The sequence below is a fragment of the Ptychodera flava genome, chromosome 6 (assembly GCF_041260155.1).
Source record: "Ptychodera flava strain L36383 chromosome 6, AS_Pfla_20210202, whole genome shotgun sequence".
Lineage (NCBI taxonomy): Eukaryota > Metazoa > Hemichordata > Enteropneusta > Ptychoderidae > Ptychodera > Ptychodera flava.
In genome coordinates, this window is record NC_091933.1 from 23,251,455 (window position 1) to 23,323,543 (window position 72,089).

Genomic DNA, 72,089 nt, shown 5'->3' on the forward strand with positions numbered 1-72,089 from the left:
TCAGTGGCACATAAATATATGTTTGTATGTGTAACAGACTTTGACCAGCACTTAGAGAAAGCGAATGCTCTGTGCATTTGAATTTTATCAGATTGAAAACTTTCGGAAAAAAATTGCTGTCTTTGCTTATAACCCTGAATGAATGTCACCGAGAACGTCTAACGCCTTGAAAACAGAAGAATATATGCAAACAATCGGCTCCATAAAGATGTATTAAATATATAATAATAAAAGTTAATATTTGAAGAAGATATGCTAAATTCTTGTCATTTATATTTGTGATCATCCAAGACTTCCTTAGGATCATATACAAAGGATAATTTTTATAAAAATGTTTAGGGAAACAATACTACTAGCATTAGAATGTATACTTCAATAATATTCTGGAAAAAAAATCTGGAAGACAGTACTACTTACATGTAAATGCATAATTTAAAATTAATATTCTAGTTGTGAGACCCTGCTCATCGAAATAGTCAGCCTATGCATCCAAGCTGACCGAAAAAGTGCTTCGCTCTTTTAGGGGAAAATAGTTTGCCCGGATTCTCCACCAATTTGATGTACTCGCATTTAGGTGAATACGAGTTGAGGTACCAGTCTTGATCGCAATGCTTTCAGTAGCTGAAGCAGACACACCAAGACATTTATAGTATACACCACGTGAGATTTTAATTAAGCGACGTTCCTGGTCACGAATTCTATCTCTCTTTCGATCCATTGTACATCCTGTACGAAGTCATCTATTTTTCTAAACTTACATAACTAAAAACTTATCATCATTATACAAATGGCCATCACATGACAATTTCCGCCAGTCGTCGATTGATTCTTAAGATTAAACAAAATCATACCATGGAATATCCCGTTCTCGATTGTTCTCATTCAAGTTCTTACCAATAATTAATTAAAACGTATACCTTATCTCCTATCTCCTTCTCGTACGATCTTCAAACAACCTTCACACGCGCCTTTGACACGTAAGGGACGCTTCGAGATAAAATGTTTACAAGACAGGGCGTTACAAAAGCAATGTATTTGTAAAGTATACTTGAAGAGTATTTGTTTTAAACATCAATTCAACTTTTTTTTAAAATAATGAAAGACTAGCTGAAAGTTACAGGAATTCTAATTAAAAATTTACTTGCCCTTCGGCTCTGCTGAGTGAGAAAATTTAACCTGGCTAGATTTAATTTTCAAGATAAATATATGCTGTAACAAGTAGAGGTTTTGGGATGATAGGTTTTGTTGAAGGTGATATAAAATTCAACAAATGCAAATTTTCTGACCCAATTTGATTAAAATCCATTTTCAGGGCGAGAATTTATCACTGCCCGGTAAAAACAAGACCGGTAGAATGTCTTATGAGTAGTAACAGACTCGTATTGTTCAACTTTCTGCTTTGTTACTTGTTTTTGTCTCGCATTTTCTCGTAGGAGTATGCTACTTTGAGCAACGTTGACTCGTCAAACTTCCTTCCAACCATCATCATGCCTACTGGTAGCCCATCAGAAAACCCGGTGTTGATTGTAAGAGCTGGGTGGCCAGTCACGTTGTATGGAGTGGTGTTTGCGATCATATTCAATCCAGCTGTAAATATTTCTGTGGGAAAAAATCGCACACTGAACTTTAACGAAAGTTCGTCTGTGATTGGAAAAATGAAAGTAGTTTAAAGCTTCTCTACGTCCATATACACAAAATGATTGTTTATTCGGAATGTTCTGTGCGTTGCCTATTTTCGATTGCTACAACACTTAACTCTTTCGCTACCCTTATCCGACATGCACAGCAAGAAAACCACAGGCGTATTTTAGTACACGCCTGTAACAGAGTCTGATCAGTACCTGTAACAGTCCCTAAGGCCTGATATTAAAAGAATGTATACAGTGATGTAATTTCTGAGTGTATCCAGTGTTGTGACCACATGACTGAAATACTTGTGTACAAACAGTGGTGTGTCAGTGTTAAATTTACAGGGCCTGTTACAGGGTCGGAAAATTTGTCAGATTTCAGGGGTGTATATTTTCAGAAGAATGTGCCAATTTTGATGACGGAAATGAATACAGGCATAATCGTGTGTACATTAAAATTATTGACCCTATTACAGGTCTGTATTCACATTGCTATTATGGGACCGGCAGAAATTTCAGGCCTTGTCACATCAGTGTGTCTACAGCACTGTATGTATAGCCATGTCAGCACAGCACTGACCACAGACCTGTACATCAACCCCGTCACAGAATGGGAGTCTTTGCTGACACAGACCTGCATAATAGGGTTGTGTGAACGTCTGTACAGGGCCTGTCACATGGGCAACGGGCAATGTATATTGTTGCACCATAAACTTTGCAATATGTTCAGAGGAGCTATTCAATCGAATTTTTTCATGAAATGAAACCAGGGCTCGAAATTAACTTTTTACCTTGGTAGTCCACTTGGGCTACCATTTTCTGAAGTTGGTAGCCCAGTGACAATGGCTGGTAGTCCATGCCTATTTTAGTTTAGGGATACTGTACTCGTCCGAGTATAAGCCCCGGTTCAGCAACACAAAATAGCAGTAAAACTAGGGGCTTCAACTCGAGAAACCCCATGTTATGTGTCACGGACGCTTAATTTATGCTAATTTATGTACATTTTAACACTTTCTATCACTTTCAAAATCGGCTTACACATCCAAAGAAATTGTTACTTGAGTAAAGAAAAACAAAAAAAAACTATTTTCATGGTCTTTATGAACTGGCATGCCTTGTTACACCCGAGTCTCTCTATACCGAACGTAATACATTGATACTGATCGACAACCATAGATAAAAGACAGCGAAACTCAGCCAAGCTTAACTGACACAGTGTTTTATATTACTATTTCAAATCAAACTGATTACACAATCTCTTGATATAGAAGTGACAGTTTTGTGAAATTTCAGCATCAAAACCCCAAAACTTGACACAAGTACGTCTTGTATGCTGCCGATCAACAGCATAGTGTGAACTGGCAAGCAAAGACTGCACATGGAAAAGCAAGTCAACATTCTAGTATCAAACGCTCTGCATCTTGTGAAAAAAACAACATAGAAGAGAAAATTGTAATAGTCACCAGAAAAAAACTCTTCACAGATGAAAGGATAAATGCTTCAAACAAACGAAACTGCATGTTGACTGCATTTAGCTCGTCCGAAAGTGACGGACATCGCATGTCAAGTATTTCATGTCCCAGGCTTTGGTAGTCCGTGTGGGCTACCATTTCATGGGCTTTGGTAGCCCCAGGGAAAAGTTGGTAGTCTGTGGACGCGGGACTACCGCTAATTTCGAGCCCTGGAAACGGAGCAATAATGTGCCATGGCTTATCCGCCAGAGCTATCATGCTAAAGTAAGTACGTAGTATATTGTATTAGGAGTAAATTACTTACCAGAAACAGCGATATCTTGATTTGGTAATTTGGGAGCTTTAAAGGGGATTGTAGGCATTACCAGCACATCATAATCTTCAAATACCCTGTCGAATGCCTTAGTAACATCAATCCGAATGTTCTGAGCTTTTGCATAAAAATAACCACCATAATCTTGTTTCAGATACTCACCGAAAAGCAAGACTCCCTGAGGGATATAGTAATAGAGCATTTATGACAACACTGTCCTGTGCCTTTCCCAAGTATGGACTTGCTTTCGCTGAATAACAGTTCTCTATGTCATAAATATTGGGCTGCATCTCTGTCTTCGATTGTCTCGAAAAGAGTGTTCACCAAAGGATTTTTGGTGACTAAAAAATTGCAATGGCAAGATAAAACTGCCTGTGCGCAAAGGTTTTGCTGAGTTTTAAAACAATCAAAACACCGACATGACGACGAAAATAACAACAAAAACAACATCAGCAACAACAATAATGATGACGACGACAACGACGACCATGTCATTGGATTGATACGTGTTTGACTCAGAAATTATGATCACTAATTAAAATTGTTCATACACTGCATTCCTTGTCCTGAAATTCTGATTTAAATTAAAGCTCTGAAACACATATTGTATCCTAAGTCCTGAAACCCTCAGGACTATTAAACTTGCTGTATACATACCTTCAAAATGTGGGACATATCGTTAATTCTGGTTCTGTATCCTCTGTGTAATGCGTTGACTGCACTAGATGGGTAATAACCTTTATACTGGCTACCAGCACCTTAAACAAAATGATAGAAGGTGTAGAGATAAGGAGGACAAGACAAGTTCCTTTATGATTTAGCTCATAAAAGCTGAGGAACGAGTGCGAGAAAGACGCACTAGTTCCTCGGGCGTATCTCACAAGAATTGTGCCATGTCTCACGTGGTACGGACACTTTATTTGACCACTTTTGCTATGTTCATGTATGAAGACACTGCTAATGCTGTCTATCGTATGAGTTGGCATTATTTTATTTTGTGTAGTTGTATTTACATTTGAAAAATTTCCTTGTAATTAACTGTTCATATAATTGTTGACTGTAGTTATATGGTTTTTTGGCCGTCCACAGTGGAAATGTCTTAAGAGTTTCTATGTCATCGATTCTTAATTTTTTGGTGTAACGTCACGGTGAATGACATGTTATTACTATTTCATTTATGCGCTGGATAATTCACATTAAATCAAAGACCAGAGTCAACATTTGGATGCTGACTTACCACATCCTTTGATCATCATACCGGCGATGCCTTCAAATCCAAAAGCCGTAAACAAGTGACCTCCTGGAAGAATTGAAGGAGAACAGTTGCGCTAGCAACTGCGATCAGATAATCTCCGACAAACGTTCGTAACATTAAACAATTACAACTGAAGAAAACCTTTGCTGTACATTTCTGAATCTTAAACTATGTACAACTGATTAAGATAAGCTTCTCAGCCCAGCTTGGGTGGACTTCTTTCTTTGCATTGTTGAGCTTACTTGGCGTCTCATGTAGCATTGGATTGATTTCTATGCAAAGAAGGAATCAAGGTGACACAAATGACAGTTAAGTCACAAACATTTGGATACAAAGTATAAGGATTTTCCCCTGGAGGATAGCACAAGCAATGCATGCAACCCCAACTAACTGCAATGAAAGAAACACCAAGCTTAAGAGCAGAAGTTATTGGCATAAGGTATGTTAAAGTTTGCAATTACCAAGTGTGTGTTCTGGGACAGAAACCTCTTCGACTGCAGCACCTACGCTTGTCATCTGAAAAGCTGCCTTCTTAACCATGGTATCAACATCTTCTTCAGACATTGGCAAACCAAATCCTTCCTTCACAATGCCAATTCTAGTTCCTGGTATCTCGGTAACTAACTGCAAAAAGTAACAGAACTCAGTACAGATTCTAATCCTTGAATTAAACCCCCGTTCGGACTTAATCAAAACATCTAGCAACATATTTATATAACGATGGCAATTTCAAGGGAAAACAAAAGACACAAACACCTAATAATCTTCTGAACACCTTACTTAATCCCGATCTCGGGCCTTTGAGGTTTAGCTGAACGGTCTTGACTGCTGATGTCTTTGCTAGGTAAATAGGTGCCGTAAATTGTAACTTCGAATCTGATCGAAAATTTGCAGAACTATGTGTGCATTGATCTCAAACTATTTGTTTGGTGTGTAAAAACATTGCTGCTGAATTACTATCATAATTTTTGTGTCAAAGCTTTATAGACTACGTTGAAAAGACATTTGATCGACAAACTTAAAATTTCTACTTTCATTGTGTTGCAAATTAAACTCAAGTATGTAAACGCGAATTCTCCACCACGTGTTATCACACACCATTTGAGCAGGTTACTTCTACACGTGTCGCCGTTTTCTTTGATGTCGGTAACTTCTACAATATACGACCTTAGCTTTGCTGGCCTTGACTTTTAGCTGGCAGGGACCACTGCTAAATGCAGCTACGTTTCCAATAAACTTTGCCAATGACATCTTAGCGGTGTTTCTGTGCATTAATTCCATGCGAAAACTGTGCGAGGCCATATACCGTGGAAGTTACTGACTATGCAGAAAAATGTGGTAATACAACTAGAAGTGACCAGCTGAATAAAAGTCAGTGATGGCAACTGAATATGCTTTGTATATATACTTTTACTATCATGCATGTTCCAATCCATGAGTCCTGTAATAACCTATCTTGTAAGCCTTTTTCAAAAAAGGATTATTTCAAAAAATAGCTTTGGTCGAGTCAGTCCAGACATACATTCCTACTCCGGACTTTCATCACTGTCATATCATAGTATTTTCAAGTTACAAAGCAAGTTTTGTCAACTTTGGTCAAGTTAATCTAGATATATCTCTAATTGGGAAAGAGTATTACGTATGTAAATGAGCACTACCATCGTCATAACCACAGCATGACCTCGGAATTTGTCATAGTTTTTAAAAAGGATTTATAAGATATGACACTGTCATATCTGAAATATATGATTTCTTAACAAATATGCAAAAATATATTGATTGCAGTCACGACAATGGTAAAACAATAGAAGAGTGTTATTATCTGCGAATGGTCATGACAAATTCACATCACTTTTGATAATTTACAGCTTACCGCCTCTGTGTATTCTTTCACTTCAAGATCAGCTGGTTGTCTTGGGTCAAGCCCGTCGTCGTAGCCAGCAATCGCCTGTAAGAAATGATCGCAAGACACGATACACAAAAAAATCATTCCCTGACTTCATATGCCCTGACTTCATATGCCTTTGACATGATTACTTTTGTTGAGTGATTGCTGACTTTTCAGACGTTTCAAAACGGATTACATTACAATGCCTCCCCTTAGAAGACCCGCAATCGATAATTAACGTACTGAAGGAGTTATTGCACAATCCAAAGATGCCAAAGGTGTGAACTTGCAAAACTGTTCACTTTGCCAATTCAAGCAACATGAAATTATAGATTTTTAAGTACTATTTGGTGCCAAACGCAGGTCAAGGTCTTTTCAAAGAACGTGAAATCACTTCTTTCATTTTTTTACCTTAACATCAAATACTTTTCTCTCGCTGATTTGAATTGAACTCACTCAGATCAGGGCGCATTTTAATGATAATCCACTGAAGATAGTTCACTGCAAAAAAAACTATGACTATATGACTGCAGGTTCAAGCATGACGAGCAGAATATAGGACTTACGTTTTGGCTTAAGTATTGTCATTATTTTACACAAATAGTATCTCTGCTGAGATCATGCTCTGCGCATTTCAATAAACAGCGTATTCCGGTACAACGTTTGATAATTTTTCAAAAAAATTCACTCCTCAACGCTGTTATATGTGTAAAATGGAAGTTTTCGCAAAAAATGTCCAAACAGACACACCTCCAGTAACAGTGCTGCATCGTAAACATTTTTCGTGATAGGTCCTGCGGAGTCAATGGTAACATCCATGGAAATGGTGCCAGTGTATGGCACTAACCCAAAAGTTGGCTTTAAACCAACCACTCCACACCAAGTCGAGGGCATCCGTATGGAACCTCCTTGATCGCCACCGATAGCCATGTCTACCTCACCGCAGGCTACCTGAGCAGATGGAAAATAAAACGTAGATTAACTACCTTACTATCCTAACAGTTTCTCTTTCAAGGAATTGTTGTCCGGTGCTTTCGGAAAACAAAACGCTTATTCTGACTCGATGGGCATTCCTTTTGAACCTGTGAAACTGAACACTGAAAAGGGTAAACTATGGATAGTCGGAAAATAGACTCTCCACAGTCGCTGTGCCTTGTTTTGTGCGCGCCCAAAGTAAGCCTGCATTCGAAGGCTACGCTGTGCAGCTGTTAGCACGCGCTGCCAGATACAGCGACTGTCGGTTCTTGCAAAGATATGAATATTCATAAGGGTAGTGACGTCAAAAGAAAAACCTATCTAACGGGGTGGAAACTGGTAGACCTATATACGCGGTATGTTTTTATTTTTCATTTTACATTTTATTTGGCTATGGTACTTGTCATTTGTTTTTGATTGACGGATGCGTAAAGTTCTATAAAGTACCCGGATCAGCAGAAATCCGACCGGTCGCTTGCAAGAACGTCCAGACCCTGCGATTCGCGTCGCGTCTCTGAAGGGCGCGCGCGTGTTCCAACAGGGAAGAACGCGAATCGCAGGGCCACTGCACTCTTCTATCACTGCAATCCATTTTCAAGAAACGGAATGCAAATTACTCAAATATGGAGACATACGTCGACAGTGATTCGCTCAAAACTTTATGTTGTGTTATTGATAGAGTAACGTCGCGTATGCAACCCTGAAACCAAAAGAGACCTAACCTCAGACGAGGTGAAGCACTGCACAAGGTAGACGATATCTCGGAACACCTGGTTAGGTCCATAATTGATCACGCCTGTTATCAAGGTAGAATGCACCCCTAGGATAGATATCCGTACTCTCAATTTTTCCAATACTTTTCTGGTCTTCCGCTTACGGGGGCTAATTCTAAAGCTCTTGGGCAAGAACCGTTTCACCGTCACAATCGAAATTTTGATATTACCCAAAGAGTTAAAACAAGGGGGTGGTAACCATTGTTAATTTCAAATTTCGGTAAATGCTAGGTAATTTGTTTCGCTAGTTTCAAACTTTACAAGATAACACAGATTTTATTCTTGATTTTGGTAAGAGAATGCTTGAAAGTTTCGTTCAGGAAAGGTTGAGCAAACGTTTAAGTATTTCACTTTCGAGGCGCATACTATCTTAAGTCCATAGTCATCGGCATTGTTTGGGTTAGCAATAGGGAATGGGGGGGGCTAGTCTTTGTATTGGAAGTGAAGGGTCAATTGAAAATGAAAACGTGCGTTGCAAACGATGTTCATTCCATTTGACTCCTAATGCCTTCCGCCAAACAACACTTTGGAAGCGCGAAATCCGAGGGCGAAATTATGGTGAATATTCCTCCAAAATACGATCTGAAATGGTTTTTTTTAAAGTTGGAAACGCTGTTTTAACGACAAATATTTCAAATCAAAATCAGTGATTGCATCCGTGTAGTGCAAATTACGCATGACGACCTAAATAGAAAAAGTTAACCTGCTCTCCTTAAATGCAGTGAGTTAAATTTCTCATGGGCGTGGTTTAATTCACCACGGCCCCTACGTGCACATGCGCAGTCTTGTTACTCTACCTACCAAGACACCACTGCCAGCGCTCGATCCACCAGAACTGTGATCTGTCTTGTGCGGATTTCGAATGGGTCCTTTGACGGATGTGAAGCTACTTCCAGAGAAACACATGTCTTCAACAGATGCTTTGCCAAGGATATGGCCGCCTGAGACAGAACAATATAAATTACAGTGAGTCATCAAGTTGTAGGAACATTGTATGCTATTTAGAAAAAAGAATTAACCTACGAAATTCCATTACCAAGGCAAAGGTTGCAGGCGGACGTAACAAACGATGAACATGGCCAATCTCAATTACGATTGGAGAAGTCACTTGGTAAGTTTTGCAATATCGTCTCTGGACAGCTACCTTTCATACTTCTGCTTCATTGCGTCTGTATGCAGCATGGATTTCAAACAATGTTACTTATTAAAGATGCCTCCCTCTGAACCGATCAAAGCTCTAACAGTGACGACAAGTGAATTTGGAATTGGAATCAGACAGTCAAGAAAGCATTAGTCTTTGTCGTTATGTGAGTCTGTGGACATCAACCTACCACGTTTTACTTTCATTACTTTTGACCACCTTCTACCTTTAGTGTCCACACAAGACCTTCAGTGGACTACGTATGGTTTTCGATTGCTGTGTGGTTAATATCAACCAACAAAACCGATGCATGACCCAACCCATAACTCCTGCCCTTCCTTAAAGGTATACTGTCACCTGTTCCAATTTTGTCACAGTTACCATGGAAAGAGAAAATCTAACCAATCACAGATTTTAAGTGGGTGGCCGCTTTTTAAAAACAGCGCCCTCACATGGGCATTTTGAATACCAAGGAAGGCCCCTTTCCCCATATATGGGCACATTTAGATTACAGGTGACTGTTGAAAACAGTGAGCAGTGCATTTAATGCACTGCTCACTGTTTTCAACAATACTTTGTAGTACGAGCTTAGAGGCATACACGTTACAGACGTCCGTAGGACTAAGATTAATGCTTATAGATTAATTACTCGTACCTGCATCCAGTATCCTAGTAACGATAGTTGCATCAAATTCTGGTACGTATCCCTCTAAAACATAACTACCATTCATCATAGGAACACCAGCTACTGGGATATTGTCCTTGATGGCTAAGGTCTTGCCTGCTAATTTGCCCGTGTCTGCACCCTTTATGTCACATCGCCAGTACCTGAAAAATATGATGAGTACGGAATCAACCATGATTTTGCACAATGAAAATCATCAATAATGTACAACGAGGGGGATGAACTATGAGCTCATGGGAGAGGAGTGATAATAGAGGACTAATAGGATAATAGAGAACTGTATTGTCACTGACAATTGACAAAATATCGGCTCATTTTTGCAAAAAATGTTGTTATTAAAATATACTTATAACAGTATGTATGACCTTTTTACACAGGTGAAATAAATCTTATTCAACTTACATGGCAATAAATAGCTTACTTCCTTGGATAAATGCACTATTTTAGTACAGAAAAAAGACAAAGTTATCCAATTTATGAACATGTTTTCGAGCTTAGTGGAAGAGACACAGGCTGTTCTGGTATGACTCTAGGCCCAATACCAGGGGCATGCCTTCATGCTAACACCTCTCTCACAATATAATGGTCTATCACTAATGTTTTTCCTTCCTTACATTAAATACACCTGACAATCACTAGCTAACTTTGTTCCGATACATATACCGCGGTTTTATGGAAATACTGCAAGGCACAAAGGATACGTTTACCAAGCATTGTGTTTGTTTTCTTCAGGTCTTGGTCTGTAGCCAGGTGTTCTTGGATACTTGACTGGAAGTAGTGGTTCAGGCAGACTGTCTACGACATCAAAGGACTTGCATGCAGATGCCATAAAGTCTGTCAGAGGAAGGAACGTTTTTCAGCGTGGTATATCGTTGACACAATGTTTATCAAGTACGATGTCCCATGTGACGTCACAAAGCATGATTGTAGGTTTTCCAAAACCGAGTGAAAGGTGAAATTATTCATCACGAGCGCATTTCATTAATGTCAATCAGTTGTCTACAATTACAATTTGAAAATACTTCGTTGGTTGTTGGTTATGCTCAACTTTACCTCTGTATTGCTGTAATTCGTCGGCGGTGGTATCTAAATTAAATTTCCTTGCTAATTTCGCGAGCTTGTCGACAGTTGGCACTCGAACGGCGGGAGCTTTGTAGATCTCTGAAAAGAATGAAGAAATTTGTTAAACGTCTATAAAAACAGACTGTCGCATATTGCTGCAATGTGTTGCTCAGAACACGAACAGCGATAGAGTATGACACAGAAGATTTATCTGAAGATGAACTAAATACTGCAGCTCTTCACACTTCATAATCTTACAAAATCATAAACTATTCAGTATTCATCAAGATTGGTGAGTGTTTGTCAACATGCAGATGCAGTACCAAGAAATTCGCTATTCTAGTAACTGTGTAATGAACAAGTTTCATTGACTGATTTCATCGAAGGACGTCCGTTATATAAGACCTCGTAGGTGTCCCTGACCTCAAAGATGTTCCCATGTTTTCAGTTGAACTTGATTTCCTCGCTGTCTAAAGAATTTTTATTCATATCTTTGTATGAAGTTGTAAAACTTTATAACGTCATCAGTACTAATCCGACACTTGCTCTCCCAATTGTTAATATTGTCCTCAGCTCTAATTTTTTATATTTTTTATCCAACTTGAATTGTAGAATAGCTGCTAATATTGTTTCAAAAACGTCAATGTGACTTGAATTTAACCCCTTATCTTACTGCACATTTAGCACGAAGACATTTTGACGTCAGCGACACTTTTGAGGTCTTAACAGACGCCCACAGTTGTTGTTATTGCAGTAGAGACAGCTCGGGTCAAGAATCTCGCAAGAGGTTATGTTGGGTCATGCGCCGTGAATGAGCACAAAGGACCATTTCAAGGCCACTGAGACAAGGACGCGTGGACATATTTTGTGGACTTCAACAAGCATAGTAAAATCGAATGCCCACAATGGACATATTTTGTGGACTTCAACAAGCATAGTAAAATTGAATGCCCTTTAAAAGGCTGACGAAAAGCTTACAAAACAAACTACAAAAATAGGAAAATGTGCCAAAATAGTTGTTTAGTCGTCAACGTAGTAATTTACGTCTGAAAATGATTTATCGATAGTCCTTTCACTGTTTCAAACAAGACACAGGCGCCCACGGTGCAGAGACTAAAACTCCCTTTCTTGTCGCTAGTTCAATGTTCATCAGCATATTACTTCTGTCAGTAAAAATTCACTTACTGCATGTTTGGTTGTAAGAATTACATTTGTTAGCTCATGTTTTCCATGTCTTGTTTAAATGTTAAACTTCACCATATTTCAGACATCTACAGTATTGTACTTGTCTGAGATTATATTTAAGTCTAGATTTTCTTCGTCCTCGAGCCCTCCCCCGGTAGTTCACATCTTATAAAGCCAGCGTACAATTCATGGCTAAACCTGTGGCCATTTTAATTCTATAAAGGTATGGGCGCCATATAGCCTTTTTAAAGCTCCATGGTCCCAACATTTCGTATCAAATTGACTGTTGGCAGGACATTGTGGTTAAACCTACCGTCTTGAGTTGACGAGTCACTACTTTGCTGACGTTCGTCTGGCGACGAACTGCAATACCGTGGCACTACTGGTGATGCTGTCCTCCACACATTCGCCCGGCATTGTTGTACAAGTCGCAGCATTTCCTGGTAAAAAAAACGAGGGGGGATAATGAAGAGGGACTACGTGATTACGTTCTGGATACACGGAAATCAGCGTTGTGAAGAGTTCACCAGTACGCCAATATATTTCACATCTGTAAATTATCCGTAAATACTTCGACAAGTTTTTTTCCAAATATCTGTTTTACCTTCCAGGGAAAGTCCTCATAACAGTCATTACACGTTTTACTTCAGTCGCGGATTTGACAAAATCTATTAAGAGTTTTCCTCGCTGAGTGTTTACCGGTAAACAAATATTTTGGGTGCCACCGTGAGATATATATATATATATATATATATATATATATATATATATATATTATATATATATATATAATATATATATATATATATATAAAACCAACCAAATAAAGTTTATTGTTTAATCTATAACACAGCCATTGCAAGTTAAGTGTAAGTTACACAGGCCAACCACTCTTCAAAGCAATATAGTGAAAACGCAGTGTAGCTATATTAAATGTACTTTCCTTTGACATTTCTATGGTCTCTGAATCTACACCTTTCAGTGATTCCAAAAGTCTGAAGTAGCCCTGAGTCTTTTAGAAGATCTTTTCAACAGATGATAAAAACTTGAGTAATTATTTCATTACTCGAGAAAAAACGACAATCTTTGTGATTAAAAAAGTCTGTGACAGTACTGTTATTTACTTGTTTTATATTAAAAGGAACTTCTTAAATTCTTTTTGTTTTATTTCAGTTGTGCATTTTGGAATCGTTTTTGGTATTGCTGTTTGTTAATTCATGCTGGTATGGTTTTTGGATGTTAGCGACGTGATGTATGGTGCAAGAAATTTACCAGAATACATTGACTTGTGCCAATGTTATTTTACCAGACACATTTGTAAACCAATTATCATAAGAATGACTGGTAACTTTTATTCTCATTGTACTCTTTAACAACATCGAATGCTTCAGGCTTTTACCGAATAAATTCATTTTTGTCCCTTGCCTCAAAGATGTTTTTCGAATCAAAATCTGTTCACTTAGAAGTCGTTTTGTTGTCTATGGAAGATCGTTGTCTTATCGGATATTTGCTTTACCTGCCTCGAGACTGTCAGCGCATTGGCAGTCATTTTATTGTTGTGTATACCCCTTTGTCAGGCGAGATTAACCTTGAAGTTTGAGTGCCTTTGTACTGAAAGGAATGACTTCAAGGATCAAGGTGACGCCCTTCAGTCTTTTAACAGATATCTTGTGGCTTGTGGGAGTGATTTAGCCTGCTGTAATACAGTATCATAGTAAGCCGAGATCGTAGGCAGTAGATTGGGTTATTGTCTATGTGACTACTATAATCACCTCACTTCTTCAGGTGTTTGTGGAAAGTTTTACAGTGTATGTAGGTCAGTCGTGCCTCATAAAGCCCCTCAAGCTTGATACGATTCACAAACATTTTCTTTGGCAAGAGTGGCATCTGAACTCTAACGACAAACAGTAATTTGTAACACATACCTGTGAATTCTGTGGATCACTCCACTGCTGTACACAACGTATGAGTGACAGAAATCTAAAAACATCAGCAGCGTTCGGGAACCAGGTTTATTCTTTACTGCAAAGGCCAAAGGTCGCTGGGTTCACTCTTCGGATTAATGGAAGTCTGATTAGAGTGCAAGCGAGGTAAAGGGAGCTGGCGTTCAGCCGAACTGCGCCCGCTATCACATCATGTTGAAAGCCGTTGCTATTGATATCATTACGTATTTTGCATTATCAGTCGAAGCAAGCCATCGATTCATGTTGGTTTGGCTTTCGTATAAACTACTGTGCTTCGGTAACCTTGTTGATGAATGTATTATTATTATTATTATTATTATTATTATTATTATTATTATTATTATTACAAGTTTAGGGGCTATAAGTATTATATAGAAATCTAATAACAGTTCATTGAAGCTGTGGGAATTCTGAAAAAGAGGTGTTGTTTATTTTAAATAAAAAAAAACTGTGCGCTACTGTTACTGCTTGTGATAAATAATGGTATATAAAATTAATTTGAGATACTAGTAGAAATTACTAGTAGAATTAATTTTAGCACATAAAATTAATTTGAAGGCATAAACTTAATTAAATGAATGCATAATAAGTTAGTACTATACTATATAACACTTATTTGGGATGACCGCATGAAACAAAATTGAAAATGCTTGATAAATTATTTCTGGTCTATATAAAATTAATTCTAACATACTAAAATTAATGGAAAACATAATTTTGACCAGAATGGCCCCGATTTACATTAAAATGAAATTTTAAATGCAAATAGGTTAATATGGAAACACAGGGCAGCAAAATGGATATCATATTTTGTCTTTCTAAGCCAAAATAACCCTTTGGTATAATATTCTGTGGATTGCTGGTTTTTTAGACTGGATATTTGGTCTTTCTTACCCAAAATATCACTTTGATATAACACATTCTGTTGATCACTGGATTTTAGGCGAAATCTTTGAAAAACTGGTAATTTTTACTCCTGGATGGTTGCCATGGAAACATCTCACATTAAAATGAGTGTGATTTTTTTTGGTGTGCTAACCAGAAAAAACACTTATGATCAATTTTTACATCAATTAATAGTTCTTTAATAGGAATTAGCGAAAAAGTAACATTTCAATCCCAAAATAGTTACCATGGCAACTTGAAACATTAAAATAAGTCTGGTTTTTGTGTTCTCTGACCCGAACTCCCCCACTAGATAATTTTCATATCAATCACAGTAACTTTTCATTGGATATTAGAAAATCCGAAATTTTCAACCCCTAAAATGGTTACCATGGAAACATGGGGCAGTGAAATCGATATATATTTGGTCTTTTCGACCCAAAATACTCTTATGGTGAAATTTTCAGGGAAATTTAAACTATTATTATTCATGTTATTATTTCTATATAATACTTATATTAATTATTATATTGTGAAGTGATTTCTTATCCGATTTTAACAATGTCGTCAGACTTTCAATTATCGATTACTTATTTAAATTTTCCAGTACCATACTGACAGCCAAAATGATGCTGTTCTCATTATCCTTTCATTTGTTGAATATCTATTTCAGGCAAAGCCGACTGAAAATGAAACACACAGGGAGACAGTAATACAATACAACAGTAAACCAAGTAATCAAGAGAGTTTGTTTTACGTAAACTTCCGTCCGCGCTCACTATCGCAAGTTTATTATATAGCCAACAGTAAAAGTAGGCCTATCTCCATGGATGACACCCTCTCTAGTTTGAAACACAATATTTTCAAGAAAAGAGGCAAAATTTGTTCTGTCCTTGAAACAGCCGCTAGGCACTGAAACAGAAACCAACGAACAGTACACGTGACCTTACGACGGAAGCAGCTAAAAACATCGTACAGATATAAAGATATAATCTGAATCTAGAAATTTATGAAAAATGTCTTCCAAAACCATGATGACTGAAAGCAATAAAACAAGATTTAAGATGATGATCCCAAACCAATGATTTTGCGTCCATTACATCCCAGAAACATCAATGAACGAAATCACTAGCTAACCCTTGACTATCAAATGCAAAGGGTACTGAAACGGCTCCTTTACGGACTATGGCGACAAAGATCATTTTAAAAAAATGTTGACATTTTTAGGTTCTAACAAAGAATTTGAAAAACTACGATAATTTCAAGTTACTCGTAATTTTTAATTTGTCCGTACATGTATTGCAAATAACATTTTGTAGAATTCTCCAGATGTATTTCAATCTCAAAGAAAATGTCAAATCTTGGAAAATGAAATATAAATTTGACTTTTTCATTCTTACCACATCCTAAAAAGATCTACTGCAAATATGTTTTTTATAAAATAATTTTTCTATCTTAACATAACTTTCAAACAATCGCACATTGAGGTAAAGAAGTTTAACGATCTCTGAAATTGACATCAATGATTATTTTTGCATTTTTAAAACACTTTCATTTCAGTGAAAAATCATCCTGGGCTTCCTTTAAGTTTCTTTTGTAAGCTTCCTAAAACCGAAATGAACATTCGCAACACAAAAACGTTTGCTAGTTGTATGGTTTGAAACTAGCATATGATTGTTTCAGTAATCAGTTTTTAAGAAGCATTTATAACTAAGCATCTCGACACAAGCATTTTACTTTTTTGAGATACAGATATTTTACTTGTAATATTATTGAAAGTTTACAAAGCTTGTCTCAAAGATGTAAGATTACAATTTTGTTCTCAGAAGACTCTTCATCCTTTTACCACAGTGTGTCGTCGCCTTACCTCACCATCTTACCCTTTCCCTTAGCCACTTCATACTTATTGTAAATTTTGACTTGTTGCAAGGTCACTTGGGTTACCAGTATTTTGAGAAGATCTCAATAAATCAGTGTAACTCATAAGACGATTATGTAGATATATTCAATGACAAAAGGTACACTTTTGGTTTATTGGTATTTTGATTTAATTCGTTGAGTATCCATTCGTTTGGTCTGAAATCTGCAGCCAGCAGCACACTTACTGTGGAAGCACTCAACATTAACTTGACAGTAAGGAACAAAGACTTATACTTTGCTTTCACTGAATTCATTGAGCTTCCACTAAATATTGACACCAATTGGCAGATCCTTATTACCAAGAATAACTTGCACTACATCAAGATGTTTTAAGCAAAATAATCATTTGCGTGTAATTGTGCATACTTCCTTGTTGTTGTCTTTACAGACTCGGTACTGTGCGTATGGCTTTATATAATGTTCCTTTGTGAGTCCAAATCAGATAGATACAGGACTCAAATGAGAGTCCTCTCCGATGCTTGCTTGATTGTTGGAGAGGGATTTGGAATAAAGTCCATAAGGCCAAATAAAAAAAATGTATGATTTCGGTAATCCGACCTACCCTACAAAACCCCACCGAACCTAGGCGTTTTTTTCACATTAAAAACTTCGAACAGGCCTTCTACGTCCTATCATCTAGTACGAATCTGTTTAATCGGTTCATTCAATTGATCTCGCAATTTTTCGTACGCATAGGCTACTTTGAGCAACGTTGACTCGTCAAACTTCCTTCCAACCATCATCATGCTACAGGTAGTCCATCAGAAAAACCAGTATTAATGGTTAGGCTGGGTGGCCAGTCACGTTGTATGGAGCGGTGTTCGTAATCGTGTTTAGCCCAGTTTCAAAGATATCTGTAAAAGAAAATGGATTTCGTGTTCTTCGATTTATAGTTGACTTAGAGAAGGAACCAGTGAAAGGTCTCTTGATAAAAGCTGTACATGGTTATCTTTCAAATAAAACAAAGGATGTACGCAAATACTCTTAGATCTCTGACAGTCTTTTGAAACTTTTAATAATTGCTATAAAAGAGCAATTCTGAATTTGCTTTCTGTTACCACAGCAAAGCACTATACATACTATATATGCTTTTCTATCAGTCAAAGACGTTTTAATTCCTTACTATAAAGGATCCGAACGACTAAAAACATTGCCTTTGAGGGTCGTGGGGCACTGAAAGGGAAATTGTTAGCGTTAGATCTCTGACAGTCTTTTGAAACTTTTAATAATTGCTATAAAAGAGCAATTCTGAATTTGCTTTCTGTTACCACAGCAAAGCACTATACATACTATATATGCTTTTCTATCAGTCAAAGACGTTTTAATTCCTTACTATAAAGGATCCGAACGACTAAAAACATTGCCTTTGAGGGTCGTGGGGCACTGAAAGGGAAATTGTTAGCGTTGATATTTGGGTTTTTTGCACATACGTATGTGCCTGCTATGTGAAATTACTCGGTGTGTCGAATGAAAGGAAAACAATTAAATCAAACTGAAAAGTTTCTATTTGACTGACTGTACATCATTTCGTATAATTTAGAACCCCCTGAAGGTCAGACGTAAAACTAACAAGTACGGAGAACTACTGAGATTCGTCATGCTGAGCAATGAAAGAAAAATCAGACAAGGCATCATAAAAACTATAACATTAATTTTACTCCGAATCCATCCTCATATGGGAAAAGTAAGTGCAATGTTCTAGCTAAATTTTACTTCAGTTATAATTTATCTAATACTTCAACTACCTGGAATTGTTATATCCTGAGTTGGCAACTTTGGAGCTTTGAATGGAATTGTTGGCATTACCAACACATCATAATCTTCAAAGGTCTTGTCAAAAGCTTTTGTCAAATCCAGAGAAATGTTCTGGGCTTTGGCGTAGAAATAGCCACCGTATTCCTGTTTCAAATAATCTCCAAACAGCAAGATCGCCTATTCAGCGAAGAAAACAGAGTGAATGTTGTAAGATCGTTAACCATTACGTATGCATAGGATAAATTATATCATTCAATAATGCGGTTTCGTGCTCAGATTTCGTGAACCACACGATTCACATTAGAACTTTAACGCTTATTTGTAGCGAGAAAAGTCACTTATTGTTCTTTGATCACGTATGTAATCTTTAAACCGAACAGGTTGGACATCGATAATCACACTAAAAAACATTGCGCTTCAAATGGCCACTTTAATTATGTCGTGAAAGGTATTTCACAAACGGAAGGGTAAGACTCTGTTGCCCATAAATCAATGTAGCCACTGCAGTTTCAAGACATTTGCTAGGTTAAAAATTTCAAGATTTGCTGTTTTTCTTGATATAACAACTTGATTAATGTTGGTGCGACTTAATTTTGCCAGTAAAGCTACAACTGGTTTTTATCGTTCACAAAGCCGTTGTCTGTGATGGATTAATTGCATGACTCGGTAAGCTAGCAAGCACTCATACCTTCAAAATATGCGACATGTCATTGATTCTTGTTCGATATCCTCTGTGCAGTGCATTGACCGTGCTAGATGGATAAAAACCTCGATACTGGGAACCAGCACCTAACAGAAAATGATACAGATGGAAGAAAAACAATGACAGGGTTCAAAACTCACTATACATTCTACTAATAAGGTAATATGTGACTTTAGTCTAATGCTGTTAAAATAATTTCGTTCATATTACCTTTTGTGACCTAAACGAAAATTCTTTGCAATTTTTTAAAGTAAGGTGCCACATTTTAGAGTCTGAAAAGTCTGACATCCAATTACATCAGCCTTTATAGAATTTTTAAAAATAAGTCTGTAATGTGTGAAAGATAGATCGTCCGGAACTGATAAGTGTTGTCTTAATATAAATATCATGACGGCCTGCCAAGGGACTTTTACAACTCACCACAACCTTTCATCATCATATCAGCACCGCCTTCGAACGCAATCGCTGCAAACAGGGCATTTCCTGGAATATAGACACAGGTCAAGGAACTGTTGAAAACTTCTGTGAATGGTTTACGTGAGTCCGGTGAAAACTACAAGCACAAACTGATATACATTTTTCCGACGGCGCACCCGTTTGACCCCTGGTCGAAATCTGAAGGTAGCAAATACCTAACCGACGTTTCCTCTCACGTATATAGTAGAGTAGTACAATTTTCCTGGTGACCAATGGGCAAAGTCCGATGCGAGAATACGTACACGGGCTTCGGTCCGCCGGAGGGTCGGTTCAAAGCCGCTTTATATCTTATATTTTTACCGTTTTAAAGTATATATTTCAAAGAATTATTTATATATACAATGGTTGATACAATGAAATTTACTCAGGTAAATCTAGTTTTCTCACTAGCTTCTTTGTGTGACTGTCGATAAGAAAGTTGAATAGAATGGAAACGGTTGCATGCTTGCTTTTATTATAGGTTTGACATGGCACAAGAAGTGCGGCCCTATATATAAACCTTATGGCACACAAACGACTAGAAACATATCATTTATTTAAATAAAATGTTAAGTGAAATCTTTGAACCGTAAAATCAGAATAAATGTTATAAGGTAATGTATAATTACTAAAATTTACAATAATTGTTGCTTCATAAAAAGTTGATTGAGATTCGATAGAGCATATTTACCAAGAGTGTGTTCCGGAATAGAAATTTCATCAACTTCAGCGCCGACGGTAGTCATCTGTAATGCCGCATTCTTCACCATGCGGTCGACATCTTCTTCCGAGTATTGCTGACCGAAACCTTCTTTTACTATGCCTACCCTAATGCCTGGTAATTTAGTCTCTAGCTACACATAGACGAAGAATGGTACACATAAAAGATTTAAAAATATAGAAGCGAATATATCTCTCTTGAGTAGCTACCACGTGTTATTTAATCTACATTAGATTGCAGCTAGAGTTTTATGTCGGAAGCGAGATGGTACATTTAGGGAAATGTTTGTTATAATCAAAACACCGTGATCTACTGTGCATGACATCAAACTCACTGAGTCTCCAGCTTTCATATCTGAAAAAAGACAGGTCGTTATTATGTCGAATAGCTAACCACTAGCTTTCGATCATTTTACTGTAAGTTTTGTTTTTGTCCCGATTGCATGATTAAAAAAATCCGAATGTTTCAAGAAATCCATCGCATAAAATTGCGTCATTCATGACATCAACACTACTATGATCAAATCATTATACTGACACGCGTTTTAGCAAAACATCTATTTTAAAGTAATGTAAGAAAGAAAAAATATTACAGCTTACCGCCGCTGTGTATTCATGCACTTCAAACTTTTCCGGCTGCCTTGGATCAAGACCATTGTCGTATCCAGCAATCACCTGTGTGGGAAAATAGTTTACCGATTTCAGCAATCAGGGTTATATTTTACAACTGGGTAAATCAATGTTTATTAAACACTTTCCATCACGAAGGGTGTTTGATTTGCATGGGATACGAGGTAACATTACAGTCTCCGGGGGCAACATTCAGAGAGGCACAGCACACAACAACTTGAAGTAATTTATTGTCAAAGTGTTTCCCGCTGAAGTCTTTACCAAAATACCGTCTCCCTGATCACTTTTGGTGTTTTATGAATTTCAATTTGGCAAATTTTCCGGCAAGTTCATCGTATCGCTCATAAAATTAGTGACCCACACCAGAAAACAAGCGCAAACATTCCATGACCCTTGAAATATGCTTCAGAAAGCGACGTTAACCAACAAAAGCGCTTGACCTTTGTATTTTTTTCTTCTTGACAGTAACATCACACAAACCAACCTCTAGCATTAAAGCTGCGTCGTAGACGTTCTTCGTAATAGGTCCTGTGTGATCAAGGGTGAGTTCAATGGGGAGGATTCCAGTGTACGGTACCAACCCAAAGGTTGGTTTCAAAGCGACCACACCACACCATGTAGATGGTTCTCGCACAGAACCACCTTGATCACCTCCGATGGCCATGTCAACATCACCACTGGCGATCTGTACAAGGACAATGTTACATTGTTTGCAAAAATAATTCAGTCACCCAAACTTTGCATTTCACTGGCCGCTTTTGCTGTGGCACACAGCGTGAAACAGAAAAGGACCATTACACGAATTGTTCACAGGTCAAAATTTACTTCAAATGAAATACTAATTTGAGGATTGTTATTTTCATAGCAAAATACTCCAATAAATTCCTAGGAACATAATGTGTGCAACAAATTTTCTTTCCATGGATCATGTTCTCAGAGGACGTCTCCCACTCGAAACAACAGACATATGAGTATTTTTTATGGCTGCAATCAAAGGAGCCCGCAATTCATGCGCACGTCTCAATTAAAGCGTCTTCCTCTGAGCTGGCTTTCATTTCTCTGCCTGTTTAGGGTATGAAATATTGCCCATCTTAAATAAAACAATAATGACTGGTCGGAATACGATCTGTTGGTAACATTCCTCCCATAGGAATTTCGTTTTCACGCCAAAACAAACAAACAAATGCGGACGCATAAACATTTCGAGTCTTTTTTTTCAACGACTTTGATGGCAATTGTCATATTCTAAAAGCACTAGACAGCGAAACACTTGATCTGGAGAATGTAAACTTTTATAGCTTTCTCGGAAAAAACAACATTTTCTTTGTATTCCCGTTTTTTTCTTCGTTTCAGGATTTCTACACCTACCAAGGCACTACTGCCACTGCTAGATCCACCAGCACTGTGATCTGTCTTATATGGATTTCTGATGGCGCCCTTCACACATGTGAAGCTATTTCCTGAGAAAACAGGTCTTCGGCACTTGTTTTACCAATTATATGGCCACCTATAGAAAACAAGTGATATTTAAAATTGGTTTGGTAATTGGTTTCTTAATTCGTGTTAGAAGATGCAAGTGCATGGCCCCAGGGCTACACTTATTACCGCCAGGTTACAATCACAATCGCTTGATTTTAGGTATATGGCGAAGGCCCCTGCAACCAGAAACAGGGCTAATAGGAGTCTTTACCGAATTCATTACCACAAGCGACTGTCGTTACAATGGGTGATTACATAGTTTATCCTCCAGGAGCATGTGAAAATTGCAAAACAAAAATTATGTGACTTTGACTCGGTCATTTTAACTTGGGAAGGCATTTCCTCGGCATGTTTGTGCATTCCTTGGAAACTGAAGATCCACCTACCTGCATCCAGAATTCTTGTAACGATAGTAGCGTCAAATTCTGGTACATAACCCTCTAAGATATAACTTCCATTCATCATAGGAACACCAGCCACTGGGATATTGTCCTTGATGGCTATGGTCTTGCCTGCTAATTTGCCTGTATCTGCACCCTTTATGTCACATCTCCAATACCTGAAATCCGATGACCTATGACATACTAACAAAGGTTTTGCGACAACTAGAACTGAAAATAAGGAATACCTTGTGACGGATAAAATCCATAATTAATGCGTTAATGTCAACTCCTGACCTGAAATCTGTCCTGGTATATCTACTCGTTGTTATGGAAATGACTGCATTACATATTTCACACACAAACAGATATCTTTACCAGGCATTGAGTTTGTTTTCTTCAGGTCTTGGTCTGTAACCAGGTGTTCGTGGATACTTGACGGGAGGTAGCGGTTCAGGCAGGCTATCTACGACGTCAAAAGCCTTGCATGAAGATGCCATGAAGTCTGTCACAACGGGAAATATTCTAGTGAGTATATTCAGTAAATAAATTTATTTTAAGATCTAGCAATCCATAAAGAATTAGTGAGAGGAACTCAATTTCCAAATTAACGCTTTGCGACAATTGTGGCCATCAAAGGATATGCCAGTATTTTTTATTCATTACAAGTCCTGATGGTATACTTGCATTGAGCACTGTCTCCCAGTCTGTGGATTGCAATCGAAACTTGATTTACAACATCATTCAATCAACATTTCAGTTGTGCGTCTTTTTCAATCATCTTGGGACTGACTGGATATATTTTTTTCGAAGTAGTATCTATATCAAAACTTTTACCCCGGTATTGAAGTAATTCGTCTGCGGTGGCATCCATATTGAACTTATCCGCGATTTTCATCAGCTTACTGACAGTTGGAACACGTACGGCTGGAGCTTTGTAAATATCTGAAAGTTGAGTAAAATGACTTTTAGGCCTATTCAGTTTGGGCAGACGATTCCACCCACGAGCAGTCGATTCATAACCTTTGGGTTGAGGTGAAAGGCAACGATAATTTAAGTTTTTAATGAGAGAAATACAGACTTATAGGCTAGGGATATGGTTCCCTGATAGCTATATCTGTAATGTGACCTTGAGCGAAGGTATATCTTTTCAGGGTTTTATCCCCTGCCTATTACTTGGTGTGCAAAAAAGATTAATAGAGTGGCACGAGTCTGTAACGACCAATGAAAAGCCCCTCAAAATTGGCACAAGGTTATTTTAACCTTTGACGGGCGAACGAGAAAATATGGTAATCCTACTTGTACATCCCCCGAATATCAAAGGGTCATGAGCCGACATCTGTAGGCCTACATGTACTCTGATGGATACGTATGCACGGTTCCTCTATCCTCTATAGATTGAATGTGGTATGTACGACGTAATCAGTACCAATTACGTGTTACTACTAACATAGGCTTAAATAATAATATTAATATGGTACATACCGTCTGTAGCCGATGTCTCACCTTGTTGACCCACATTCGAGGGCGTACTGCAGCACCTGGCATATATTGGTGTTATTGACATCTGCAGGCTTGTACGGCCTTGTTGTAAAAGTCGTATCATTTCTGCGAGAGATATGAAATTCACAAAATGTTATTTTGTATCAAAAGAGATGCTGAACATCGAGTGACACACGTCCTACCTCACGTAAAGGATTGCTTGTATACAATACTGTACATGTTATACGCCGATCACGTGGTGTCCGTTTGAACGTAAAGCTTCAGCTTATATCCTGCCCTTGTACGTATACTAATGCGATTGATGTCAAGAATGATTATTGTTTTATCAGAAATTAGGATACTCTCTCTAACGTCGTTGAATACCTGGTATAATACTCAAAATATATACACAAACAAGACCGGAAATGAGTTCCAGGGACATGTGTAGGTTATAGGTCATATTTTATAACTTATGTATGCCGTTCTCAGTCGTCTGAAATACAGCATTATTCGATTGTAAAACCAAGCCAGACGGGTACATGCAGTGTTAGAAGGAAACAGAACGGGTGCCACAATACCATAAACATTTTATATGTACATACTTGTAGCTTCGAGAAGTCTGGTCCTTACCGACCGCACCGCCAAAGTGAGCTTAGCAGTGTTTACCTGACCGTGCTCGTTCAGGGTCCTCGTCTTTGCTGATATGCATGTGAATATCATGCAGTCACTAAGTCCAACGTCACTTGGTCCAGGATACGAATTCTTTAGTCGTGCCGTCCCCGCTCATCTGCAGCATACATGCCCATATGATCACATATGATCACATATGATCACATATGATATGCATATATATATATATATATATATATATATATATATATATATATATCCTCAATACATCACAGTTCCAAAGCACGGTCAACAAGAAAACATACACAATCAGAAATGCCATCAGCTGCAACAGCAAAAACGTCGCATACCTCCTCACATGCCAACGCTGCCATAAACAATATGTCGGGGAAACTAAAACATCTCTCAAACTTCGTTTCAATAACCACCTCTCCTCAGTGCGTCAGAAACAAGATACCCCGGTCGCCATACATTTTAATTCTGATCAACACGTGCACAGTACTGATATTTCAGTAATTGGCATCATACAAGTCAATAAACAGGATGACAAACTACGCAAACATTTAGAATCACAATGGATCAAAAAAATTGACACACTGTCTCCAGCTGGCCTAAATATTCGCCCAAAATTTACATAGCCTCTAACAGCGCCCCCACATACCAGCTTTTGAGTATTTAAAGGGACCCCCTGGACTTCAGCGCGCCAATTTCCAGCTCTCGGCGTAGGTCCAGACAGTTTTGACCGTACTCACAACCTCGAGGTTAGTCTCTCTCCTGTCATTTATGTACATTTTGAGATTTTCAGATACTTGTAACTCAACATTGCTCGTTTTCCTTTACAATTCAACCATTGTAATTTTTTAGTCTCTCTCCTGTCATTCATGTACATTTTCAGATTTTCACAGACTTATAACTCTACATTGCTCGTTTTCCTACACAATTCAACCATGTAATTTTCATGTTCGTACTTTTTATTGTAGAAAACACCTGAAGAAGCTCTAAATTTAGAGCGAAACGTTGTGTTTGAGGTATAATAAATACGTTTGGAACCTAACAAACAGGTGTGGAGTGTGTGTCAACCCAAGTTTCTTCTATCTTCACCCACTCCACGCTCCACCACAGGGGACTCGTGCTTGTTGTTTATTTGTGTCTGTTTGTTTGTGTGTATGTGTTTGTGTTTGTTTATTTGTTATTTTTAATAAAACAACAGCGAAAAGCTGTTTTGTGAATATTTGTCAATAAAGAGCAGTTTATTTATTTATTTGTTTGTTTATTTATTTATTTGTTTGTTTGTTAATACGTATTTCCGATGGTTAGGGTTAGGGTGTTTGTTTGTTGATACGTATTTCCGATGGTTAGGGTTAGGGTTAGGCTTAAGCTAGGGTTAGGGTTAGAGTTGGGTTAGACTTATTCACTCCCTCTATATACTCAAAGAGGGAGTGAATAAGTCTAACCCAACCCTAACCCTAACCCTAACTTAAGCCTAAGCCTAACCCTAACCATCGGAAATACGTATCAACAAACAAACACCCTAACACTAACCATCGGAAATACGTATTAACAAACAAACAAACAAATAAATAAACAAACAAACAAATAAATAAATAAACTGCTCTTTATTGACAAATATTCACAAAACAGCTTTTCGCTGTTGTTTTATTAAAAATAACAAATAAACAAACACAAACACATACACACAAACAAACAGACACAAATGAACTACAAGCACGAGTCCCCAGTGGCTCCACTGGGGATCACCTGAATTCCTACAGTTTCTTATATATATATATATATATATATATATAATATATATATATATATATATATATATATAATATATATATATATATATATATATATATATATATATATATATAATTACACAGAATACTTCAAGTACAAAGTAATGAAATCTATTACTTAAGTTTCATGCATCTTGCAATCCTCAGATAGAGTGAAAGGATTACTAGCTCGACACTCTTACATAGGCCCTATATGATTGGGACGAACCATTCTATTTGTAGGTAGTGTTAAAATTCGATAAATAATATTTGTTTTGTGGCGACATTTTGAAATCAACTCAGAGCGTTTGTTTAACAGTGTAGATTTGTCAGCATTGATAATGTGCAGTTTTTCTGATATACAAAGATTACATCGCTTGTTCATGTTAGAGTAGCTCAATGCTTTATCAATGATTGACCATGAAATGTCAAAGTCTTGTCCCTTATTTCTTAAGTTCCATACATATTTTGATAACTCGGTGTCGTTTTTGTATCTCTCGTTGCGGAACGATTTCATGTGATTAGTGTAGCGCGTCTTGAAGGTGTTATCAGTGAAGGAGTTATCATTGATAAAGCATTGAGTTACTCTCACATGAACAAGCGATGTAATCTTTGTATATCAGAAAAGCTGCACATTATCAATGCTGACAAATCTACACTGTTAAACAAACGCTCTGAGTTGATTTCAAAATGTCGCCACAAAACAAATATTATTTATCGAATTTTAACACTACCTACAAATAGAATGGTTCGTCCCAATCATATATGTAAGAGTGTCGAGCTAGTAATCCTTTCACTCTATCTGAGGATTGCAAGATGCATGAAACTTAGGTAATAGATTTCATTACTTTGTACTTGAAGTAATCTGTGTATTTATTTATTTATCTATAACGCTCTGCTTTTGCATTGAGCACTGTAATTTCCCACGAGGACATCTGTATTCTTCGATATATATATATATATATATATATATATATATATATAATAACACAAATTACTTCAAGTACAAAGCATATATAAAATAACACAAATTGCTTCAAGTACAAAGCAAAGACAGCTTTTATATTTGCAGTAAAGTTGCCCAGAGATGACAATAGTTGGATATGTGGAAATTGTCCAGAAATATACGCGAGACAAAGCGGTACAAGCGACTGGCGATAGTCTAACCCTTCATGACCATGACCAGTACTGTTAGAGTAGTACTGAAAATAGGAAATACCTTGTGACGTATAAAATCCATAATTCATTTCGTTTCCACATTGCTGACATTACACAGTGCTTAATTTTTGGCAAATAAATATTCTCCATTGATGACGACATATTCTAAATTGATTTGCATATTCAAACAATGCTAGTGAATACACTTTGCATAAATGAATACAATTATTCAGGAAATTGAGCGTTAGATTGTCTACGTACGAGTACGAAGTTCCAGAAGCAGCATGCTGATGAATTCATCCACATGACAGCCTGAAGAAGGCCTAATATGAACAAAATGTTCAATTTTTAATCTTTGGTTTAAATGTTTGTCACAGTTTTCAATCTTACATCACCCTGTTTCATGGAATGGGTTTGACACATATATGCTAAAATAAAAAACATGGAATTAAAAATGCATGTTTTTATCTTATTTCAAAGGTACTGTCCTTCCTTTTTTACAGGCGGCTGTTCGAAGATATACCAATATTTATTGATCCAAGTCTTCCCTCCTATCATCTTTGGAAGGGACGAGCAAACATGGGAATAATCAGCATAGTAATCATTGTTGTACGATGTATAGTCTTACATGTTCTCCAGTGCCTGATTTAATTGACAATTGACATTGGAAATTTTATCTGACAATTTTTTGCAGAAGTAATCCTGAATTATTTCCTTCAAAAGTGGCATGATGCAGTCAAGACTGATTCTCTCTTTTATACAGGCCTTTAATAAACTTCCTCAGACACAAATAGATATTTTTGTACATACTTCTTTTATTTTGAAATAAAACTCAGCAATTTTTCCATACTGAAGAAAATGTTATTAGTCACATTTTAAGGTGTATCATCTCAATAATCAGTGAGTTTGACGTTGTAGTTGAATGTAATTCCATTCACAAAAATAGTGTGTCTCTTTCATTGTCATTTTCAACAGCAAGTTCCCTCTTGTTCTACATATTTGGCTGCAACGAACAAATAGCAAAGTATGTTTCCTATCATTCGTTTTCAATTTTGCAGATTTGCGGGCATAACAAGTAGCGGAAATTAAGCCAAATCAAGGACATGATGATTGAATTTAAAGTAACCGTATGCATATTGATTGTAATTTTTAATTTTTTCAAAATGTGCATTGGTTCCGCATGACTTCACATATGTATATCATGAGAAGCCGTGTAAGACATACTCGACTAATCACTGAGCTAGGTCGTCTTTTGTTTTTAAAAACATATTGTTACCTGCTTCTAGCAGATTCTCAAAGACAAGAAGAAACAGCAACCTGGACGGCCTATCTGACTGTCGTCATCTTAGCGCTTACCAAAAGTTAAGTTCAAAACATTAGTGCAGCTGACAGTACTATAAGCATTAATTGCTCATTCAAGCAGTTACTTGGTTACTTTATTGACATTTTAAAGAACACTGAAATGTCTTTGAATATTGTCAGAGCGAAAATCCACGTAGCCACTGCCATGCACCCAGAAGCAATGTCCATACAAAAAATCGAATAGCCTAGGAATCCTATGTAGTCCTTACAAGAGGACCCGAGGGACTCCTATCGGACGAAGTCTCCCAAAAAGTCCATTGGACAAGCTCATTTATGTTGTGCCATTTCAGCGATAATTTTGATCAATTAGTCTCATAGTAAAACTGTGTTCAAAAGTTCGTATGCGCAAATTTCAGTTGTTTATTTAATTTTATCTCGCAATGACTCATATGAGTACGCCACTTTGAGCAACGTTGACTCATCAAACTTTCTTCCAATTAACATCATGCCAACAGGTAGTCCATCAGAAAAACCAGCGTTTATTGTAAGTGCAGGGTGGCCAGTCAGGTTGTACACTTTGCAGTTGGCAAGCATTCATTCGTCTGTGCAAGAACATCTGTAACGATAAACAAAATCTTACGGTAATCGTACATGTACTTCATCAATTAGAATGCATACAGTCGACATTTGTACTTTAGGACACTTGCAGAAAGAAGAGAAATTCAGTACATCGATCAGTCTCTACTTTCTTTCTGATGAAGTTCTATTCTCTGGCAGTTTTTTTACTGCACCAGATATTGCATTATAGTCACAAACAATTTAAATGGTGAATAATTTGTTTGTGCATAGGGCCTTAGAAAGGGCGTAGTGTCAATATGGCTGGTTTTAAGGAGTTCGTTTCCTCCTTCATCCGTTTGTTTTTACTATCATCAATTAGTTATTGAAAAGACTGTCTTATAATTTGCCGAACCCTTTTGTTTTCTCTCCAAATTTCTTTCTGTCTTACACACTTCCTTAAATTTCTCAAATTATTTACAATGTTGCTTGGCTGGCGGATATTTATCAAACCACCCCTACAGCTATCTGCAAGATCGAGTGCGCCTTCAGTTGGCGACCGTAAACAACCCCTCTAACAAATTAACACGTCATTATCATTGCTGTATTTCACCTTGAAGTAACCGCATTGGCCCTTTTGGAGCCCCTATGGTTGGTTGCATCGAGCTGTATCTTCATACACGCTTACCATGAGTAGTAAAGGATTCACACCTTACTACTTTGATATTACATATCATACAGTCATAAAAGATACTAGATTTAGATTTTACAGCTTTTGAATGAATCTTTATGTTAGCATTCTGTAAAATTCCATGATTCATATTCATTACAAAATATTTACAATCAAACGCCTATTTATTATTTCTATTTTGTGGGGTGTCCGGTGAAGGAGGAACATCAAACCTGCTGATGTTGTCTGCCATGGACTGATTTGTAAGTAAAATTTGTGATATATTTTTTAAAGATAGAAACTTAACTTTTTAACAGCCCATATCAATAGATCCACACACGATCTAGCAAAGGAGACTGTTCTAAGAAAACTTAGCTGAAGGTAGTTCACGCCTCGAAAGTGAAAGAATTAACTAACCCTTTGAGTGCTGTAATTTTTCTCGTAAAAACAGTTAGTGCAACATTCTACAATATTGTTTTTGAATTTTTCTGTAATTTTTGATAATTTTTGACCAAATGAAAATCACCTTTCATTGACTACAGTTTTGGATCAAAAGTTCGGGGGAAATCGTGAAAAATATCTGTGTGGATCTGATAAAAATTGTCTGGGTTTTATTTTATGTGGGGGGACAAAAATTAGCTTTAACACTCAAAGGGTTAAACTTATGCTCAAACTTTCCTCAATGAAACTTTAACCATTATCTTACCAAATCAAAAAAAAATTTCGGGTTATCATACAAACTTTGGCAATAGAGAAAGAAATTGCTTAACATTTGCTTTTAATTAAGTTAACATTTTAATTATTATATTAATACGTAAATTAATATTTTCAAGTCTTAAAACTATGATGGTGGAAATTTCGTTTTCGCCACAGGGTTCACTTCATAATGAGTTCACCCATACAGCAGTGCAAAAAAGCATCGTAAATTTTCTGTCTAAAAATCCGTGTGGAACCACATTCTATTCCCAGTACTTGTAAGCTAGTCAAGGATTTTCATATCTAATGCTAGAATTTGTATAAATAATTTCCCTGGATGAACTTTGCACGATCCAGAGAGCAAAGTGCACTAAAAGCTCTGAAAATATTACAATTCATGTTTTAAAATTGCCAACAGTTTTCACAGTATACCTGAGACTGCGATTCCTTCATTTGGTAATTGTGGTGCTTTGAACGGGACTGTAGGCATCACCAACACATCATAATCTCCCAGTATCTTGTCAAAAGTCTTGGTGATATCTATACGAATGTTCTGCGCTTTGGCATAGAAGTAGCTGCCGTATTCTTCTTTAACATAATCACTAAACAATAGGCCACACTGAAAGATACAGTAATAATTAATCGACAAACAGTGCCACATTTAAAGATGCATTATCTGAGCTACATTCTGGTACAGCCGTGGTTTTAAAAAAATTACAATAGAAGGGACCAGTGATTATAATGTTACATTTGTCCGATTTATGTTTCGTGTACACTGGAGGTATACTTTGGATGGGCATACTGCTTTTGTTTATTTACTAACAAAACAAGCAACTTGGTTGGCATATGTCAATGTATTAGGAAACACTGCCACATTTCACATGGGAGTAGAGAATGACTTTAAAAAGTTAATTTATTCTGATGATGTGTAAAATTCAACCAAAAGTTAAAAGGTGTTACTATTATTAATAACAGGGTCTGTACTACAAGTATGCAAATTTGGCATGGAAACTGATCATCATTCAAGATTCATGTGTAGTAGGGTACTTTTGTAAGTGTGCAATAGTGACAGATGTATTACATTTTTGTCAACAGTATTCATAATCGCAAATTTATTATTTTTTACACTCTTGCTATGACTGATAGCATGCACCATAGGCCCTTTGGTTCTGGCCAATCAATTCCATACTTACCGTGCCGCATTTCATACGTGTAATTTCAGACGCCAAACAATCATTCTTCCATTACACTATGAACATGGAGGTATTAACCCTTTCATGCATTTGTTAAATATCTTACCTTTAGTACAGCAGACAAGTCGTTTATCCTTGTTTTGTATCCTTTGTGTAAAGCATTCACAGCACTGGATGGGTAAAACCCTTTGTACTGAGAACCAGCGCCTAGAATAAATCAAAAAATTGTCTGAGACTGGAGAAAGTCCAACGATTCTAGAAGACTGGAAAATGTCAATTGACTATTGTAGACTGGAGCAAGTCGACTGACTTAATGTGGTAATGTCATATGGTTTTAATGATGCATCTACAAATGATCATATTCTGTGGTGAGATATGTCTACAGATGATAAAAGGCAGTCCTGTGTTGTAGCCTGAATCAACCAAACTCATACTTAAAGTAAAAAAAATATAGCTTCGATGAAATTTAGCTGCTGTGCTTCATTCATTCATTCATTCATTCATTCGTTCGTTGATTTTTTATGCAGTTTATTTAACAACAGGTTTCACTGGATTTTATTTTGCATGAAATTAATATAAGTGAAGATGAAAGATATATACCAGTAACATACATTAGACTCGACACAGTGACAACGTTAACTAGGATTGAAAACATTAAACACTGGAAACATAATGAGCACATTTAAAGGACACATTCTTTGACAAGGCTAGTACACCTACATGTAATGTTCTACATTTTACTAGAGTAATTCACACATTGAATGCCTTTTTAGTTTCAGTTGGAATAACATTCTTCACCATGGTCTCGCTAAAAACCTATCGATTTTAATGAACGGTGAGAACAGTGGATCTGTTAACATGGAATTGCCGGTGAACACGCTGTCTTCTCAATTTGTTTATGTGCCTCTTCAAATCTGTCACTAGATTCTGGCTGTATGACTTACCACATTCTTTAATCATCGTATCAATTGATGCTGTTGTGGCATACGTATTGAATACCATCGCTCCTGCAAAAAGTTGCCCAGAAAGTGGAAATTTGACAAAATTACAATACAATTTTCGAAAAACTACGATAGCGAAATGTTTTGTTACTCAAAGAGCTTTAAAAATGAGCCTCAAAAAGTGGTAGCTTACTAAAGAATTGTAAGAATTTGAGAGTTCTAATATCTGTCCGAAAGGCGCATTCTACATTAAATTCTTTTTAATGGTCTGCTGCTTGTGACGAATTGTTTTGAAGAGCATGGATTAAATGAGGTAACCATTTACCAATTGTATGCTCTGGCACAGAAATCTCCTCAACTGTGGCACCTAGGTCAGTCATCTGAAATGCCGCCTTCTTTACCAGGGTGTCTACATCTTCTTCAGAGGTTGGCAGACCGAAGCCTTCCTTCACAACTCCAATTCTTATTCCTGGCAAAGAGGTTGCCAACTAAAAGCATATAAAAAAGCACATATAATAACAGCAAAACATATTCTACAGTCATTTTGCATGTTTGTTCAGAACACTCTGATAATTGTCGGCTCTTGTGTACGTTTGGTATAGTTTCTGTCATGAGTGGCATAAGACTCGAAAGCAGTAGGTTCCTCTGCAATTATTGTTCGCCATTTTGGTTATTTAAACAAAATGGTCACAGGCTAGCAAGGATAAATTAAACGACTGCCATTGTTCTGACCCAGTGCACATGTCCCCTATAACTAATAACATTTCTTAAATATTTGGATCAGTTTATAAATTTCTGGACATTTCTCCATGTCAGCCTTACATTACCAGTGCCTGTAATATATACAAATAACTTGCGTCAAAGTATATATTAAGTATAGCCTCAAGAGGACATACTGATTGTTATGCAAATGTCGAGTTGAAAACAGACTGCCATAAGACATAAGCATGTACCTAAACCATACATAGCAAAATATAGGGTAATTGATTCTTCCTGGGCTGTAATCAAGACGGCTGTTTTCCTTTGAACAAGACAACTTTTACATGAATAATAAGGACTAATTTTTTCAGTTTTAGAGTATTGTATTATGGCTCTGTGAGTGAAGCTTTTTGTGTGGATTTACAGTTAACTGTGAACACAAGTGGAGCTTACCAGTTTTGTATATTCAGGTACTTCAAGGTTGACAGGTTGTCTTGGATCTAAACCATTGTCATAGCCAGCGATTACCTAAAACGATATGTAAAAATATTGATATGTAAATCAAAGTTGAGAACCTCAGAGATTTCTCAATGCTAATACTTCAGACATTTTTGAGCCATTTTCTTTTAATTTTCGGTAAGAGAATGTTGTAATACATATGACACCTAACATGTGGATAAGGAAAAGAAAATTGCCTAGAAATTCTGACATTACAAATCATCACTGTTTCAATATTAAATCTGATTAATAAATCAGAACGTTTTAATTGAAAAATTTAAGAATATATCTTTTATGTATATTACTTTTTCAAGATTCAAAGAAATTATTCCACGAGTAGAGCGGAAACTTCCAATTTGTTGATCGTATTTTAGAACATTCACTCGTACTCCATTGGGTCTTAAATGAGCTCACCAATGTTATCATACATTTGTGACATGATGACAGTGGAAGAAACGGGGGAGTTAATTCATTTACGTTTCTGTATACTTAAAGTGGTCAACGACAGGCGAGCAAATGCCAGCATTTGAATTTTACCAAGGGTCAATCCCCTTATCCCCTTGGCATATCCAATGCAATCATGTACCGCAAATGTAAAAATAATGTCACCAACATCGAAAAACTGTTTATGAGTGTACCTTTAACCTTTAAGAAGAAATATTGCCAACTGCATTATATACTAATTAATTCAGTAGTTTTTACTTATGGACAATGACTGCAATTACATTGTCACAATTATAGTTACGATTACATCAAGCAGCAGTATAGATACCTCAAGTAACAATGCTGCATCATAGACGTTCTTGGTGATAGGGCCAACATGATCATTAGTGTATTCCATCGAAAGAATTCCAGTGTATGGCACTAACCCAAAGGTTGGCTTCAAACCGACCACACCGCACCATGCTGCAGGTACTCGTATTGAACCACCTTGATCGCCCCCAATAGCCATGTCTACATCACCACTGGCAACCTAGTGATGTATAGTAGAAGATTACTGAGAGAAAACAATATACAGGCTTGGTGAATCAATTTCATTCTGACATCATACTACAGTAGGTTGGTAGAGTGATTAAGATTTGCTATAATACCATACCACAGACGTTTAAGTTGGCAGAATCACTTATGGAAAACACCCTTCCATTAGATTTGTTTTGATGAGAAAATTAGAGATGGACCAAAGTCCTTTTAAGACTCACACATTTATTTTTTACTTTTCCATCCTTGATTTGGCATTTTATTCTGAATTGGAAGAGTGTGCAAACTATCATGACACCTTTTTCTAGTTCAAATCAAATAACATTGTTTTGCACAAGCAGTACGCATTCAGAAACTTTTTTACAATATTAAATGAGGCGATTTTTCCCCATTTCTGACCATGCACTCCTAAGTACATTCAATTCTCCTCGGTCAATAACATCACATAGGGCTGAGCCATGCATAAGTTGGTGCAGAGAAAGAGAGGAAATGTAATTTCAATTAAAGTAAAAGTTCACTGTTCACAGTATGTGGGGTTCTTGGCTTCAACTATAGCATACCTGTGATGGAAACAAAATGTTACATAAATGTTCTGCATTTTACATTAACACATGTAAGCACTGTACGTTTTGACAAAATAGTGAGTGTTTCAACATGCCTTTGTGAGCTATCGATCAAGCACTTGCAATTGACATCAAACATTTTTTAAATAGTGAAAACATCATCAAAAGTTACAGGTACTTGCTTGGCCTTTTTAAAGTCATTTGAGAATAATACTGCCTTTCAACTGCTCAGGAAAATAAACCCACAAAGTTTAATGTTGAAAGATCCCATACAATGCCAGGTTTCGATTCAAGCTTGTTGGAAAGACTGTAGCCACCATTTGTCAACAGCCACACCAATTCAGTTCAGTTTAATAAATGAAAGTATGAAGGTTCTTCCTTAGATTAATTTTTTTTCTCCCTCTGTCCCTATGTGTCATACGTATTTAACTCGGGACAGATTTTCTAGTGATGATGTATATTTCTGAGGGTTCAAATGTAAATTAAAATCAGTTTGTAAATCAGACCACCCTATAAAGTGTAAATAAATAAATAAATAAATTCAGTTCGAAAGAGGGATAAGATATACGGTTAGGATAATTACATCCCTTAAGTACAATTTTGGCGCTCGTATTGTTCTTTGTAGGCATTTAATGACTTTGCATTTACTACAGTGGCAGGCTGGCAGGCAGGCTGTTCATCAACAATCCTAGATATGAAGAAATATTTTCTGATGTCTAATTTAACTGTAAGCTTAGGCAAAAGGAGCTTTACATTGTGACCTCGAGTTATAGATGGCGTGGCTAGCTGAAGTGATAAGCTGATATTGTCAAATTTGTTGAAAAATTTGAAGATCTTTATCATGTCTCCTCTGGTTCTTCTCTGCTCTAAAGCAGTTCATCCCAAATGATTTAACCTCTCTTGATATTCTAAGTTGCACCAGAATGCAAGGGTATATGTCTAGATTTTACAGAGAACATTCATAGGTGAATATGCTGTGAAGTATTCTCAAACCATACTGAATATTTGTGACCTTACAGTTGTACTTACCAAGGCACTACTGCCACTACTAGAGCCACCAGCACTGTGATCTCTCTTACACGGATTTCTGATGGCTCCTTTGGCCGAGGTAAAGCTAGTGCCAGTGAAAGACATGTCTTCAGCGCATGACTTGCCAAGGATATGCCCACCTACCATGGTTAAAGGGTTTTAAAAATACACATGCAGTTTATGGAAATTTCCTGACGTGTCTTTGTATTCACTAAAATGGCAGACTCACTCTTTAATAACATTACAATTAAGTATTTTGAAAAGTAATTTTATGCCGCAGTCATTACACTTAACTTTTGTTAGCTGTCCAGTCTGTCACAACAATTTCAATTTGATTAACAATTATCAAAAGCCTCGGTGACTTGAAAGATACCATGCAGTTTCCTTTGGTCTGTGGTGATTTTGAATACATCAGAATGTCTGCATTGCACATCTAAAGGTGTAATTTTTATTTATTGGGTAAATTAATAAAGTTGTTATTTCTCTTTTCAACCCACTGAAGACTTTTATACTACCATGGTTATTTCAGCAAAGACTTATTTTCAATCATCTGCATGCTAACCATGAACATGACATGGTTCAGCTGACATATGTAGTGGTACATGCATTTCACTGTGTGCATGGATGAGCAACTAGAAACATTTCCAAACCACATACAAATGCTGATCACAGCTTCCTGTATATATGCGTATCCATACTGAAGTATGAAGGCTGAACTAAAAAATAACATGTAGTGAAAAATTATCTAAAAATAATATTTCCAAAAAGTGTAACATCCCTGCAAAATAACCATGAATATAAGTTTGTAAGCTGACATACCTGCATCAAGTATGCTAGTAACGATGGTTGCATCAAATTCAGGTACGTATCCCTCTAAAACATAACTACCATTCATCATAGGAACACCAGCTACTGGTATATTGTCCTTGATGGCTAAGGTCTTGCCTGCTAATTTGCCCGTATCTGCACCCTTTATGTCACATCGCCAATACCTGAAATGTAATATCTTATATCGATCTTAAGCTTGCAAAATCTGAAAGTACTTGAAAGTCTGATGCTTACTTTCATACATAACAGTTATACAGTAGTAAGGAAATGAGCATGATAAAATATCAAGATTTACCAGGCATTGAGTTTGTTTTCTTCAGGTCTAGGTCTGTAACCAGGTGTTCTTGGATACTTGACTGGAAGTAATGGTTCAGGCAAACTGTCCACCATATCAAAAGCCTTGCATGATAATGCAATACGATCTATTATATATAAAGATGAAAAATTCCCAAGTATAAAACGATGATTTATTTTCAAATGTAATTATAATGTAATACGTTTTCAGCAAAACAGAGATTTGGTCACAATTATCAAGTTTTTAAAAGATTATGCAATAAAACGCTGTGTCAATTTCATAAGGTTGATTGGACATTGCACTGATCATGAAACATTGCTGTTGTTCCACTTTCTATAGAGGAGGTTTTTGTTCAAAAATGAAAATATTAAAACTACAGTGTGGCTTTCATGTGTATTTTTATATTTTGAATTACACGGCATCAAAACATCCCCAATTTCAACATTAAACCAAACTTTACAGCAAAAGATGAGTGGCATAACATTTTGGTGCCTCAAATGAAAAGAATAAGATGAAATGGCTGCAATAATTTGCATCACAAAATGAACAAATCTGAATGTGCACAATTAATCCTGATAAAATGTACTGAACAAAATATTAATCAATCATAAAAATTTAGATAACTTTAAACTGAAAATATCACCCCATAGAGAAATAACTCTTTTACATTCCAGCCGAGTTATCTTGCAACAAACTACTCTACTTTCCCCGAATTTGGTGATGCTGTCGAAAGTTACATATTCAGTGGAACAATTATCCAATCTGCTTGACATCAGACAAAAGCAAGCAATACAGATTCTAAGATTACAGCCCTGTAGCTGGTGATTACTTTAGCAGCTGATCACTATAAATATTTAAAAATTGGAAACTACAACTTTCGTAGCAGAGGAAGGGTTATTTATGTACCTATGGATTTTACATGTGGCATTATACTTATGTCAGTTCAAGACATCATCTGTGACAGAATATTGTGCAAGAGCAAGTAATACTGTCAAGCAGTTATTTTACATAAGGCAAGGAAAATTCTTCTAAAATACCTAATTTCTCAGAGTTGCATTTAAGATGCTGCAGATGATTGTAATACTTCCATCAGAGGATGCAATTGTGATGCGAGGGTATTATATTGATGGGTCATCTTCCTGAGAGTTTCTGATGAAATCAAGATGTGCAGTATGCCAGGGATATGTAGCTATGCAAGAGAATTCAAACATATTACATGAATAAACCCTGCAATATTGATGACTTCCTCTTAGAGAAATCCTGAATGATTATTACTGTGATTTTAAAGTTGGTACATCAGAAGTCCATGTGTTTAATCAACTTTTACAAATCCGATTTACGCCCACGGAAAGCTATCAAAATGTTAATTTTGTTTTTTATTCATTTTCATTTCCATTACCTTGATATTGTTGTAACTCTTCTGTGGTGACATCCAAATTAAATTTATGGGCTATTTTCATCACCGATCAACAGACGGTGTACGAACAGCAGGAGCTTTGTATGTGCCTGAAATATGGGAAATTGAGAAAAGTATTTCCTGTAAACTCTACAATGGTATGTTTATCTTGACCGTACCTGCATGACGCCCTGGTACATATAGGCTAATTACAATAATTCCATAATGCCAAAATAAGCGATTATGCATATCGACGCTTAGTATGTGAATAATATCTTTAGTAAAACTAACTAGATATTCTGAAGATTCATTGCTATGTATCTAACGCCATCTTCCAGTTTAATTAGACGGGTAGATAATTTGTGGGGAATTTTTCAATGGCGCTGGTATACGTACGGTAGACAGTCAAATTGGGGTTCTATACAGTAGCTGGCACCATTAAAACGAGCAAAGAGGCAGATACGTGCGCAAAAGAAATTAAAACGATTTCAAAAGGACAGACATACATTTCAAGTTGACAGGTTTAAAATAATATCAACTGTACTCACTTTTATCAGCTGAAGAAACATCTTGTTTACGTTCACAGTCGGTAGGATTTGTTGACATCTTTGTGACTACACAACTTTACATTGACCTCCAGAGAAATATTTCCAAATTACATCAATGGTAGTTGCCAGAAAATGTAACTCAATGCTTGAAATGATAAACAAAGAGAAACTTTTGACAAAATAAAATACTATTAAATGACAATGGGATTTACCACTCCATGTACCATACAGTAATTAAGCTTAGTTTTCATAGATTTGAAAACGAGTGCATGGTATGTTCAGCAACATACTATTTATTGAAAACAGATATTCAGACTCTCAAATTTTTACAATGCATATTCGGTCTGCCACTTGTTGGGTCTTATTTAGAAGCTCATGGACAAAATAAAGTTTTTACTGGGTTAGTTTTTTTAAAACCAAGTATCAATAAATATTTGCCGATTGGTGATTTGTTTCTGGTGTACCAAAGTTTTGCATGGTGATCCTTGATTTTGAATGGGAATGGTTTCAAGCTTCCTTGCGGAAAGTTTCGGGACAAAATTTGATAAGTAGGCCCTATTTCATATTAAGGCGTAAAGTACCTTAGGAGAGGAACAATGAAAAACAAATCACAAAGGTTCAGCCAAGCTAGGCTATAGCTCTTCTATCCGTACTGATCCATGTTTAAGCTTTACAAAACAGACAAAATCATACATGTGATCATAACCTTTATCGAAGGTTTTATAATAAAGACTTTTATCAGTTTGATGTTCTCTCTCATCATTTCTTTATTTTTCCCTATTGGCACTATTAGACGGAACACAATCCGTCCACCAGTCGTCAAATTTCCCTGATGTCATTCAGCAATCAGTCACCGAGAGCCACGGAGTTAGTAGTAGAGCTTGAGGCGCCGCCGCGCTACTGTTTACTGACTTGCGCAACACAAGACTCCGATCGTGCGGACTGGTGCACCTTGCACCACGGGTAAGATAATGATCGCAGTGCTATGGCTTCTGTGGCATTATCGATGGCGCTCGGGTCAAGGGTCATAGCTGACACTTGACCCAAGCACGATCGATAGGCCACAGCTCCCTCTCGGAACCAGAGTACTTACCGCGCGTACGATCTGTTTACTGTACCGATCGCGAAGCGACGTGTTGCCTGCCTGTGCACTAAGCTTATAGTCCGGCCATCGCGCGCGGTGGCAGCATTTTACAAGTGGTATAGCCACAAACTGATGACGTCAAAGATGTGCTTACTTATGAAATTAGGTCAAAGGTTACGTTCTAAAAGGGGCGATAAATTATTTTGGGGGTAAGAGTTAGAAATGGGGGCTTGGAAACGTACGGGGTAATGATTGAAAAGAAGGGTCCCAATTTTTTACTATCTTCACTTTTTTCCCTCATTTTGTAGCATCCTATTACTCTATCCATGTCTTCTTCAGCCAGCCTGATACCTACGTGGAAGCAACGGTTGACAAGGGAGAGAGTAACGTTACGTTTATTTTACACAATAACAATTACCGCTGCTGGGGGTCGAACCCAGAACCTCCAGCATGTGAAGCACTACCTACAACCTGAACTCCGCGAGAACAAGTTGCGAGAAAGGGATGCAATGTTTCATATTTAGTTAGGATGATAATGCTAAGCAGGAACTGATTGATTTATAATGTTCACATGTAATGATTTGAAAGTCTTTTAAAATTTTCCTTCTTTCATTTAATTTATGCCTCTGCATTGATTGCTTTATAGCCTGTCTTTATTTTTTTCTCTGCATTGTGTTTGTTGTGCAGATTTGTTATTGTTTGAATATTTTTCATATTAGACCTATTTATTTTATTTGCACAGTTAAAGTATAAAATTGTCACTTGTCTAGGATGTTTTATATGTTGAAAACTTTGTGTTTGACATTTATTATTGAATTTGTCGTTTGCTGCCTTTTTTACAATACGAAAGGTGTGTGTTCCGTTTTTGGCAGGATAAACTTTTATATAAAAGTGGTTCATCACTCAACATGTATGAAATGCAATATTTCATTGCTATTGTAGATGAAAACGTGAACAACAATTCGTTGGATATGCCACGGAAATAACATAAAAATTGCACCCATCGACGAAGTGAATTAAGTACAGAAGCAAACGAAATTCGCTGCCAATATAATGGTTTAGGGTGCATATATTGTCACTAGCACGAACTTCGTCTGGTTTGTGCATTCCCAGTGTCACACATCAGCGGCAGTGGCCTCCTGAGTTGTAAACTTAGGCGTGATATTAGTTTTTAGACCGTCTCAAACATTTGGCATAATATGATGTTATGTGCAGAGTTGCAATGGATCGATGAAGGGGTCTGTAAACTTTAAGGACAGAGAATTGAAATATGTTGCATGAGTAAAATCCACGGCTTAGCTTTATCGCCGAAACGCCTCCGCTACATAACTCATAATAGTCTATAAAGACAAGTTTGAAATAAGTCTGAAGGTGTGAAGACAATCCAAGTTCGCATGGCATGCATCCACATGCCTTCAAAGGTGTTGGTGTGGGCAAAGGTTTGAGGATCCACAAAATGAAGACAATGATTAGCGGTGAAATGAGAGAACTGAGGAGACTTGGACATCGAAGAATAAGCCCCTACCATTCATCGGAATAATATTTGAACCTGTAGGAACAAATCGATAAAGCATTGGCATTACGTGCGCAGGTCAACAGAAATTAAAAAGCAAGCACTAATATCGCGACCAATGACTCCAATCACCAAATGTCTATCACTGAGTCGACTCAAGCTGTATTTGGACTTCCGTAACTTGAATTCATTATAGATGGTTTTTTTTTGTTTACATTCGTGTATTCATAAATTTCCATAATACAGCCTGGCTAAAAATCTATTCGGAGGCATAAGCTTATCGCAAAGATAAAGGAAACAAATTTGTGGACAAAAAATTAAACCAATCAATAACAGAGTTTGAAATAAAGTACAGGTGTGATTTTCGGTCTGTAGAAGAATTAATGCATTGAAAACATACAAAGATTTTTTGGCCGTCATATTGATTATTATTTGCATTTAAATGAACTCTGAATTCTGTTATGTAACTATGTGCCGTCTTTGGCAACGGCTACATTGAAAAGGGGTCAATATGGCTATTGCCCTCGGGGTCAGTTTGTATATGACAACAAATTTGATGAATAAAACGTGAGAGCGGACATATTGTACCGGGAATGAGACTGCATTAGGCGTATTGCCGCGATCACATGAACTAACTAACCCTAACCCTAAAAAGTCTGTGATGGTCTTCGCTCGCTCCGTTCCGACAATTTGGTCAGCTAACCCCAATTTCTGGCCCCAAATGTACTTCACCCAATACAAATGTTTGATGCCATGATAAACCTATTCTGCTATACTGTACAGAAGTATGGACTGCAGACATATGCACAAATGCAAAACCATACTCACAAACTTAACAAACACAATTGAAAAGTTGCACATTAAATTTTGCAAGCACATACTTAAAGTGAATAACAAAGCATCCAACATAGCATGTCTAATGGAACTGGGTAGATATCCTCTAATTGTTTCAAGCATAACACAAATGGTCAAATATTGGTTAAAAATAAGTAAGAAATCTGATACAACACTGACTCGTGAGGCTTATGATCTGGGTTGTCAACTGGACAATGCACATACAGATAATTGGGTGTCAGGAATTAAACAATCGTTGCTGCTCGTAAATATTGGAGATGCCATGAATGTAAAGATAGAAAATGACAAACACTTTAAAACTAATTTCAATGTAAAAGTTAAACAGCTATTTGAAAAATGTGCATTTGAATTGATTCATGATGATACCAGACAAGGGCACCATAAAAATAAACTTCGCACATACAGAGAGTTGAAAAAAGATTTCTCTCTCGAAAGCTACCTTCATGTTATAAAAAACCCAGATCACAGATCAGCCCTGTGCAAGTTACGCATTAGTGCACACATACTACACATAGAAACAGGTAGATATAGAAACCTTGATGTCATAGACAGAGCATGCCCAATTTGCCAAAACAAACAAGTAGAAGATGAGATACATTTTCTTTTTCATTGCAAAGGATACACAGACATTAGACATGATTTTTTCAGTAAACTAAACATTTGTAAAAACGCATTCAGAGGCACACAAGACCTTGTAAGCATCTTTTCAAGGACAGATAAAGCATCACTATGTGAATTGGGAAAATACATACATACATGTTTTAAACTCAGACAAGACAAAATGAAAAAGACAAAGTAAACTATTTATGAACCTTTAATATGTTGACCTCATGTATAGATATTTATATTTATATATATATTATATATACTCTTTCATTGTTGTTTTTGCAAAACCTTTATTGTACTTTATGATCAAGATCCCAACTGGGATACGATTTCAATAAAGGCTTACTTTTACTTTTACTTTTACTTTTACAAAAACTAAGCAGTCGGAGATTGTTCGGTGATTTGAAGAAAGTGCAAATTTATATTATTTTAACCTTATTAGTTTGCCGGTGCCGCAATTACGGGGCGTCTGTGTTTTGTGTACGGCGATTTTGACGTCATCAGTTTGTGGCTATACCACTTGTAGAATGCTGCCCCGCGCGGCTCTTGCTGCGGTTCCGTAGCCCTGCCACTCGACTCCCTGGCTGGTTGTGTGGGGACTGGGGGGAGTCCCACACAACCATAGCCAGGGAGTGGCAGGGCTACGGAACCGCAGCAAGCGCGCGGCTCAAGCTGATCGCGGCTAGAGCTGTGATGAAAATGTATGTGCTCTGCCTGTGTTTTCCGGGACACTGACACGCCTTGAGAGACGGTTGTGGGCTACCGATCGAACTGCAGCAAATACAAACCCAAAATACATCAATCGACCAATGGCATGCTGCGCTGTCGGACATATAGGCCTAAAAGAGAAAATAAATTGTTGATACCTGTTTTGCGTCCGTAACTCAAATGTGAAAATGATTGTGCACTGTGTCTTTGAAACCATCCATGTTGAAACTATTATGCCCTTGCGCGCTTAGTTTGTGCTCAGTATGACCTGACCTGGCCCGACCCACAATAAGCACCAAGGTCACGGGAAATAAAAGACTGGACAAACTGACAAAAATTACGCCGGTTAGGCCGGTGCTTTCAAATTAATGCAGCGCGGAAAATAGTGACCCTTCAAAAGTGTTGCGAGAAAGCAAGTGACCTTACCCAATTTTCATGCACAAAATACAGTAACCCTCCCCCTTCGTGTCACAATCCATATCAATAATACCTAAGCTTAATGTATTAAATTGACACTTGACATTTTCTATATGTCAAAACGTAGAGAACATATCATGTTTCTTGTTGAACGATAACAATTTTAGAACTGGACGAAAAACATGTTACTATGTCATCCGTTACATATTAAGACCGCGAAGTAAAGTTACTGAAGGGGAAACGGGCGTTCCTGAATCTCGATAGTCGAATGCAATACCATGGAAAGAATTTACTTCTTTCTTCGGGAAATACTTGCCTTGTAATCGGGAACTAGCTATCGCTGTAAAGTCGCTGGTCTTACTCGTTTTATGATCGGCATTGGCTGAAAATGAGAATTATTCTCCAAGGGATTTGCCGACTTAGGCCGCGTTCAAAAAAATGGTTAGGGGGGGGGGGGCTGGAGGAATCGTGATTGAAATCTTAATTTTTTTCAGATCCCCCCCCTCGATACCCTCAAAAATTTTCAAGTCCCCCCCCTCAATACCCTCAAAAATTTTCAAGTCCCCCCCCAAATTACCATATAGCAGCATATATATTAGGAATGCACGCAGAGTGAAAAAAACATGTAATGTGTCGTTCTGCACGCAAATGTTCAACACTACCTCTTATCAGCAGGTTGTAGAGCCATATACCTAGGGCAAGTTCTTAAATTGATTCATTTTTAAATGCATCAGTGAACTTTTTGGATTTCTCAGTCTAAGCCGACTTAAGTTTATCCAACTGTGGCCAGTTCAATGGCACCAGCTGAAAAGCACACAAAATGACAATCATGAGGGAGTATGAAATTGTGTATTCTAGCTACGTTTAACCAAATTGTGAAAAAATGAGCACAGTGACCTACTGAAAATTTTTTTTCAAAAGTACAAGACATACAACTTAGATGCCACTTATAAAATGTTTTACGAAATTGACAATACTGGAAGGTTAAAATATTCCATGAAATAATGTTTTATCTCAGAAATTTTGGGTGTAATAATGGCAAATTTGATAAAATAAAAGATTCCATTTAGTCACACATTTTTCCCTTTAAATTAGAGTCTTTACTGTTTAAAGTTTTACTTTTGTGTTATTGGTACAATGAGATGTGAAAATTTCATTCACTGCATGAACGTTTTATATATTGATTTTAAGTGATTTTAGAAAAACTGACTTTTCATCATACATTTGTATAAGATCAAGTATGGTGACCCCATCTTTTTTCTCTAATATTTGATTGTTCTCATATGCCAGAATTCAAAAATCCATGGTTACTGTTAGTCCCCTATGTGTTGCTCTCTGGCTGGATCTTGTGTACAAGTAGATGTATGTTTCACTGTCAATTGAGTGTCCTATGACCGAAACTCTTCTTAAACTACATCAGAGTCAGAGCTACATGTATCACTGTCACTGCCAGTATGTAGTAGCAGGGCAGTAGTTGTATTAACTTTTTATTTTGACAATATTTTTGTTCAGTTTATACAATTGTGTTCTTGTTCTACTCCCTACAGAATGTTGAGCTATCCAGTATTCAGCTTGCCAACACAGCCTACATGTACCGTGCATTTGCATCATTCAATTATCACCAATATTTAGACAAACGGGCTTTGTTGAAAAACTGAATATTGTGTTTTTCAGCAGCATGCTGTAGAGAGACACCAAGAAACTGTGTGATAAATTGCATAGAAATATTGAAAATTATCAACAGTTGTAGCTCCTGCCCCATTACAAGGCCAACTTGTTCTACGAAAATTTAATGACATTCATACATTTTAGACTTTTTTCGAGATTAAAGACATAAAATGAGACAAAGCGGTTCTGGGTTTTGTTTAATTATTACTAACATTAGAACCATTGGACGACATCAAAATGTTGGGAGTCAAAATATTTTCAGGTCCCCCCCCTATAGGCAGAGCAAAACTTTCAAGTCCCCCCCTCCACTACCCCAAAAATTTTCGAATCCCCCCCTGAATTCCTCCAGCCCCCCCCCCCCCCTCACCACTTTTTTTGAACGCGACTTAGTTATTCAGTAGATAACTTGCTTTGAGTCGAGCCGTACAGATATTCAACAATGATATTGTAGCCGGATTCTTCACCACGTCATATACGACCCAACGTTATGAATAATTTGAAAACAGGAAATAGGATACAAAGGCATGGTAACCATTGAACCAGAACTTGATTATGGTGATGATTCGTTGTCATTGACGAGAAAATTCAACGTTCGACAGTTGTGCCAAGTAAAAGCCATGAAAAAGCTACCCACACCGTGTAGAAACCTTTGCAGAAACCGTTGTCTTACATACCAACAATACGTATTATTGGACAGAGTCCTTTATTTCTTAATGCATTGCTCAGAAAACCATACCACTATTGTTAGAAATCAACGCTGTTAGAAAGTGTGCCAGTAAACAATAATGGAGATTTATGTCATGATGCTAGAATTCTCATGAACATCATTATAAAATGCGAAAGCCTATACAATGCCAAGCAGTTGTGCTAGAATGTTATGATTTCCCTGTGACGGCGCGAACTTTAGATACTTCATCCAATAGTCGATGTGCATTTATTTCGTGAGTTCCTAATGCGAACTAAGGACTGGTCAGTTTCTTCAGCCTGGGGGGGGGGGGGCGCGGTGGATTATTTTTTTGCCGACGTCAAAAAGTGGCTGACCCCCCCTATTCCAAATTTTGAAAACAGGGTGACCCCCCTATTCCAAATTTCTAAAACAGGGTGACCCCCCCCCCCCGGGCGCGACAAAGGTAAAACAAAAGATGGACATAAATTATATATATATATATATATATATATATATATATATATATATATATATATATATATATATATATTATATTTTACATTTTACATATATTTATATTTTAAATAGTCATTCTATGTTTTAGTGAATTGTTGACATGTCAGTTGTAAGATAGGAATTTCAAAGTGTCAATCTTAAAGTTTAAATACAGTACATTTTGAATGAGCTGTATTTTGAATGAGCTGTGAATGTATTTCACACTTTCTCTGCTTAACCAGATGTCCTGAACTGTTGTACAGAAATGGATGTCAATCATTAATATCAAAGAGGAAAAAGCAGTGAATCAAAAACTTTGATGGGTGTTAAGACTTGCCAACCATCCAATTAAATCTACTGAGGAGCCATAGAGAGCTTTTTTAGCCAAATCTGATGTGTACAGTGTCTGAGAGGACCTTTTCTTGTGTAACATTGAAACCATAAAAGCACAGCTAATAATGACAAAAACTGCCTTTTTTAACTGTTATTTTGTTCATAAAAAAGCATCTTTCTACAGAAAACCTATGAAACAAAGGAAAATAATTGCATCAATGAGAAGGAAAGATATCTTGTCATTTTTCTATCTCTAAAATAAGTCACTGTATCAAATATATATTGTGAAATATTTGTGCATGTTGCTTTCTCATACTGAATTCTCACAGAGAGAACAGAAAAGTATCAGGAATTTGTCATCCTTTTCATATGAAATGCAGATTTCATAATGGTACACTTTCACTTAGCAAACATCAAGATATCTCTGAAAGTATGGCGCCCGAAGGGCGCGCCAAAAAATATGAAACATCCTGATATCTCTGATATATATGCCTTGTATATTAAAGTCATGCACCTGAAGGGCATGCTGAAAGATGTATGATATATTAAAGTAATGAGCTTGAAGAGCACGCTGAAAATATTGAACATACAGATATCTCTGATGTATGTATGCTTGATATGTTAAAGTTGGGCTTGCTGAAAATATGACTGATTATTAAAGTTACGCGCCCGAAGGGCGCGCCGAAAAATACAACTGAATGATGAATTTTGTGGCTGACACTAGCATTTTAGGCAATGATGAGCCTGTGTCAAAATTCAAAAACACACTGACCCCCCCTATTGGGCATTTCAAAACATGGTGACCCCCCCTATCACCAAGTCAAAAACAGGTGAACCCCCCCCCCCATGAATCCACCGCCCCCCCCCCCAGGCTGAAGAAACTGACCAGTCCCTAAAATATACCGAAACAAGTTGCAAGAACTATAATTATTTTCTATCACGCCTATCTCATACTGCCAAAATACTGGTCCAGCTAGACTTCAATTTCTACCCCACATCGCTCGATCTTGTGAGGAGCTGTTTCCAGTATGGTTCTTTTGTCTGGAACCGCTGGCAAAAATCAGATTTTGAATCACTGGACAATGTTCAACATAAATTCATGAAATGTCTGCGTTTCAAAACTCACATTTCACATAATGCTGTAGGACCATTACGCAGCTCGCTGCGCTATGTTTAAATTACCTACCTTGCAGCAACGGCGCTCCTATCTTGCCACTATGTTTTAACTCGTGCGCAACTGAGTTGTCACACTTATCAGATGTTTTATCAAAGCATCGCTTTAATGCACCTGTGAAAGTTTTGCGCACCTGTCCTACTGTCAGACCAGCCAGTAGCCCCATCGATGTTTATAATTTTCCTCCAATCTTCAGATGTATGAACAATTTTACTAGAATAGGTTCGTAACATTCATATTATTGATATATTTTTAGTGACAGACTGTTTAAGACTGACGTTAGACATGTTACATTTTGCTTTGAGCGAATTTTATACACTCGGTTTTAATTTTGAAAATATTTTTCTTTCTTGTTGCTCGCTCTTTGTTTGATTGTCAACTTTTCGCAGTGATTCTTTAAAGTTTCTTTTTGAGTTTTTTGACGAACCTGTAAATTGAGCTTGATCCAGAAGGATTTCCGTATAAAAAGGTAAAAATAAATTAAAATATGTGAACCCCTTTGTTCGATCTGTGGGGCTTCTCGAGTGATGCCATTATACGATTGCTGATACTTCCTCACCAAGCCATTCACTCCAGGAAACTGCACCGAAATGGACCACTTTTGACTCTGGCTTGTCTGTAAAGTGACATTCGAATGAACTTGGAATTTGTTAAAGAGAACTATTGTTGGCACCCGACATTGACTCTGAAGCCTCGTGATTACCAACATAACTTATGTATATTTTCAAGTCAATCGTGTCTATGAATTTTTCAATGACCTGGTTGTGTACAGCATTTGTCATCTTTGAAAATGATGCAAAATTAAGTATATGGAAATTTTTGTAAATTTTTCTTCATCAGCCTAGGAAATGATTCTTCTATATCTACAAAACAGCTATGATGCACTACTGACATGTAAGCATACGTAAATACAAGAGACAATGAATCTGGTATCAGGCGATCGTCACAATCCGAGGTTTTCTCCCTATTGAGGGGTACTCCGAGATCTATAACAGAGTAGACTCACAGGGCACACGAGGTTAACTTGGATTTTTGCTGAAGTGTACGGTTAAACAGCAGAGATGACTACATGAAGACGGGCTCTGTTTCCCCCCCCCCCCCCCCAAAAAAAAACCACGCCAACAAAACAATCGTCCTAATGTATGTAGATGGTTTGGAAAATAATCGCAATCATACCAATCCATAATCCAATGACAGTAGGTCAGAATTCGGAAGACAATAGTTGTTAACATAGACACAAAACAGCACAGTAAATAGACGGTACACAAACAAAGTCACATTCATGAAAGAAAGATATATGGACCTCTGGCCAGAAGACCAAGAAGTGATGTCAGGTGTTTCGAAAATAGTAAGCGCATCCTGCCCCACATGTGGCACCCGCCATATATCAGTCCAATCACAATCAGTCCCGACCATCCATTAGCCTTCCCAATGTTAAGCAGCTTGTTTATTGTACAACTTGGATACTTTGTTGTCCTCTTGAAAGTGTTCAGTTTTGTACTTTGTCCGATTTTGGAATGAACCGTGCCACACTCTCTGCTTGTGTGAGCTGAGTAAAATAAAGATTGATTGATTGACAAACTATAGACCCTCCAGAGGGTGCCCAAACAAACAATTGCCAATCAGAAGTATAACAAAGACTCTGCCATCGTTCTCATTTGGCATTGTACTCTAGAAAGTTACATAATCTGTATTCATCACACACTTTGGTGTAGACATTTGCATTATCTCAGAGTCCATCAGCCTCAGCCTGGCAATAGAACCCTGCACTATCAACAAAGAATACACAAAAAAATTTCATCAGCAAAATTTGTTTAATATGATCATATTTTCGATTTACAGAGAAACATCTGATATGAGTTCTCATTTATTATGAATTTACAATCTTTGCCATTCTCCTGTAAAAGAAGGTGGATCTATTTGGTAAAAAAATGTATCTTAATAAAGAATCCACTCAAAGTAATCTCTTGATCTGATCAAAATCAGATCAAGAGATTAGTTTGTCTTTTCTGCAATCATGTTTATGTCTTTACTTCTACAGTCCTCCTCTCTTTTTAACAACAGAAAATTATTGCACGATTAACTAAAAGATTGACCCATCTCTACATCAGATTTAATCAGATCGGGTCTGCTTGAAAGAAAAATGCCATACTTTTGGAAACCAATTTAATTGCTTCTGTGACCTCATCTAAATCTTTCAAAAAAGATCACAATTTGGATTGTCTACAATGGATACAGTCGATACTTGCTTTCAATAAAAATGATTGTATATTTTCTGAGATCAGTGAAAATCTTCCTCTTATTTCAATGCATGACTCCTAAGTATTCCTGAAGTTTCTCAAGTTTATTTAAAACATTTACTGAAATACAACATGATTGTGTCGTTTTGTTGGTAAAGTACAAATTATTACTTACATTAACATCAAGAAAGCACAATCACTGTATCAGAGACCCTATATTAAATTCAAATGAATTTTATATCAAGGAATAGAGCATGTCAATGAAAACTTATTTTTCCATCGCTAATTTTTGGAACCCTAATTGTTATCTCGTATTTTCTCATAAGCATAGGCTACTTTGAGCAATGTAGACTCATCAAACTTCCTTCCAACCATCATCATGCCAACAGGTAGTCCATCAGAAAACCCAGTATTAATGGTTAGGGCAGGATGACCAGTTACATTGTATGGACAAGTGTTGGTACTGATGTTGGCCATCCTGCTGAAAACATCTGCAGTGACAAACACGAAGAATGTTATTGTTATTTTGTTACTAAACAAAGAACGGGTGTATATCTCAGTGTTATGGTGAACTCAATTTGTAACAAACAACTTTAAAAGAGATGACGAATGAAATGTGAATTACAGTCCTAGACATATTGACTCACATTTAGGAATAATATTGTTCTTTCACAGGCTCTAAATCCCTACATTTTGTTTATTCGATCATACATGGCTGTTTAAAAAGTAAAATCACAATGATACAGTCAACCTTACACAATTAAGTTGTGTACTAACCTGATGCAGTCATTTCTCCTTTGGGTAATTTTGGTGCCTTGAATGGGATTGTAGGCATCACCAACACTTCATAATCCTCCAATATCTTGTCAAATACCCGGGTCAAGTCCATACGAATGTTCTGTGCTTTTGCATAGAAGTAACCTCCATATTCTTGGTTCAAGTAATCTCCAAAGAGCAAGGTCGCCTGTATAACATCATGGAACAGAAAACTGATCATACTTCTGACTATCAGGTGATAGAGGTTAGAATGAACATATCCCCCTTTCCACGTAGATACACATTTTAAAGTTTTTAGAAACATAATTTTGAAAAATTTGTCTGAAATTTCTTTGACCTGTACTCAGCTAATGAAAATATGCATGTATGTAACCCTCCCAAAATAATGTATGAGCTCTAGCAAATTCTGACAATACTTTGCTCTTCTACAGTTTATGTAAGATCATTTGACACATACTGAGAAAACTAAGTAATTACTTTTGAAAATTTGGGAACTAAGAATTTGATTTTTTGAATTGAGTTAAAAACACCAGAAAACATGAGTCAGTTCAGCATTTAAATATCAGTAAACTTTTTTTCTTAACCATTTCACCCCCAGTTCCCTGTGTACAGGTCCAACTTTACCATAGAAAACATGGATTTGGGACAAACCATGGCGGTGAAAGGGTTAAATCCAAAAATATGCATAGTGATCCCTGATACTCAATGTTGATGCGTGTAGAACATTTTGGACATTTTAAAAGCAGGGAAGAAAATGAGAGTTACTTGAACACCTGTGCACTGATGCTATGAAACAGTTGACCCCCTTCCTATTATTTAGAGAGACTACAGATGCAACAATATAAGGACCCCTATTTTGGGGGGTCTTTTGCTACAACAGCACAAAATTAGCATGAATTCTGAATATCACTCAGGATTCCAGAGCAGTTTTGTACTAATTTAAGCATACAATGATGACAGAAGTACATTTAGACATTTACTTTTCATCAACAACTTTCATACTTATAAATTTATAAATATTAACACAATGTGACTAATAATGCCTTATTGTCCCGTGGTCTGCATAGGTAGACTGATTGACTTTACTCTTATAAAGAGCTGACAAATTTCTCATTCAACTCTGCTTGCAAATATATTCATACTAACCTTGCTGTTATGTGACTCATCATTTATTCTAGTTTTGTATCCTCTGTGTAAAGCATTCACAGCACTGGATGGATAGAATCCTTTGTACTGGGAGCCTATACCTGGAATGGATGAATGCAGAAGAGATTGAAGAGGACATATACAATAGTCACGAGTTTCTAAATTATTGCCTTGAAATCATTTTGTGACATCCCTAACATCTCATCTCATTACTCTTGTACAAACAAAAGAGTTTACTCTAGATACACACAGTGAATTTTGATCCACATAAGTATAGAGCTGACAGAGGTTATGGAACTTACCACATCCTTTTATTATCATATTAGCAAAGCCTTGAACTCCGATGACCCTGTATAAACTAGGCGCTGTAAGATTTCAAAAAGAAAGTATTATTTAGCATTGGACAGATTAACAAAGTTGCGTGATAGGGATTGACGTATAAATAAGATCTCTCTCCACTCCTATCTTGAATTTCTTGATTCCAAACATACATATACCACTTTCTTAAAGGTTCATTTCACGTGCCTGGCATTACCACGTCTTTTCTTCTTACAGATAGTACTGCACTCTTCAGACTTGCCTAATAAATGGTTTTGCTGCCTTGTCAAACAAGGCATTGGGTGATTGGCCATGCTTTTAAAATGTATAATATATTTTTTCACAATAAAATGAAGACTCTGTATTGCCTTCAAAGTGTAGAGTTACAATCAGCTCGCTGCTCCCTGCATGTCTTAGAGTAATTCTTCAATGGGGATCTGTTGGACTTTTGGTGCTAAGATGTGTATGCTTGTTTCACAATATGAAAAAATACATCACATCCAGGGATGTTACTGATTGATCAACTTGAAGTGTCAAGTTGATAATTGTATTCATCAAATCTCTCCAAAGTTTGTCACAGTGCATTCTAATTACAATCAGATAAAGGAATAGGCTATGCTTTCATCTTACTGCTTTCCATGTACTTATAATAACTGTCTTCTGTTGGTTCTATTAAACATGTCGATATACTAGGACAGCAAATCCAAAAGCCATACAAGTAGAAGACAGCAAGATTCCGAAAATCTGATTTTAATCAGATTGGACAAATTGTGGTGCTCTTGATAAGCTGCTGAAGGGTTACATGTTTTATAGAGATTCTGAGATTTGACAGGATTAAACATGACCTTTTATATTTACCAAGTGTTTGTGACATATTTACCAAGTTTATGTTCAGGGACAGAAACCTCCTCAACAGTTGCACCCAGGCTAGTCATCTGAAATGCTGCCTCCCTAACCATAGTATCTACATCCTGTTCAGAGTGTGGAAAACCAAAGCCTTCCTTCAGAATGCCTATTCTAATGCCTGGTAATTTGGTTGTCAGCTAAAAATAAAACAGAAAATGACAATATGCTTATGGGCGTTAATTTTTTAGACAGTTGCCCTGCAGTTTTCATAAACTTAAGTCCTAAATCCCTTGTTCTAGCATTAGTTCTTATTGACACAAACTAGTTACTTCGTGTTCAGTGCAACACGCCTCACAGTGAAAGTTTATCAAGTCAATGAACTTATCTTGAAGTGAAGTTGATAAACAATTTGCATCTTTACATGGTGATGAGCAACAAGAAGAAATGGCAATAGATGTTAATGTTTGCATATTATATTATAATTAATTAACATAGTGACTGGTACCTTGCTCCATTTTGATGTCCTACAATAATGATACTATCAATTTCTACATAGCATTGCTACAATACATTAATGATACTGCTTAAGTATTGACTGCACAAACTCACTTGTGCTGATTTAATAATTACATTATCATCATATTATCAACAATTGGCAGCTGAATCAGAGATATACAAACCTTTCACAAAGAAGGTAATTAAGACAGACTATTCACAACAATATGATACCTCATTCTTCCATTAAATATTAATTCACCAAATAACGATGGATTTGTCCTTTTAGCGATGGATTTGTCCTTTTAGCAATGGATTTGTCGCTTTGGGTCATTGAATCTCGACAGGTGCGGCTAGCTGGCAGGGTACGCTTACCCATTCCAGACACCTAGTACCACCACTATTTTGTGGTTCAAGATGACCCCATTGCCTTTGTCATTTTCAATATGTTCCTTGGACCTGGTAAATTTCTTAGTTACCTTGAATAACGATTATTGGACCTGAAGACAGAAAACACTAATTATTCACAAATGAAGATCTTACCACTTTTGTGTACTCAGGTACTTCAAGGTGATTGGTTGTCTGGATCTAAACCATTGTATTGTCATAACCAGCAATTACCTGAAACACAAGTTACAGTGATACAATACCAGATATGATCACCGTGGACTAAAGCACATACCTACAATTGAACTTTTGGTGAAAGTAGGGTCTGTTTGAACTTTCATAAACAATGCAAGGTATAATAAGATGCTGGAAACGTAAGTGACATGGTACAAGTTCAATTTATAGTTTCTAACTGCTATTTCAATGATATATATTATTCATTTTAGCTTCAGTATTATAAGACTCAAGGGCTAATTTCATGCTGATGTGTGAGGGTGTAATATACTTATCTGTCTGTCCCTAAATCTTTTGCTTCGATATCTGAAGATTGACTGATTCAATTGAAATAAAATCTTGTACACAGTTTACAAGGTATTGCTTTGAAAGGGATCTGATGTGCAAATAAACCTGTCAAGCATTCAGTTTCTGCATATATTTTGTGATATAAATATGGCACCAGTCAGCTATATTGTTGCACACTTGTCATGTTTGATGCAATTATTTTTGGCATATACCATATTCATAAAAGAGACTTTGAATTCAAAATGTTTAAACCTAACAGTACAAGGCAATGAACAGCAAGCATTCTTGTTTGCACATCTATAGCTTGTTTAGCAATATGATCCACAACACCAACTTAGCCACTTTGTTTCTATTCTAATCTTTGGAGTCAAAACATGTGTCAATCTATTTCTCAAAAGTTTGTGTTCAGTCAGTACTGTACTATACTATGACATACACACGTCTGAAAAATTGTTTAAAATAAAATTCAATATAAGTACTAATTTGCAATACAGTGTACAATTTTCAAAATTGGAAAATAGTTCTCTGTATGAGTGACCAAACAGTAATTACCCTCCTTAAACAATAGGGCATGTTTTGTTCCCATCTATGCGGGGTATATTCCAGTGCATGAACAAACGTAGAGTGTAAAATTGTGATTAACAGGAGCCACTGATAAAACCCACCTCTAGTAACAATGCTGCATCATAGACAGTTTTTGTGATAGGTCCTGTGTGATCAATGGTGTTGTCTACAGGAAGAATTCCAGTATAGGGCACTAACCCAAAGGTTGGCTTCAAACCTACCACACCGCACCATGCTGAAGGCATTCGTATTGAACCACCTTGATCACCTCCAATGGCCATGTCAACATCACCACTGGCGACCTAAAGTGACAAAAAGGCAACATTTTTACCCTTAAATGAGATCAAGTACTACGAATTACGTCAAAATTAAGTTGTGGTGTCATTTTCTTGAAACTTTGCACAAATATTCTTGGAAGTTGCGCAAGTGCAAAAATAAAATAAAAAATGGGGGTCACCGCGCTCGTTTCCATGGAAACGGACGTTAAAATGGCGTCGTTAGAAATAAATAAAAATGATATAATTCACTTAAACTAAAGAAAGCAATTATAAAACGCTTAGCAAATGAGTTAATGTTAATAATTACCAAGACTCAAGATCCATATCTATCGAATGTATAGTTTTCATGATGTTTGTAAAGAAATTTTTACATAAGTATCAATTACAAAATGACGATATCGAAATTATATCACTACATAATTTTCGAACTTTCTTCCTGTCGCTTTGAATGGTGTCATTTTGACCAAACTTGGCAAATAAAATCCTGACATAATACCATTTAGTTTACACTTTAATAAAAGGGTGTCACCACGCTACTTTTTACAATATCTCCAGGTGAATGGGTAATATGCGCCATGTAAATGGGAGAGAAATGTTAATTTTTCGCTCATATTGAATAAAAACCAGCTTCCTAGGGGGTCAAAATATGACAAGGTTATAGGTCACATGTATTTCTAAGAGACTGGGTCAAAAAATTAGGTAAAAGCGCAATTTCAACAATGACAGGTGATGTTAAATACATGCTACAAAGTAACCCATTTGCGACAGGCTGGAGTTAAATCTGCGCAGAAACGTTCTAAAGCGTGTGCGCGTCCGAATTCGTCGCCCTTGTTACCTTAAATGAGATCAAAGTGTACACTAGCCCTCCACATTAATAGAGTGCACCTTACAATTAACTTTTTGAGTGCTGAAGCTTTTCCCATCAAAATTTTCGTGCAATATTTTACTAATGTCTATTTCTGTAATTTTTTTGATAATTTTTAACTAAATGGAAATCACATTTGTTTGGCTACACAAAACTTTTGCAAATGTCTGAAAATACTTGACTGGTGAATATTTCATAAAGGCAACAAAAATTGACTTTGGTGCTCAAAGACTTAATTGTCTTAATGTCTAATATCTCTAAAATTTTCCAACATTCATTCACAATTTCACTTCCTTTCGCACTGACTGAAATTGCTATACAGATAGCCATATAGGTGTAAAACTAGACTTGCTCTTTTCAATACATATCTTGTGTGTCATAGTTACCATTATCAAAGAACCATGATAGCAAGAATTGATTGATTCAGGAGATAGTCATTTTCAAGATCACTGAACAATCACACTCTCTCTCTCTCTCTCTCTCTCTCTCTCTCTCATATACATATGGTATTTACATGAAGTGCTCAATCAATGATGTCACCTACCAAGGCACTGCTGCCACTGCTTGATCCACCAGCGTTGTGGTCAATCCTATGTGGATTTCTAATCGCTCCTTTGACAGAGGTAAAGCTATTACCAGACAGACACATATCTTCTGCACAGGACTTACCAAGGATGCAACCACCTATCATAGAAAGGGAAAATCTTTGAGTGTCTGAGATTTTTAAATGTCACTTTTCCACATCATTTTGTCCCTCCCTCCATCCTTAAGGTGGTTGGAAGGCTAGAGCGTCAGTTATAAATTTCAACAAAACTATTAAAATATAAAAGTAGTCAACATTCTCTGTGGAATAAAAAAACTAGACATTTGGGCACAAAGGCATGCAGAGTTATAGCCTGTTAAAACTTCTGAAAAACTGACCAAAATAAGAAGAAGTTGGAGAGTCTTTAGTGTATTAACTATGGTAGAGGTCCCCTAGCTTTTAATAAAATGTTTGGAAAGGGAAAGTCATTATTTGCTGTTTTTCAGGAAAGTTTGACAAGGCGGTGCTGGCATTCAGAGTGAGTGACTGCTATTGTAAATGCATTTTTAGATTCTTCGAGTGTCAAAGAGCTGTCAAAAGTGAGATTAACCAAAAAAACTGCTCTATGACTTCAAAAGAGGGGTGCAAATATGGCTTGTTTTCAACATTTTTGACAGAATAACAGTTTTCCTACATAATTGTATACCAAATTAATCCAACTTTGAAATGAGATATGGACATGGAATTTTTACAGCCTATTAACAAGGTTACAGATAAGATATGTACGGCACAATTTTCCTGTATTTGAAGGACTTTTTGAAAAATCACATTTTGAAATTTGAAAGAATTTTTAATAATTTTTTGATATATAAACCCATTTAAAATCATAAAGACAAATTTTATTTACAAATCCTGCCGTACAAATCTTACAATAAATAGTGTCAACATATTTATAACTAATTTGGTAATATTAATACTATCCAATTATTATTAAATTCAAATATGTAAAAAATATATGAAAAATTAAATTTTAATATTTACTGGTGTCATATTTCAAAATCATGGCTGCAAATATACAATTTTTATATTCTTTGGAGAAAATATTAACTAAGGGAGTTATCCTGAAAATTTGAACTAAATATCTTGATTCTAACACTTGAAACTTGACATTAACTCTGAGAAAAGAATTGGTGCAAAAATAGCCTTTCCAACCACCTTAAATTATATTGCCTCATCCCCATTTTATGATTATATGCCGGCATTCTTCCACTAATCAATGTGGAGTAAAAGGTTTCAACAAAAGTTATGAAACAGCAACCAAATATTTTTGTACACTATTTCAACATCATATCGACAATCCAGTACAAATCTTCCCAAGAACACAAGCTAACTTTGAAGCTGTCCGACATACAGTTTTAAGGATGATGTGTTACACTAGCCCAAGTACTTTTGTAATACCTTTTTCAGAAAGATTTTACAGTAATGATAACATAATAATAATAATAATAATAATAATAATGGGTTCTTATATAGTGCACATTATCATCCACAAGTACTTGTGCTCAAGGCACTTTACAATTATTACCCCTGGTCACTGGACCTGATTTGGTACCATTCAACTCCCTAGAACAAACAAGTACAGCTAACATCCTCCATTAAAACCGAAAAACCAAATTTTAAAGCTGTCAGACGAGTAGTTTCATAGATAATGGTGTTGTGACTATATGAATCAAATGTTCAAATTTCATAATTCAGATTTCATAGATTTCGTAATTCAGACAAATCTACGATCTTTCAACCAGGAAACCTAAAACATAGGGCCAATGTCCCTGAAGCTTCTATAGACATGGATACAAAATTAAGTATTTCCTGATTGTATGAAATTATCTCACTAACGTCATCCAAGGCACCTGTATAGAAATATTAAAGCTGCCTGACCAGCGGTTTTGAAACCAAGCGACATAACAGTCGACAGAGCTCCACTGTATTATGTAGACAATAACTTTTGTGACACGTGTTGATGACGAAGGTGGATATCTTTGATAGCTCATTTCAGGAAAGCCTGACCAAAAATGACACCATTAGTTGCAAAAATACAAAATTGAAGATTTCATCATAATGTCAATATTTTACATTAAGATAAACCCTATGAACCTGTATACCAAATATCAAAGGTGTCAGATCATTTGATTTTGAGAAACAATTTTTTTTACCAAAAATGGCAAAAATTATGCCAAAAATACAAAATTGTAGATATCATCATAATATGAATATATCATATTTTGATCATTCCTATGAACCTGTATACCAAATATCAAAGCTGACAGACAAGCGGTTTTTATGAAATAAATTTTTTACCAAAAATGACAAAAAAATTCCTTAAAAATACGAATTTGCATATTTCATCACAATTTGAACAAATCTAAGTTGGGTCATCCCTAGGGACCTATATACCAAATATCAAAGCTGTCTGACCAGCGGTTATGAAGAAGTAGATTTCTTACCAAAAACGCCTTTTTTTGCACTAATTTGCATATTTTCAACAATATCATAAAATAAAAAAAGATGGTTTCTCATAATCATATTATGCAGCAACCCAACTCATATCAAATCTGTAAGTACTGCAGTTCTCAAGATATTTGAGTGGACGGACATCCTCACAAATAGACATACATACATACAGAATGACGACGGACGCTGGACGGATGCCCATCCCAATAGCTCCTATAGACTATAGTCTATAGTAGCTGAAAACTTATTTGCAAAAGATGTTATAAAAGATTTCAGAAATAAACTTAGATGACACTTAGAAAAAATATAAATTTGTATTAAAAACAACTACTAATAAGACAATTGTGCATACAGACTTTCTCAGAAATAATTACACCAATTATTGAAGTCATAATTCCAATATGATTACAGAAACTTTTTAAAACATTTAAAAGAATCTTGAATATGCAAGCCATGTCTAAAAGACTCAACTGAGTTTTAGATAACAATAAAAGTATCGCACATACTTTAACTTATCACAATTGGCTTCAGAAGTTTCTCATTAATGAACTCCACAACTCTGGTTTCTCACTTCATGTGAACTCCAGAATTCTGGTCTACGATGTAAAGGTGGACAGCACAAATGGCAGACAGTCATGGTGACAGATTGACAATGAGTGAGAACATTAACCCACTAGTTTGCTTTCCGCACAGGGGTGTAATTGTTTAACAATTATAGACTTACCTGCATCCAGTATCCTAGTAACGATAGTTGCATCAAATTCTGGTACGTATCCCTCTAAAACATAACTACCATTCATCATAGGAACACCAGCCACTGGGACATTGTCCTTGATGGCTAAAGTCTTGCCTGCTAATTTGCCCGTATCTGCACCCTTTATGTCACATCGCCAGTACCTGAAAAGTAATGTTAAAAATGTCATTACTTTGCAGGGCATAAAATGTTTGATCATTCGAAAAATTTAATTTTTAATGACATCAATAGAAGATGAAATCAAAGTTATGGACACCATGTGCCAAAAGAAATGTATAATAAACATCATGTTGAAGCAAAATAACAAATACAGTTGTTCATAAAACTTTGTTTTTCTTATACACAAGCTTGATGCTTTTTATTTCGCTCATAATGTTTGAGGAAGACACAGGTGATTCAGGAATATTGTACCTGTTTAAATTCAGCGCTTTCACCTATGACATTGAGCCTGATTACCAAAATATCATTCATAAATATGCAAATGAGCTCATTACGATATGTCATTTTAATCAAACTTCAAGCATGACTAATTGCAAATGCAAAAAATGTACCTTCGAGGTTTGATCAAATATAGTGAATCAAATTTAGTGCAATCAATTTTTGTACATGGATTAATTAATAAGCAAATTACTTAATTATGATGAATCATACTCCTAAAACTTGAAGCATGACTAAATCTTTGTATAACCAATGTACAGTAGAAGCCCAATCAAAATCAGTTCATCAATTTTTAGCTCACATTTGGTATACCAATGTTAGGTTATCGTATAAGCTGAATCAGTTCATTTGCATCCGATTTGCATGTCTGTATGTATGTATGTATGTACGTCCGTCTACATCTAAAACACCTAAACTGCAGCACCTACTTTCTTAGTATTTGGTGTACAGGTGCACCTAGGGATGGAGAAGTGAACTTTTCAAATGAACTTGTCAGTGTCAAGACTATGCAAATGAGGGGGAAAAAGAAAAAACACTGCAAATTGCTAAAACTCTGTAACCGTTGGTTAGATTGGGTTGAAACTTGGTGTGCAGGTTCCTTTAGGTATTCAAAATTAGGTCTATAAAATTTGGGATGAAATTTGCATGTTTCTATTTTTGGGGTAATTTTTTCAGTTTTTAGTCAAAAAATGTTCTTCTCTGAAACCACTCATCTGATTGCTTTGAAAGTTGGTATGCATGTTCCTCAGGATGACCTCAGTCAAGTTTATACAAATTGAATTGAAATTTTCATATTTTTAATTTTGGGGCAATTTTCTGAATTTTTGGTTAAAAAATTTTTTTATTCAAAAACTACCGATCTGATAGCTTTGATATTTGGTATACAGGTTTCTCAGGTTGATCAAAATCAGTTTTATGAATATTGTGAAGATATCTTGAATCTTGTATTTTTGCTGAATTTTTTGGTTATTTTTCTCACTTTAAGTAAAATTTATTCTTTTCTGAAACCGCTAGCCCAATTGCTCTCAACTTTGGATTGGATGTTTGCAAGGGTGTTACCCTTCTAATTGTTGAAATTACGACAAAATTGGAAATGTTACTGTTTTGGGGCAATTTTGTCATTTTGGGTCAAAAAATCTTAAAAAATATTTTCTTTTTAAGCCCCTGGACAGACAGCTCTTATATTTGGTGTACAGATGTCCAGGGATGACAATAGTTAGATATGTGGAAATTGTCCTGAAATATACAAATTTGTATTGTTAAGACAGTTTTGTCATTTTTGGTCAAGAAAACTTGTTCTCAAAATTACTTGTCTGATAGCTTTGTAATTTGGTACAAAGTCCCAAGGGATGTTATTAGATAAATTTTCTGCTCAATGTTGGGAAACCCCCAAATTTTTATATTTTAGGTAATTTTCTCAGTTTGTGACCTAAATGACCTACACCAACCCAGTATATGTTGTGTGAGAGTTTCGAAGGCTATGAACATAATTTTGTCATATTTAGTATATCAATTTGTAGTAAAATTTGATCCAGAAAACAAAGTTGAGGTAAATTTTTTCATTGCCAACCAATTTTTGCAACTTTTGCATGTAACACACACAAGAACTGATGAGAAATTTGGATCCAGGATAATTCCAGATGTCGTAATTCCCCCCCCCCCCCAGGTGGAAGGCATTTCACTATCTGTAACTGATTTAAGTGCTGTTTACATTTGAATGATATCACTCATAGCATTAATTAAAACATCCCCAAGGTTGTAAATACATTTCCTGCCAGCTAGTCTTATGTAAGGGGTTGAACATTTGATATTCAGGAGGGGCTAGAAGATTGATGAGCTGGTAGCATTACTTTTTACCAGATCCCTTGTACATTTTTTCCCACTCTTTATTTTTTCCCCACTTTACCCACCTTTTCTTTTTGTCAAGCTTCTCTTGCTAATTTTTTTTTGTTGACATTTGCTTTATGTATGTAGGATTTCTTGTTGACATTTGCTTTATGTACGTAGGATCTGCTTGTCCCATTGCTATAGAAGTTGATATGCATGCAGATGACCTCAAGTACCTAAGTTGCAGACCTTATTTGCTTTTGTCATTCTTGTTTTTCTGGTTTAAATATTTCTTGAATTTACCAATTCAAACCGAATGTGAGCACACTGTCCTTGACGGTATTTTTTATTTTTATCAAGATTACAGAAAGTCATTGAAGGTGCAACTAAGCTTAGGTAATAGGCATGTTATACAAGCCAAACTTTCTGCATAATGAAAATGAAGAGTGATCTATGTACCCGGTACAATAGAAGTCTGATCAATTTCAGGGCTTCAGTATTGGTATACACAGCCTAACTGTACTGTAGAAATGTCAACATTTACCAGGCATTCAGTTTGTTTTCTTCAGGTCTCGGTCTGTAGCCAGGTGTTCTTGGATACTTGACCGGAAGTAGAGGTTCCGGCAAACTGTCTATGACATCAAAAGCCTTGCATGACCATGCCATGAAGTCTGTTGAAATTTAAAACAATTTAGGATGCTACAAATACTTTCTTTCAATCCATCATGAACTTACAATGTTTTGTGAAGTATGCAGTTTGTTCAAGTGATTACACTTTGTGTAATCATACATCTACAATGTATACAAGAAATTGATACTTCTTTGTTCTCCGTTCTCTGGGCTGAAGATATTTCTTACCAATCCAATGATCTGTGTAATACATATTTTCACAACATTTTAATGTCTCTATGCTATTCAAGCTCTGTACTTTGAGGTCCCTGACAAGAATATTTTGAGTCCACATTCCTTTATAAACTCGTACAGTACTATGTTTCAAAGGGAAAAATAAAGATGTTACATTCAAATTTTCAGAGAGTGCACGTCTAGTTTATGTATTTAAATACTTATCATAAATAACATTTCTTGTAAAACGTTTTTGTTACAATGAATTTGAGACTTTTGTATATGAATTATCACATAATTGTTAACCAAGGTTATAATCATCTCAACGAGCATAATGCGTTGGGGCAGACCAAACTACCTTGATAATGTTGTAAGTCTTCTGTGGTGGGTTCCATGTTATATTTACTTGCTATTTTCATCAACTGGTTGATGGTTGGTACCCGCACAGCAGGAGCTTTGTACAACGAGTCTGAATGGTAAGCAAAGAAATAAGAATGAACTTTCATGAGAGGGGATTATGCACTTTTAAATGCTTTTCAAAATCAAAACAACAGTATTTTCAGGTTTAAATAGACCATACAGTACTAGCAACTGTAGTGTGATGTTTATTAAAACTATCTAAATTTTCTTATCTACAGCGCATGTGAAAAATTCTCTAAAAAAAATTTACCTACATGTAAATCCAAAAGTCCCCATCACAATTCAAAACCAAATTGCCCATTATAATATCACCTTGTATAAAACATTCGAGTTTGGGGATTTACTTACAACAAAAGAAAAAGCGTATTTTACAGATGAGCAACTGATAAAAAAGCATATGAACTTGAGGCAGTGATCATGTGACTTATGATTACAGATGTGAGTAGGGAAGTGAGTAATGGTGGATGAAATCATCACATTAAAAAAACCCTTATCAGAATGAACTTTTATTGATAAAACAGAATGAACAACACTGAGCATACACCTGTATTTGAACAGAATTTACAATCATGGGTTGTAATGCATTAGGTTTATTGGAGCAAGCTTACAGTTGGTTTCAACCTACTCTGAGCCAAAGGAGTCTAGCATTCTGTGTGAAAATAATTCATCATGAAATGACAGAATTGTTAGTATTTTTTATCATTATTTGGTTTAATGTCAAAAAGTGAAGGAGTCTATTTTCTGTTGTACCAAAGGACTGCTTGCTATAGGATGAATGGTGTTCAGGTACGGTGAACCAAAATAGAAAAAAGCCAAAATAAAAGTGTCAACCTTTCCTTTTCAATATCTTCATCCATGGATACTTTATACATCACTGGCGAACCGTTCTCATCAACAGGGAGGTACAAAGTATGTAATTATTTGGTATTTACAGGGTTGGTTAGAATGGGCTAGTACCCCGCTAGAGATTGGAACATTTGAACCTTATAAATCCAGTGCTGGGTTATACGATTGCAAGAACAATTCACCGAGATATGACAGTCTTTGTCAATAAATGCAGTGACAATTTTTTATAAGTACTGATATTGGACAGGAGGTGTTTGGAGGGGGCTTGACCCATAGGAGCTTGTGATATATTTTACCATTACAAATTCCTAAATTAAAGAATACTCACTCACATATTACAATTTTCAAAAGACTGCATTAACATTATTGCTCCTGGCTGTCAAAATGAGGCCTATGCTCTTCAACTCCCTGAATTCTGATAGCTAGCACACACTATAACACTCATGAGAGTCTCATGGTTTAACTGGCAAATGGAAGTAACAAATTGTACATACATTCTAATTTGCTATTAATCTATAATATATACTTTAAATTACGCACCCGGAAGGGCATATGCTGAAAACTGAGACTGTACGATGCATTAGATGTGATTGGGGGCTGATATGATGTGAAATCTGTACTCTCTTACAATTAAAAACACAATAATTTTCCTGTCCCTTTTGAGTATATTCTAAAGTAGGGTGATCTCCCTCCCCCCCCCCCCGAGTAACTGGCCATTCCCTTAGACTGATAACAGCTTCCAACTTTCAAGGAAGCCATGTACTCACCAGTATCACGTGAAGAGGCATCCTGACTTTCATTGCGTGAAGAACTAGACGCCATCTTTGTCACTGTCACCTGAACCTCTAAGGAATATCAGCCACACAAAAGTTGTAAAATTCTACAAATAAAATAATGCAATTATCTGAGAATAACATTTACATTAGATGCATGTCAATGGACCTCAATGTTGTTAATATCATAGACAGTAGAAGCAAGACTAACTTCTACCTGTAGACTGATAGCTTCCAACTTTCAAGATTTCTTGTGGGAAAGTTTCAGAAAAGATAGTTCATCTATTCTTTGAATCTAACTGAGCGTCGCACAGCCAACAGAATGCTGGCACCATGTTCAGATGCATGTGTTTACATACCAAGGAAATTTGTAACGGTGGATGTGATTGGCAAGCACGATATGTCGCGATGCTGTTGGTGAAATGCGTAGCGCCTGCTTCATTGTCTCACACGAAAGTAGAGGGAGCTTCACGCAACAACTTATAATCCTACGTGACAAATTTGAAAGCACCTTGATATGCGTTTGAAGAGAAAATAGCATCAATAACTCCATGCTTCCATTTAATCAGCACTAACAATCCAATGATATCACAGGGACTTGAACTCTGGCTGAATAAACTAAGGTAAGCAAGTAATTAAAAAATAATTTGTCATCGTTTATTCTATTTTTTTCTTGTTTGACCATTTTTTATATTTTTTTATTTTCCTATCTCGCAATAGATCTGTTAGTCGTTTGCTTGTGCACTTGTTTGTTTTTGTGTACTTTTTTGTTTTTGTTTATTATGTTCATTTCTTTTTTTGACCTTTTTAATATTTTAATATTTTGCTATATTTTTTATTTACTTGTTTACTGTTATTCAGTCAGAGTTCCCTGTGATTATTTACCGAACTTGAAAGCAAATTGACACAAGCATTTTCGTTGATAATGTTTTTGTCAACGATTATAAGTTTGATCCCCCAAAATAACATACATGTAAATGAGCACATTTCACCATCAGTTCATTAAGTCTGAATGAAGTCATCCTTCATCTTCTACAAATCATATTTGAAAGCTAACAGCCTGGTGCCGGGGTTAAGAGAAACAATATTTTGTAATCAATAATGCTAACATTGGCTACAAAGTCTTGCATATAAAAATTAATTTCTTCTTCATTTGACCAGAATTAAGTCATTCTTGTGAGTCTATATGAGAAATTTGAAACTTTTCAGTCATGTGATTTCAGAAAAGAGTTAACAACAAATGGGAATATTGGCCCAAAAGATGTAAATACACATATAAACAATTTTAAAATCATTTTGAAAAGTATGCATTAACTTATCCCTAGAAACCTACACTCTAGATAAATTTTCACAAATATACAACAAGTGATACCTCTATAAACCACAAATGGGAATATTGGCACCAACATTACACATGTGAAGTTTGATAATCCTTTGAAAACCAGATATGAACTGAAAATGCTCACGTGTTTCATTATTATTGCAGTTATATGTAATTTGCATGAACCTCTGCCACATGTTTGCAACTTCATCGAAAGTATTATGATCAACATAATAAACAATATTCACCACCGATCAACTCTAAAAGATCATGAAGTATACAAGTATTAGCTGAAATAAAAAATATTAAAGTTTTTGACTGCTGTCATTGTACCACCACTTTATATAGCAAGTGTAATTACCTTTAGCCAAGTCCTTCAAGCCATATATGCCAAACTGTGAAAGCTCATTAGATATGCAAATTATAAATTAGCTGACATGAAAATGTGAAATGACTTTTGATATTGTTTTGACCTGGTATAATCATCAATGTACATAGCATGTTTTGCCAACTTTGATCAAGTAAATCCCAGTATATATCCCTAATTAGAAAATATCATTGAAAATGCAAATTAGGAATTGACTGAAGAAAAAATGCTTAATGACTTTCAATAATGTTGTATCATAGTATCTTTAATGTATATAGCAAGTTTCATCAACTTTGGTCCAGTCAAATCAGATATATATCCCTAATTAGATCCCTAATTAGCAAAGTTCATTAAATATGTAAATTAGGAATTGGCTGAATTCAAAATGCTTATTGATTTTCAATAATGTTGTATCATAGTATCTCCAATACATGTACTGTAGCAAGTTTTGTCAACTTTGGTCAAGTCAGTTCAGATATATATCCCTATTTAGGAAAGTTCATTAAATATGCAAATTAGGAATTGGCTGTAGAGAAAATGCTTAATGACTTTCAATAATATTGTATTACAGTGTCTTTAATGTACATAGCAAGTTTCATCAATTTTGATCAAGTTAATTCAGATATATCCCTAATTATGAAAATTCATTTAATATGCAAATTGGGAATTGGCTGAAGTAAAAATGTCTTTTGACTTTCAATAATATTATATCACAGTATCTTTGATGTATACAGCAAGTTTCAACAACTACAATCTAGATATATAGATATTTATATATTTAGATATTTAGATGTATATCCCTAATTAGGAAAGTTCATTAAATATGCAAATTTTGAATTGGCTGTGGTAAAACTGCTTAATGACTTTCAATAATGTTGTATCATAGTATCTTTAATGCATACAGCAAGTTTCATCTACTTTGGTCCAGCCAATTCAAATATATATCCCTAATTATCAAAGTTCATTAAATATGCAAATTAGGAATTGGCTGAAGTTAAAATGCTTAATGACTTTCAATAATGTTAAATCATAGTATCTTCAATATACATACCAAGTTTGGTCAATTTTGATCAAGTCAAATCAGATATATATCCCTAATTACGAAAGTTCGTTAAATATGCAAATTAGCAACTATCTTTCATGTCACCCCTTAATGGTTCCCATTGCTGATACATCTTGGTGTTACCAACATTTGTACCAAATCTCATCAAATTGTGTGGTGTTGTTTTTAATGTACGTATCTCAATTTTTTTCTAAAAATCATTAATATTATGCAAATGAGCAAAAAGTATGCAAGCCACACCCACCAAAAACTAATCACTTCTTGCCACTTGCTAACTGAATCTATGTACCGGGTTTGATTCTGATCTGATCAGCCGTTTTTGAGATATATGACCAACAGACAGAGAGACACACAGACAGACAGACAAACAGACACAGACAGACATCGCTGTGACATATGCCCACGTGAATGAACACATGAGCAAAAAATGGATAAATTTATCCCTAGGAATCTGCAAAATAATTTTATAAGTTATGTAACATGACTTCAGATAAGAACTTCAAACTTCAAATTAGAAAAAAAAATCTGAAAAATATGCGTATGCAATTTTTATGCTAATTTGAACAAACCTGAGTCAGTGATAATACAACTAGCAAATATCACAGTAATTAGACCAGAATTTTTGAGAGGTTGTCCTTTGGCAATCATTTTTTGCTCACATGTTGACACACGTGAGCATATGTCGCAGCGATGTCTGTCTGTCTGTGTGTCTGTGTGTCTGTCTGTGTGTCTGTCTGTCTGTGTGCTCAATATCTCAAAAATGGCTCATCAGATCAGAATTAAATCTGGTATATAGATTCAGTTTGCAAATGGCAAGAGCTGATTAGTTTTTGGTGGGTGTGGCTTGCTTACTTTTTGCTCATTTGCATAATTAATGATTTTAGAAAAAGCAGATATATATTGACAACGATTGCACACAATTTGATGATATTTGCTACAAATGTTGATCACACAAAGATATATCATCTGTGAAATATATTAAGGGGTGACATAAAAGATAATGGATAATTTGCATATTTAATGATCTTTCATAATTAGGGATATATATCTGATTTGACTTGATCAAAATTGACAAAACTTGGTATGTATATTGAAGACACTATGATTTAACATTATTGAAAGTCATTAAGCATTCTTACTTCATCAAACTCTTAATTTGCATATTTAATGAACTTTTGGAATTAGGGATATTTATTTGAATTGACTTGACCAAAATTGATGAAAGTTGCTATGTACATTAAAGATACTATGATATAACATTGTTGAAATTCATTAAGCATTTTTACTTCAGCCAAATACTTATTTGCATATTTAATAAACTTTCCTAATTAGATACATAAATCTGAATGGACTTTGCCAAAATTGATGAAACTTGCTGTGTACATTGAAGATACTATGATATAACATTGCTGAAAGTCATTAAGCAGTTTTACTTCAGCCAAATACTTATTTGCATATTCAATAAACTTTTCTAATTAGATACATAAATCTGAATGGACTTGACACAAATTGATGAAACTTGCAATATACATTCAAGATACTATGATATAACATTGTTGAAAGTCATTAAGCAGTTTTACTTCAGCCAAATACTTATTTGCATATTTAATAAACTTTCCTAATTAGATATATAAATCTGAATGGACTTTACCAAAGTTGATGAAACTTGCTATGTACATTGGAGATACTATGATATAACATTATTGAAAATCATTAAGCAGTTTTACTTCAGCCAATTCTTTATTTACATTTTTAATGAACTTCACTAATTAGGGAAATATATCTTAATTGATTCGACCGAAGTTGATGAATCTTGCAACATACTATAAAACAACATTATTAAAAGTCATCGTTTACTTCAGCCAATTCCTAATTTGCATATATAATGAACTTTCCTAATTAGGGATATTTATCTGTATTGACCAGACCAAATT

At 36.1% G+C, this 72,089-nt stretch overlaps 2 protein-coding genes and 2 pseudogenes across 4 annotated transcripts; all 4 read right to left on the minus strand.

Moving 5' to 3' along the window:
- Positions 1 to 643: 643 nt before the first annotated feature.
- On the minus strand, positions 644 to 14,493 carry LOC139135226 (amidase-like). The gene is made up of 13 exons (XM_070702510.1): positions 14,303 to 14,493; positions 12,691 to 12,817; positions 11,184 to 11,291; positions 10,838 to 10,964; positions 10,101 to 10,273; positions 9,102 to 9,245; positions 7,307 to 7,503; positions 6,542 to 6,616; positions 5,130 to 5,292; positions 4,651 to 4,713; positions 4,071 to 4,171; positions 3,405 to 3,591; positions 644 to 1,599 (listed from the first exon to the last, which is right to left on the minus strand). The coding sequence occupies exons 2-13, from the start codon at positions 12,812 to 12,814 to the stop codon at positions 1,403 to 1,405; spliced, it is 1,659 nt and encodes a 552-aa protein (XP_070558611.1). The 5' UTR covers positions 12,815 to 12,817; positions 14,303 to 14,493; the 3' UTR covers positions 644 to 1,402.
- Positions 14,494 to 16,957: 2,464 nt separating this feature from the next.
- On the minus strand, positions 16,958 to 25,567 carry LOC139135227 (amidase-like; annotated as a pseudogene).
- A 3,548-nt stretch (positions 25,568 to 29,115) lies between these two features.
- Positions 29,116 to 45,561, minus strand: LOC139135207 (amidase-like). 3 transcript variants are annotated; one of them, XM_070702478.1, is made up of 13 exons: positions 45,436 to 45,561; positions 40,512 to 40,656; positions 39,967 to 40,073; positions 38,568 to 38,694; positions 38,264 to 38,436; positions 37,445 to 37,584; positions 35,647 to 35,847; positions 34,830 to 34,904; positions 34,003 to 34,165; positions 33,681 to 33,743; positions 32,843 to 32,943; positions 31,976 to 32,162; positions 29,116 to 30,238 (listed from the first exon to the last, which is right to left on the minus strand). In XM_070702478.1, the coding sequence occupies exons 3-13, from the start codon at positions 40,025 to 40,027 to the stop codon at positions 30,186 to 30,188; spliced, it is 1,344 nt and encodes a 447-aa protein (XP_070558579.1). In that variant the 5' UTR covers positions 40,028 to 40,073; positions 40,512 to 40,656; positions 45,436 to 45,561; the 3' UTR covers positions 29,116 to 30,185. The 3 variants fall into 3 exon arrangements, with proteins under 3 accessions (XP_070558579.1, XP_070558580.1, XP_070558581.1); XM_070702479.1 differs by lacking the exon at positions 45,436 to 45,561 and adding an exon at positions 41,605 to 41,746; XM_070702480.1 differs by lacking the exons at positions 39,967 to 40,073; positions 40,512 to 40,656; positions 45,436 to 45,561 and having other exon boundaries at positions 38,264 to 38,450; positions 38,568 to 38,609.
- Positions 45,562 to 51,710: 6,149 nt separating this feature from the next.
- On the minus strand, positions 51,711 to 67,532 carry LOC139135228 (amidase-like; annotated as a pseudogene).
- Between the last annotated feature and the right edge of the window lie 4,557 nt (positions 67,533 to 72,089).

Excerpts from the sequence above, each read along its gene's own strand:
- LOC139135226 (XM_070702510.1), bottom strand. The coding sequence starts at position 12,814 with ATGCTGCGACTTGTACAACAATGCCGGGCGAATGTGTGGAGGACAGCA. Across the intron at positions 6,617-7,306 it reads ATGCAGCACTGTTACTGGAG|GCGATTGCTGGCTACGACGA; the intron begins GTGTGTCTGTTT and ends CATTTCTTACAG. Across the intron at positions 4,714-5,129 it reads TGTCCCAGAACACACACTTG|GAGGTCACTTGTTTACGGCT; the intron begins GTAATTGCAAAC and ends CAATTCTTCCAG.
- LOC139135207 (XM_070702478.1), bottom strand. The coding sequence starts at position 40,027 with ATGAAAATAGCCCATAAATTTAATTTGGATGTCACCACAGAAGAGTTA. Across the intron at positions 38,437-38,567 it reads GAAAACAAACTCAATGCCTG|GTATTGGCGATGTGACATAA; the intron begins GTAAATCTTGAT and ends ATTACATTTCAG. Across the intron at positions 34,166-34,829 it reads TACCTGAATATACAAAACTG|TTGGCAACCTCTTTGCCAGG; the intron begins GTAAGCTCCACT and ends ATATGCTTTTAG.